Source organism: Dermatophagoides farinae, unplaced genomic scaffold (assembly GCF_024713945.1).
Source record: "Dermatophagoides farinae isolate YC_2012a unplaced genomic scaffold, ASM2471394v1 contig4, whole genome shotgun sequence".
Classification (NCBI taxonomy): domain Eukaryota; kingdom Metazoa; phylum Arthropoda; class Arachnida; order Sarcoptiformes; family Pyroglyphidae; genus Dermatophagoides; species Dermatophagoides farinae.
In genome coordinates, this window is record NW_027461519.1 from 132,007 (window position 1) to 204,095 (window position 72,089).

At 32.3% G+C, this 72,089-nt stretch overlaps 2 protein-coding genes, 1 non-coding gene and 1 pseudogene across 3 annotated transcripts; 3 read left to right on the forward strand and 1 right to left on the reverse strand.

Moving 5' to 3' along the window:
- The first annotated feature begins 8,134 nt into the window (after positions 1-8,134).
- On the forward strand, positions 8,135-14,512 carry LOC142598027 (uncharacterized). Its single transcript, XM_075735009.1, has 2 exons — positions 8,135-8,973; positions 9,730-14,512. Exons 1-2 carry the CDS (start codon positions 8,135-8,137, stop codon positions 14,510-14,512), a joined length of 5,622 nt encoding a protein of 1,873 aa, XP_075591124.1.
- Positions 14,513-15,255: 743 nt separating this feature from the next.
- Positions 15,256-16,668, forward strand: LOC142598028 (histone deacetylase 2 pseudogene; annotated as a pseudogene).
- An 8,941-nt stretch (positions 16,669-25,609) lies between these two features.
- Positions 25,610-26,617, reverse strand: LOC142598029 (hexose transporter 1-like). The gene has a single exon (XM_075735010.1). The coding sequence runs from the start codon at positions 26,615-26,617 to the stop codon at positions 25,610-25,612; it is 1,008 nt and encodes a 335-aa protein (XP_075591125.1).
- An 8,524-nt stretch (positions 26,618-35,141) lies between these two features.
- TRNAA-UGC (transfer RNA alanine (anticodon UGC)) lies at positions 35,142-35,214 on the forward strand. Its single transcript has one exon. It is a non-coding gene; the product is annotated as a tRNA-Ala (tRNA).
- The last annotated feature ends 36,875 nt before the right edge of the window (positions 35,215-72,089 follow it).

A 72,089-nucleotide genomic window follows, 5' to 3' on the forward strand; every position in this document is an offset into this window, starting at 1 on the left:
GGTTATAACTATAGTGAAGTTATTACATGGTTTGCAGCAAAGGTAGACTTAGTTTTTCTTTTCTTTGACGCAAATAAGCTCGATCTTCCTCAACAGGTTTGTGACCTTGTAAAATCTCTAAGCGGTTACGCAAACAAGCTCTGCATAATATTAAATAAAGCGGATATTGTGTCGTGCGATCAATTATTGAGGGTTTACGGAGCTTTGATGTGGAACTTAAGCCGAGTTATTATGACTCCAGAACTTCCTCGATTATACATTGGTTCTTTTACTGATGAACCTTATTTTCCGCATTCTCTCACTTATGTTTTTGAAAACGATGCTTTAGCATTATATAAATTATTACTCGAAATGCCTTACATTAGCGCGAAAAATAAAATTAACCTCATTTATCAACGAACCAAAAACTTATACGCTTATTGTTTACTTGTCGACAAAATTTATAAAAATAAACCATTTCTACGAAAAAAAAGTTACATTTCTAGAGTTAAGAAAAATCTTTCTTCGGTAATTGATTCTATTGTTTTAACTCACGATGTAAATAAAATGGATTTTCCAGACGCAGAAGCATTTACAAGTATCATAAATTCTTTATTTACATCTAAGTTTGATCTGAATATTAAAAAAATAACCAAAAGCATAGTTACTTTTCAAGCTAATATTTCAGAGATTGTAGACACATTACCTGCGGATTTTACATTAGTTTGTCAAAGTTCGTTACCGGCCTGTATTAAGTTTATGAATACCAGAAAAATCTGGGAACAAAATAGTGGCATCAACATGCAAGCAACCCCCGTTAGCTTGTTATTTGACCAAATGATAAATAACCGTTTGCCATTAAAAGAATTGGAGTATGTAGACGCAAAGTCGCCAATATTACCAGACAAGACAATTCTTTCTCCTACGCAGGATGAAAATTGCAAAATCGAAAAAGAACAAGTAGAAAAAACTAACTAATTACTGTTCATTATGATAGTGTGAGAATAGACATAATAAATCTAGTCTATCGCTTTTTCCACGATACCAAGATCATATGTGGTCATTTCATTAAATGGCTTTGTATTATAGTTAACATGTCTTCTAATTCTGAAGCTTGAAATCGTTTTTCATACGATTCTAAACAACAGCAAAGTTCTACCAATGATATGGGACAAGAGTTAGAAATTTGGCAAACATCAAATTTGGTTAATGACTTTTTGTATTCTAATAAATCTTTTATGCATGACGCCATATTTTCAAACGACTTCCATCTTATTGACAAACATACATTGCTTAGATATTCGTCTAATAAAAAATTTAATCTCTGTTATGAGTTGCACTTACACCAGCTGAGTTTTGTTTGACCTACTCTGTAATCGTCAATACTTGAAAGTTGCAGATTTTTTTTTTCTAACTCGTCCAGTCTTAGATAACCTTTTACCTCTAAGTTTACTAAGGCAACACTATTTACTACATTAGGTTTCATAAATATTTTTTTTAACACGTACCTAATGTCACTATTTTTATAATAAGTGAATAAAATACAAGTATTGCTACTAAATTAATTAATTCCATTTTAGCATGTAGTTGATTTGAAAAACTCGCTTTTACAATGGACTCTGATAGATATCTTCACAGAATTAAAAATGAATGGAAAAATGCAGAAAGCAAAGCATTCAACCCTCGTAATCGCGGCTTAACACAAGATACTCGAGCTACCAGAGAACGTGTTCTCGACCCTCGTACATTACAAATTCTTTCTAAGTTATCAAAAAATGGTTATTTTTATAAATTGAGCAACGTAATAAGCAGTGGAAAAGAAGCTATGGTGTATTGTGCACTGTCTAAAATAATGTTAAGCGACAGCTTGAAGCATATGGTGTTTGCTGCTAAAATATTTGGCACTTCCATTCTGGTATTCAGACATCGCCAGGACTATATTGAGTCTGAAAATCGATATAAGACTGGTTACAAATCTTGTTCTAATCCACGAAAAATGGTTAAGCAGTGGGCGGAAAAAGAATTTCGTAATATGCGTCGTCTTTTAGCATGTGGTGTTCGTTCTCCGATTCCAATTGCATTAAGAGGACACGTTATTATCATGTCTCTGATTGGACACAATGAAAATCAAATAGCTCCTCGTTTAAAAGATTACAAAAGTGAAAATTTAATCGAATGGCTTCGTATTTACGTTGAAATTATAGTTTCTCTGCGCTTAATTTATCAGAATGTTCGTCTGGTTCATGGCGACTTCAATGAGTACAATATACTATATCATTCCGGACACCCTTACATTATTGACGTTAGTCAAAGTACAGACCTTACGCACATTCATTCTGAAGCGTTTCTAAAACGAGATTGTTTGAGAATCACAGATTTTTTCAATTCAAAAGTAAACTTTGCTGAAATTGATAATTTAGAATTGTCTGATGATTTAGAGATCGATTATTCATTTTTAGTGTCAAGAGAAGAAACTCTTTCCGATTCGGAAAACGAATCTTCGAATGCTAGCGGCTCTGAATCAGAGTTTTATTCAGAGTTAGAAGAAATTCTAGAAGAACAGCCAAAGACTGAAAATGCAAAACAAAATTGGGTAACTTACTTACAAGACACAGAACTTTACAACCAAGATAACCCTTGGCTGACGTTTGCAAATTCAGACGTTCCACTCGCTAACCAAATTAAAAAAATAAAACTGCTAGGTCCAAAAGAACTTTATCTATTTATCACTAATAAAGAAATTTTTTCCAATGTTGATGTAACTGATTTTAGTGATCTGAATTGGCCTGATTTCGATTTATCGTTTCGAACCAAACAGTGGTCTGATCTCTCAAACGCATGTAGAATTATAAGTGACACCATATCTATGGACGCTAGTGAACAGAATAAACTCAAGTTGTTTGAAGTTATTGTAACTAACAAAGCCAATACATCAAATTTGTTCACTATAGAACATTTGAATAACACAGCAACACAGTTTTCAGCAACATGCTTGCAAACTTTATTGTTATTAACTGAATATCGAGATTTAATTACGAATACAGACAGCGTAGGCTTATTTATGAATTCATTGACGCCCGCTTCTCTGCATGAACTAAGCGCACTCGAAACACTTCAACTTTCTAAAGGAGGCGACAACGCCAAATTTAAGGAATATTTAGTTTCTAACACATGTCCAGTGCAAAACAAAAAAACAGATCAAGACCAAACGTCCTCTGACAGTGATCGTAGTTCAAATGCAACGGAATTAGAATTACAATCAACTAACGCTAATAAAGAAGCACTAATAAAATTTTGTCAGGAAAATAATTATTCTTTTGAAGATCAAAAGAAAATTTTAAGTTCATTTTCAGGCGTCATTCCTGAGGAAATCGACTCCAAAAAATGGAAACAGTTCATAAAAAGCTTTAACCAAGAACGAAGAAAATCTAAAATGAAAAAAAAAATAAAACAGCGTAAAATAAAAAAAACAAAGCATCGCTGATCAAATTTATTTTTATATTACCCGTAATTCTATGAGATCGTTCCATAAATTTATATTCTTTTCTCTACTATATAAGTTTTCATCTAATTCAAAACCAGCGTCAACATTGGACGATATATTTAAAATCATTCACGGATTAGAAAACATAGATCCGCAAAACAAAATTCCTGTTTACCAACAAGCTTCTTCTTTTGATCAGATACGGTATATGAGTTATTTAGACCCAAAACATAACCTTGATCGGGGAATAATAATAGCGATAAACAACCGAATTGATGATATAGATAAAAATTTAATTGAGGGACTGGAAGATTTACAATCTATTAGTACAGCTACAAGCCCAAAGGCTATGATAGCCAAGAGCGAAATAGAGAAATTAATTGATGGGAGCTTAGAGTTAACGAAGATCCTGCCAGAACGTAAGTCCTTATTTTCAATTACTTTTAGACTTGCTTGCTTTTGCTCCAAACCAGTTAAAAAACCAAACTTATCAAACAGTCGATACGTCGACTTTCATTGGAAAAATCGAAATTTTACGCGTCTTAAAGGTAAGTTTTATTAATAATTTATTTTTAGAATTTGGACATATTAGCTGGCAAAAGCAGTCAAAACCAGAATTTATCTGAAAAACAAATTAAAAACTTATATTATAAATTAATTAATGATGTTAACCAAAAAAGATCAATAAGAAGCACATAAATAAAATAAACTAATATAACTGTAAAAAGACTAGCCAACGCTGAACTATATCGAAGTTTAGCAGTGACATAAAGTCGAATAATGAATTATTAAAAATTTTTACACAATTGATGTGAAGCATGTTTGCTATTTGTAGGTAAATTGGGAAGAAATCTTAGGTATGTTTGTACGCGTGACGACGGTAGGATGTTCGCATTGACCGTTTGTCATACGGGCGATATGTAACAATTTTTCTTTTTCCTTCCTAAATCGTCTGACATTCATTGCGATATCGTTAAACAGTTTGTTTATGCGAACTTTATGACCGGGTAACCAATTAGTTTTATTAAACTTTTCGATCTCTTCTAAGCTCTCAATGTTTAAAACACACAACGTGTCTAAAGTATCGAACCCGGCGTTTGTAAAATGAGCAGCTACCTCAACAGGAAGCTTGTAAAATCGGAAAAATTCCGCAACTAGTAAACGTTCTTGTTGCAGCTCCGGAGACGCAAACCATATCGACGCAAAACCTGCAAGATTTTGAGGATAATTCTTGCACAAGAAATCCACTATAAAAAAAATCGGGTTTGTCGGTTCATTTTTAATAATTTCCTAAAACTAGTTCATGTTGAGTACCTACATCGTTTAGAATCTCAAAAAGTCTTTTCAAGCTGTCGTGATATTCAACTCTAGGTTTATGTTGTTTACTCTGTACTGAGACCATTGCACACAAGTCAAAAATTCCGGGTGCGAAAAAAAATATGCCCTAATCATAAAAGAAAACATACTTACATACTTATCTTTGCATCCGTGTCTTCGAGACTAAGTTTTTACTTTGATGCCCACATAAATATACACGTTAAATATTAGAGATCTGATAAAGCGCGCTTTGATTTAGCCTTTTTTTCTTTGAGTTTTTTTTCTAATTTATTATTGACCTCGATAACTCGTTCAATCAAAGCTAGAATGTGGTTTTTATCTATTTCTTCCCTAGTCTCAAAGTTGATAGACTGAGTCTTCTTAAACTGGGCTTGTAGGTTTTTAGTTTTATTGATAATACCGTCTGTTTGATTCATTCCCACCAACAAGTTACTTATTGTAGATTTAATAATTTCCTCAGAGTGAGAATCATCCCTGTGACTGTAGTTGTGGTTTGCATTAGAATTAATCTTCAAATAAACTTTAAAAATTTTCCACGATAATATAGTAGAGCGTTCGCGTAAAACGTTGAACTTAGAAACAATTTCGTCGTTTATCTTTGACTTTAAGTTGATTATTGACGTTTGGTAGTTTTTTATATCTTCAATAAAAACTTCACAAAATTTATGCTGGTTTAAGCATTTTACTAGTAATCTGTCGTAATCCAATACAATTTCACCAAAGGTGTACCCGTCGTTGTTTCGTAAAGCACTATTTTTCTCTTCGATATACTTTGTTGCTAATTTAGGTAGATAGTTCGAAACAACTGCATCACAGAGATTTTGATTAGCAAGAGCAGTAGTTGGATTGTCAGCTCTATTCCAAAAAAAAGCAGTTCTACGACACAAATCAAACAATTGCTGTTCAAGCGCAGATAGCTTTTCGACAATTTGAGTTAACACGTATCGGTGAACAACTGTAGCGCACTGAATTTTATCCAGCAGACTGGAAACCAGAGGAGCATAATTAGACGTCTCAGAATATATTAACTGATCTGAGTGATTCATAACAAGCACAAACTATAACATTAAAGTGCAAACTTATTAATTATTTAACTACTTTTCTAAACTTTGGATAGCCTAACTCCAACAGAAATAAATTGATAGCGACACAAAAAAGTTTTTTAACAGTTGAGCAAATAATTTAAAATTTTCAACAAAAATGAGCTATTATTTTATTATTATTTAAGTATTAAATTAGATTTTTGTAAATGAAAATTTCAAATCGAAAATAATAATTGAATTGTTCCGCCCTGTGAGCAATCAATATTTAGATGTATTTGAGTTTTACCGTGTAACGAATGAATTCAAAAAAAGATAATTAATAATTTAAAGGTCAATCTAACGAATTAGTATCGTTTAACTATTTGTTTTATCTATTCTATATATTATAATGTCTGATATCATAACTCAATTTTACACCAATGTAGTAAGTTTTCCACGCTGAAAATTCACTAGAAACTTTCTCATCCATTACGGTTATTTAAACAAGAACTCAACAAGCTCAGTTTTTCTAACTTTATCAACATTTCAGATAATATAATTAAAATACTTAGTTCTCACAAAAGGCTAAATTTAGAAACTGTGATTGAGATAATACTTGAAAATTGTGTTCACAACATGAAGATAATATCATTACTTGCGGATTTATTACTTATAATTGATATAAATTTTTTCAATTCCAAGGAATCTAGTTCGATGTTAGAAGAAAAAATAATGAAATACATTAAAAAACAAAAAGAATTATACACAGTAATACAACTGTCAACGAATCAAGAAAAATTAACTGAAAAAAAATGCTTACTTTTGATTGAAGCTGAGGTTCCACTTCACAATTTATATCTGTTACTAGTCCATCTATTTTGCCGATCGTTAATTAGCAGGAAATACACTAAAAGTGTTATTTTAGAATTAGACGAATTAGCAACAAAAAATAATTTTTTTCGCTGTATTATTTCAGACATAGTTGAAGTATTGCACAACTCTGGTATAGGCCTAACTGATGTACTTGAAAGCTATAACAATTTGAACTGTGGTGTCGTTCCCACGCAGATACAAGAAGTGAACAGACGATGGACGGTTCAGCAAAACTTGAAAAGAGTGGCTACTACTATTGAAATTTCACAATATATTCAAGTCCGGTACTGCCAAATAGAAAAAAAACTAGAACTATGCACTGAAAACGAAAAAATGGTTCAGTTTGACAACCCATTATTCCATTCTAGCAGTGAATAAAATCATTCAACTTGATGTACAATCTAACAGTAAAACGATCAATGTATTTACCTGGGTATAAACATGTACGCCAGGAAGGAATCGAATATACACAACAGCAAACGCATACTTTTCAATATGCTATTGAATGATTTATTCTTATAATTATAAGTGCGGTTGTTATTCAACCTTGAAGAATTATCATAGCGTGATTCATCGACGCTACCATAACAGATGTACCCCAATACTACGTAAATTAAAACGTTCAAAGTAATCAACATTATAAGGTTTAAAACTATGTTCAATGTTCCTTTGATTACAATATTAACAAGATTTAAAATTGTTGCACTGCCAGAAGTTTCTATTTTTTAACTTACTATAAGAATTTATGACTGCATACAATGGAGATTGCGAAAAGATTATTTACACTTCGAGTTTTATCTGTACACATCCAAAATATCAATGCTTCAATAGCTATGCTTGTAAATACCAAACTCATTCTCCTGTTTATCATCAGTGGAGTAAAGCTATTTTTAATACTTTTTGCAACCGCATACGAGCAAACATAAGACAAAGAGTTCATCAGCGGTATGTACAAATCTTGTGTTAATAGTACTTTTCGTTTTTCTTTTCGGAACATCCATAAATACGGAAAAAACAGACATAAATATCTGTAAAAAATCTCTGAATTTGTCACGAAAAAATACGGGTAGATAAATTGTAAAAGTTGATTATAAAAACTGTTCACTCGATTTTTTATACTATTGGCCGTAGCATTAAAAAACCCTTCGTTTGCTAAACCTTGTGACAAATACGATTTTGAAATCGAGTAAAGAGTATTGTTCATTGTGTTTTGTAGCGTGTCCTTTATTTGTTCTTCAGCATATCGAGGATCCATCGCTTATTAATAAAGTAAGATTGAGTATTTGTGACAATAATCTTACTTTTTTAAAATGTCTAAATTACTAAATCTTGTTTAAAAAAATATTATTTCATATTTAAAAAATATGACCACACAAAGAGTATCAAAAATTTCTTGATCAACATAATTGTATGTTCAACAAATTTATTATAATATAAGATGTATGAAGAACTAAAGATCAGAACTAAATTCACTAAAAAGCTACGAATCGATAAAGAAATTAAAAATCCTGATCCTCATTTCAGCAACAATAGTACAACCAAGAATTACAATTACACTCAGCTTAAAAAAAATAATTATCAAGACGTAGATCGTAAAAACAAAAATATAGACCGGCAACCTGAAAATTTTTTACGTACAGTTAATTTTAAATCTACATATTTTAATCAAAATTACATAAAAACGCCTCCAAGTGCCAAAAGACAAAATGTAATAAAGCCTCCAAATTCTTTTTACGTTAATAAAGAATTAGGTCCTTTGCTATCGGAGCGTCGAGATCTGCTACAACAAACTTTTTCATGCACACCGAACAATTTAAAAATAATACGACAAATAAGTTTAAACGGATGTTCACCCTATAAAAACAAATATGTTACTTCCCCTTCTTATGTCCTTGTAAATGCAATTATAAATGACGTTCCTGAAATTTTGCATACAGAACTCAAGCTTAACAATAGATGTTTAGACACAGTAATCGAAATACCGGCATATGCATTGCCATTAATAAATAAAAAACACATTCAATTAAACATGTTACAGTTAGCTGTGAAACGTGCTTCTATTAAAATATTTCAAGAACTGATTTCCAAAGGCGCAGATATATTTACTGTATCAGTAGAGGGTAAAAATTTACTGCAGGAATATTTCACACCTTTACCTCGAGAATTTGAAAATTGTAATGCTCTAAATTTGCATCAATATAAACTTTATAATGATAAAATTGAGAATAATGAAAATTCTCTCAGTTTATATTCATCTTGTACTCCTAGTATTGAACCGTTTGAGACTGTATCATTAAAAATGGGTTTATGTGCGTGTTTCGATTCCTTACATAATAATAATCAAGATACATTTACAAATCAATTTCAAATCATCATGTTGCTTATAAAATCTGGTGTGTCACTTTTCAGTAAAAATACATATAACTACTCGGCTTATTCCTGCATGTTATTATGGCAAAAACAAGCTCAGAGAGAACAACAAAACATTAGTTTATGCTATTCAAGCCAGGTCTCAGCTGATGTCACAAACGCTTTATGCAACTTAATTCAGTTCATCCTTGATTTTATCAAAATTTATTTAATCACAAAAGATATCTTGATTAAAAAAAAAATTAAATGTGCAAACATCTTGAAATCTTCTAAGAACGCGTTTCAAGATTTCCAACTTTCAATCGATCATTCTGACTTAGAAAGATTATATCTTGATTATGTTAAAAATGCAGAGGCCTGTATATTTACTAGTAATCTCAAACAAAAGAGAGTTTGCCTTCCAGCATTAATACAAATTAAGATAGCGGAATATTTAGGACTAGTTATATAATATCTTAAAATGAAATAAAACGATAAATTTTATATATTAAAGCAGGTGTTATGACAGTTTTTTCAAGCTTCGAAGATAAATATTTTGGTTTATTAACAAGAGATATTACGCACACTTCATAAAAAATTAAATGACTTTTTATAAGATTTCTCTCAAAAGAGAACTTCGATTCAGCAAATGCAAATTTTAAAGATATATATTTTATTATGTAGTACATTGAAAGCACATATCACCCCATGTTCTAATCTCATATATAATAAAAATCGAACCCAACTACTTAAAACTATAAAGAATGATTTTATTGGTTGTGAGAAAGATATTTATAGAGTTTACATTCAAGAAGGCGACACTCATAATGCTTCTTCGCTCGAAGAAGTAAAAATTTGGCCAAAACGCATTCATTACTGTTCCGAAGCCAAGCCATGTGAAATAGCCGTTCAAGGGCAATATCTCGATAAAGGAGACATGTTTATAGTAATTCCTTATACCAGTGACTGTGGAACTAAAAACACCCCCGTTTTTTCAAAAGCAGTTTTGGATAATATTATCATTTATGATCTTAGTGAATACGTTATAACAGACGATTCATCGCACAATTCGACATATCATGTTGCTACCTTCAAAATTGACTTGCCTGATTATGTTAAAAACGCTAAAATATGTTATTTAACAAAGAAATCGCTTTTAAATACTTCAGAAACTGATATAAATAACATAAGCTCTGATTATTTTTGGCAAGAAGCAGGCGCAATTCAAATTAGACCAGATGTTTTGTTTCAGTGTGATTTTAAACATCAAAACTTTGAAGAATATGGAATAAAAATTATTCAACACGAAAGAGATCTAAATTTAATTTGGACAATCAGCAATCCACTAGCTAGATTAATTGAAACTGAACCTAAAAATATTGATAACGTAGATCATTTACAACTCGCGGTTTATGATATAGATAATCAACGAAAAACTGACCTTGTTACTGAATCTAATAATAATAACTACGCTCTTTTTCGTAATCCAGGTTATATTGGATCCGGGCATCTTGCTTCATTGCTCTTACCTCCTTTAATTTTATCTGATGAAGATTATTGTTTAGAGTTTTATTATTACATGAATGGAGTGGACACGAATAGTTTAGAGATTAGTTACTTTACAAAAGAGGTAGGAAATAAATCCTTGAAACCAAAGTCGTCAGTTGTCAATTACTTATGGAAGGAAAATGGTAATAAAGGTTCACAGTGGAATCAGGCAAGGATAAATTTAAAACTGATTAGAAAGCAAATGATAAACATTTTTATTACAGCCACTTCTGGTCTTTCTGAGCTAGCCTCTATAGCATTCAAGGATATTCATATATCAGAAGGCAAATGTGCGAGCCAGAATCTTTTAACGCAGAATAATTTTTCAACAAACGATTATTCAATTTGTGGAGAGGCAAGAATGATGGCAAGTTATTTTCCCCAAAATAAACATTGGACTATAGATGGAGCATTGTCATGTAGTGGACGAGGTTCTTCTCTTCTTGCAGTTACAGGAATCTGGGTTAAATGTTGTCTTCCATCATTTGGTAACTATATTGTTCGCTTTAACGATACTTCAAAGGAAGGTTGGTTAGATAGTTTATTTGAACTAAAATTTTTCAACAAAAAATATACTGTAATGAAAAACTTTAACAAGTCTGATAACACGATAGCAATCGATATTACAATTGGAACAATATATATTTTAAATTTGGAATACCATCCACAGACTATTATCATTCAAGTAAGAACTTTATATCCAAATTTGAAGGTCTATTGTGGGCTTGCAGAAGCTATGAAAAACGAGTCTGTTAGATTTCCAATACCAACACGAGAAATATTAAAAGAATATGGTGTTCAAGCAAACAAAATAAGTGAAGTAAACAATGATACTTTGACAGTTGAAATAACTGGTTCTTTTGTGAAGGAAAATATCATTTTTGATGTTTATTGTTATTCTGAAGTTGTAGATAGCAGCGAAATTAAAAATTATATGGCATTTAGCGAGACTAGCATAGAAAATCTAGAAATGACAAATGAAGAGATCGCGGCGACCAGAAGACGAATCATAACTGATACAAGTCCCACACAACTGAGTTTATTAGAAATTACATACCAAGATACAACAGTTAATATTACGCTAAAAGTAGATGAAAAATCAATAGTATGGTGTTACACACTTCCTATAAATAGTTCTGTTCAAATTAATAACGATATGATAAGAAGTCTCGGTGTTCAACTCAACTATCCCGCCGCTACTACGCAAAATTTTGTTTTTAAAAACTTAAAAATAAACACCATTTATCAATTGTATTGTACAGCACAAGATTTTGCCTATCCTAAAAAAAACATAACACCCAATGAAATTGCTAAAATTCCTATGAAAGATATTAACGGTAAATCCGTTAATATATTAATTCAAAATCACGTTCCGAAACTAACTATAACACGTGTAGTTGTTGTGAATCATGGTTTTGATCTTTCCGTTCAAACGGATACGGCGGGTATAGTTTATTGTGCAGCTTCAAAAGCAAAACGATCGCCTCCTAGTCTAGCAAATGTGCTTGAAGTAGCTTCTTTCGTTCGTTTCGAAGAAAGTGATGCAGACATTAATTTAGCATCTGAGAATATACTTAAAATCAGAGGAGTAGAACCCAATGTTCAGTATAAAATATATTGTATTGCCTCTGATTTGAACAAAGAAAATTATACAAGTGAATCCGAAATGATAACAAATACCCTGTCAATAACTAGTTATGGAAACTTTTGTAAGGCCGAAGTATATCCGAAACTCTTTAGCCGAACGACAGAAAAAACTCCCTTCGATCCCATAACAACCGAAGAAGAAGTTTTGGTGAAAAGTTTTTTAGCAAACTCGTCAGACTGGAATGTTGAATTGATTTATCGAATCGATTTATTCCTTGATAAAAAAAAAATTTATGATTATTACGATAATAGAAGTGAACTACCAGATCGATATGCCCGAGTGCGTTTAGGTCGTTGTTTGTCCGATCATGGATTCTACGAGCAATTAGTTGTTGGTCCACTTAACGCTAACAAAATGGAATGGCGTCGCATTGCAAATCCTAGAAAAACTTCTTGTTCCGGATATAAAACCGATGGTATATTTGGTCGTAGACTTAATAATGAAAATCACTCTTCTCTGGAGCAAATACAACTCATACTATTTACTTTATTTAATCGTAAATTCCACACAATAGATTGTGTACGACCTACTATAAACGCATACGACGATTGTCTTTATATTGGAAACATAATATCTTTCACCGATGACGAGATATTTAATGATAAATTTTTTGTTGGTTTAAAGTACTCTAATGCAAACGATACTAAGTTTTTTTTTGTTTTCGATAAAAAACAGTTAGAAAGTGAAATTTCTAATGACAACAACATATCTGCTGATAAATTTATTCTTTTTCTTGAAAGTTATGATTGGAATGAATTTAATGGTGGAGTATATTGGAATAATCTGTTTTATGAAAATCTAACTAACCTAAAGAACGACATACGTAAAAATAGAGAATTAATAAGTATTAAAGAAGTAGAACAAAAGGCGTTGCGGAATTTGGAAGCAAAACCTTTTGCTGGAGGTCCAGGTACTGCTGGGGTAGACATTCCCGTGAAAAAATATAGAAGTGGTTTAGAATATCGTTTACCTCCAGAACATGTGGAACCAAACGGTAAAAGATATGAGATAAAAGTACATCCAAAAGATAATAGTTATACAATTTCTTATTTAGGCTGGAGTTTCATTATAACTAATGACAGAGATAAATCTTTACAATTTTGGAATGTATACTTTCAAAATGAGCGCATTCTGTTCAATATGGGCTTACAAGAAGCAATGGCACATTATACTGTTGCTGAACGTACTTTTTTTTTTATGGATTCTTGGTACGGAGGTTTAGGCGGTTCAGCCAGACCTATACTAAGAGGATATGAGTGTCCTAAAACTGGAGTTTTGTTATTTCACAATCAAAGTGTGTGTATTTTTGAAAAAGATGAAGCACGACCCATAAGATCTCATTACAGATCAGGCAATATAAAAGATGCGGCAGGTCACTACAGTTTAAACGTCAGACAAATGATAACTGTCAGTAATTATGATTATATTGTGACATATACTTTTCATTCATCAGGCCATCTTGAATCAACTATTTCATTTACCGGAGAATTGTATGCTGGTGTTGAGATACCGTGGTACTCAGCAAGACAAGAGCCATATGGAACGCAAGTAACTGGATCTTTACGGATGGGTGCGCTACACGCTCACTTGGCTGTGTGGAAATATGATTTTGATTTAATGAATTATGAAAAAAATTCAGTTTATTTTGAAGAAGTCATTGCGGATCCGAAGCGTTCTGGAGCAAATTTTATGAAAAAATACTTTCCATCAGGAGAAAAAGAAGCTGCGATAAAAATAACTGACTCTCGTGGCATTGGATATAGTATAGTAGCAGACAACAATATGACATATAACAATCCTAGAGGTTGGAGAGCTGTACCTAGTGTCAGTTGGAGTCCACATTTACTTAACCATGATTTATATAATGGGCCAGGAGCGTGGGCGAAATATAAAATATTTACAACAGTATATAAAGAATCAGAACTTGATGCTACGCTACCCAGAGACAATAAATTCGCGGCTGACTATGCAGTTTCGGTCGAAAATTACATTTCAGATGATGAACCAGTCAAATCCGCTGATTTAGTTACCTGGATGTCTATGAATTTCATGCACATACCAGCAAGTGAAGATTACCCACTAACAATCCCGATAGGTAACACTTTAAGCTCTATGATACGACCTTTTAATTGGTTTTTAGAAGATCCTACGATGGATTTAAGTAACAATTTAACTAATCAAAAAAAAGACAGAGGTCCATGCGCTATTGTTCGCCAATCAATAAAAACAGCAATGACTACAAAACACATGGTAGGACCAGTTGTTGCTTAGTAGTATTAAATTTGTTGTTTCGAATAATATATTATATTTTTAACAATTTATAACTAATAAAGTTATTTGTGCTTTGTATCCATGTTTAATCACCTTGAAGCTAAGAAATATGGAGCTAACTATGCAGAATATTGTGGTATGTATGTGTTATAGATTATTTTAGGCGATGTGAATAGCACTCATTCGAAACATTTAATATATTGTTACAATGGCGAATATATTTCAGTTGCTAAAATTATGGCATATCAACGCATTGCATCTAGTGTTAATAAAATAGCAATCTTGGATTTTAATTCAGATCATCAGTATATAGTTAAACGGGTTGTAAGAAATAACAAGCAATTAGAACGAGAGTACAAGTTGCAAGTATTATCAGATTAATTATATTATTATTATTTTAGGTTATTATTCTATTTATAATTACCGTTATTATCGATATCTAGACTTTTTTTTCCTAATCAGATAATCTGTTGGTAAACTACGAGTAGAATTTAGTATCAAAAACTTTTTAATATTATCAACGTCTAACTATATAATAAATTAAAGCATATTTAATTACTCTTTTGTAAGAAGAAATAAATTTCTATTCGAAAAACTAACGAAGATAAAAAAATCTTTCTGTATCTCTAAAATTTTTATGATTATTGATTATTAAACATACAGTGATTATTTAGATAGCTACAGTATTAAATTTTTTACAGATGTCTAATTTATCGAATTTCTCAAAGTCGTTTGCCCTACAAGCAGACACTACAAAAAAAAAAGTATCGTATTTTTATGATCCAGATGTAGGATCTTATTACTACGGATCTGGTCATCCAATGAAACCACAAAGAATAAGAATGGCTCATAGTTTGATTCTTTCTTACAGTTTATACAGACAAATGGATGTCTATCATCCTCATATCGCATCTATCAATGAATTAACCAAATTCCATGATTACGACTACGTTGATTTTTTATCATCTATAGGAATTGAAAATTACTTACTTTTTTCAAATAAACTTCTAAAATATAATATTGGGGAAGGAAATGATTGTCCCCTTTTTGATAATCTTCTTGAATTTCAAGCTTCTTGTGCTGGAGCAAGTATTGATGCAGCTATACAACTAAATCATAAAACATGTGATATTGCAATAAATTGGAGTGGAGGGTTACATCATGCAAAACGCTCAGAGGCTAGTGGATTTTGTTATATAAACGATATTGTATTGGCTATTCTTGAGCTTCTTAAATATCATGTAAGAGTATTATATATCGACATTGACATACATCATGGAGATGGAGTTGAAGAAGCCTTTTATTTATGTCACAGAGTAATGACAGTTAGCTTTCATAAATACGGAGATTTTTTCCCCGGTACAGGAGATATCAAAGATATTGGGGCCGGTTCAGGAAAATATTATTCAGTTAACGTACCATTAAATAGTGGTATGAACGATGAGTTATTCATTCCATTATATAAAGATATAATTTCAAAATGTATTGAAACTTATAAGCCAAGCGCCATTGTTCTTCAATGTGGTGCCGACAGTATTGTAGGCGATAGATTAGGTTGTTTTAATTTAAGTACTAAAGGACATGGATCTTGTGTAGAATGGACAAAAAGTCTTGGTCTGCCTTTACTTATATTAGGAGGCGGAGGCTATACAATTAAAAATGTAGCACGAGCCTGGCTTTATGAAACAGCTATAACACTTGGATGCCATAACATAATAAATGAGAAAATTCCTCCTAATGAGTATTATCAATATTTTGGTCCAAATTATCAATTACATTTAGAACCAGACGCAAGCATGACAAACTTAAATACTCCATCATTTTGCAATGTTATACGCGAGCAAGTATATGATCATTTAAATAGACTTGACCAAATACCGTGTGCAGATTATTATACTATACCGCCTGATCTACGAGATATAAGTGCATCTGTTAAATACGATGACGCTGATTTAGCAAAAATTGAATGGGACGGCGGTGGCTTAGCTTACGATGTTATACAAGAACTACCACATAAATTAAGGAGAATGAATTACAAAAATGATTTCGATGATTATGATGATAGAGATCAAAGCGTATTTTTTAATAAATTAAAAATAAATGGCACTGAAGATGAAATAATTTCTAATGGTGAAGAAAGCGATATTTTTTATTAGAGTCTTTTATTATTTGCTGTATAATATAGTATAATTTTTTTATCTTAAAATTAATGGACGAATATGTTACAATTGATATTTTGGATACTCAAAACAATGCTTTATTAGCTAAGAGCAAATTACATCGTTTTGTATTTTCCAAGACACCTACAAACATTTTAGGTATTATTGGTAATCCTGATAAAATCCAAAATTTTGTATCAGAATACATTTGCAATATCGAAGAAACATATAAAACTAAAATTAGTTCTTCTAAAAGATTTTACACTGTTATAAAAACAAAAGAGATAATTGACGAAAAACATTTACTTTTGTTGTCTAAATTAAATTTAAGATATAAATTTGTTAATATACTTGATGTTAGTAAATGGGAACACACAAATTACTCAATTGATATAGAAAAATTTCCTCAATATTCAAATTTTTTTTATTCTTATTTACGTTGCGGGATTTCAAACCGCGAATCCTTTGAATATCAACAAGTTTTCAATGTCAGATTGAAACCAACACCTTTAATTCCTGGTTTAAAAATAATAAATGAATTTATTACACCTAGTGAAGAACTTGAACTGATCAATTTTATTGATAGTCAAAAATGGAGTACTCAGATAAGTCGTAGAGTTCAACATTACGGTATTGCTTTTGACTATTATACAAGAAATCTTTCTGAATTAAATATGCATAATAATAGTCAACTAATTCCAGATATTTTCATCAAATTTTTTAATAGAACTTTAAAATATATCAAATTTACTGGAAATATGAACCAAATCACCATAAATGAATATATCAATAGTTCAGGTATAAATTTTCACGTCGATAAACATGCTCAATTTGGCCCAGAAATCTTAATTATATCTTTAGTTAGTCCAATCGAATTTTGCTTTAAAGGAGAAGCACTATCACAAACAGAATATCCGTATATGATTCTTCCGAGAGATTTAATTATTATGGCGGACGAAAGCCGATATTCTTATTTACATTCTATTAAACGTCGAAGTACTGATGTTGATTATTCTACTGGATTACGCATTAGTCGAAATCGACGTATTAGTATTACTTACAGGTCAGTCGATAAGAAAAATACTTGTTTATATAATAAATGTATTTGTCCAGATTTATGTGAATTAAAAAATACTAATTTAAATAAGACTGCTGATTTTATTAAACCAGAATGTAATTAAAATTTTTAGTATTATTACTATCGTAACAACTGGGTTTTCATGGCTATATTAAATATTATTTATCAATAAAAAATATTAAAAATAATAATTATTGATTATTATTAAAATAAGATTTCTTTTGTTTAAACTACCTCTATTATGTTCGATAGTGGGTATACTTAATTTATAATTATTTCTAATTCGTAATTTATCCATTTAAGCTTTAAGATCAATGAATTTATTTTATATTTGTTAACAAAAATATATTTAATATTAGTAAACGTCTAACAATGGATCGCAAAGACATAAACATTCAAAAACTTCAAAAAGCATACCAAATTCAACAATTGACAATTGAAAAAAATCAATTAACAAAACTAAAAAAATATATTATGGACAGCGAAAAAAATGAGCATTATACAAATGTCGCTGAGATATTTAGACTTAGATCCAAAAACGACATTATCAAAAATATAGAATCTAGACTGAATGCCATTGAAAAAATTTTGACAATATAACTCTAATCGTCATTTTTATTGAAGAACCATAATTGCTTTAATCACTTTTAACAATGGCTGTTGTTATACAGTCACAAAATTGATTTAAATATGTTATTATTTTTTTACTAGTTTTTAAGTTTTGATTAATTTGTACATCTATTAGTGATGTATCAATTTTATAGATTTTTGCAAATCCTAAAAAAAAATTGAATAGCGAAAAAACTTACCAGGATTTTGCAATAATTTAGTGACTATATCATAAGATATTTGTAAATTAAACAAATTTAGATTTTGTTTTGGAGGTAATTCTATTACAAAAGAAGAAAATTGCAAATACATTTCTGATGGGCTTTGAACATACCAAATAAACTCGTATTGGAATTTTTTACCACTTCCAAAAATAACAATGTCATTAATTAATAAAACTAGCTGATCATAATTTGAAATATGTTTAACTTCAAATTCATAATATTGGCATATACGTCTACGTAATAACGCTAATTGATCGACATTATTATTTTTTATATTTGGGCATAAAACAAAGCATCTTAACGTAAAATTGTGTTTAAAAACTTTAATTATATTTTTTGTCTCAAGAGTTAATGAAAGTGTGTTGTTAATCAAGTTAATGCCATCGGTAGAAAAGATTTCTATACTGTTTTTTTTTTTTTTTGAATCTTTTAATAATGATATAAGTTGATTATATGATTGTGATATACTATTATCATTGCTAGAAATATTATAGTATTTTGAAGCTATTATTGTACGTTGTGTCGCTTTTGAAATAGTTTTCTTTTCACATTGGTTTAAGAGACCATTAAAATATTTTTTTTTGATATCATCATCTAAGTAGTTAAAATAATAAGGGATAGTTGTCTGATTACAACTATTTAATTGAGGATAATTTTTTATGTTATCAATATTCAACTTTAAGTTATTGATCGTTTGAGCTAATATATCAAATGCTCTGGAAAAAATCTTGCAATAATGTGGTATGCTGCTGTCATATTTTTCATAACAAAAATATTTGTCAGGATGAAGTAACGGTAAAATTTTTAATTTTAATTGTTTTAATAAATTCTTGTCAATCAGTTTTGGATTTAAATCTAAAATATGATATGAATAATCAAGAGTATTTTTTTTAAATATTTCCTCTTTTTTTATAAAATAACTTGCTAATTTAAGTATACCTTTAATATATTCCTTGTCATATACAATATCGTTATTACTAGAATTATCATTCGATGACATTGTTTGTCGAATTAGTAATTTTCATTATATGTATGTTATATTTTCAAAATAATTCTAAAAAGATAATTAATAGATATATTTAGAGTTTTCATTGATATAACTAAAAAGAAAATAAATGAAAATAAAACATCATACATGCTCATTAATTTACTATTTGTGACTGAAATATCACAAACACATAATGAATAACTAGCGGTGCTAACAAATAATTTTGTACAATTTTCGTTCCAAGTGCATCCCGTGGGTGGTAAAAAATCAGATTTTGGAGTTGAATAGGATTTAATCTTTATTAGATTTTTTGTTGAATAGATAATAAATTTATTGTTTGTTAAAACAGTTAAATAATTCTCATTAACGTCTATTTTAATAATTCTGCTATGAAGTTTTTTAGAGTTTAGGCAGTGTAAAGTGTAACTTTCCTTGATACCATTTAATTTTTTATCAAGTAGAAACTGTTCTAATTTTTCACCAGATCGAGTAAATAATAAAATTTTACCGTTAATATTTATTGCTGAAATAGATTGTACATGACAGAATTTTGAATTTAATATTGGAATGGTATAATAATTTAAATTAGTAGAGTAAAATAATAATAATTCATCTACTTCATTTTTTAATAGAAGATAAAATGAATTGGTTATTACATAAGCAGCTTTAACCGATTTTTCATATTTAATAAATGAGTTTGTTTTTGAATCTATTAAAAATAAATTATTTCTTGAATCCAAACAAACCAAATACGATTGCCATTCACTAAGTGAGTTGATTGTGGATTTGTAATATTTAAAAATCGATAACGTGCCATTTGGCGTATTAATCGTAGGGGTAATATCAACTAATTCTTCATGTGAATCGTAATAAACATAAATTTTGTTATCATATACACCGTAAAGTCTATTACCTAGAACGGTTAATAAATCTAGGGCCTTATTGTTAATTTTTTTTCCAAATGACAAATGAGTGTTTTCATATTTTTTGAAATTATATTTACATGTATCATGTGGGTAAATAATTTCTTTACTAAAATCTAAATCCTGTTCATTTTTTTTTTGATCATCTATGTTAATCATTCGAGTTTCGTTTTCCAAGCCATAGTTACTTTTACCTCCGCCTAAACTAATAAGTAGTTTATCTTGATAGCTGATCAGTCCCAGAATAGGTGATTTCAAATAATATATTTTAATTGGTAAGTTTTTCTTTATAATTATTTTAAATAATAAGCGTGAGGTTAGTATAATAGACAGAATGATCAACCCATATTGTTCATACATGAATATTAACACGATGCAAGTTAATGCCGTGGATTTAGAGACAATATTTAAAATCATTTCATAACTTACAATAATTATTTCCTATTATTAAAAATAGCCGAAATTACAGATATTAATACCCTATATATTTTAGTCCCTATTTTTATGTATTATTTTGTACTTATCATCTCAAAAATTTATACGAAATGACTGTCTTAATAACGTTATAATTTAACAATTCTAAAGGTTTTAATATTAAATATTTTTCGTCGAATGCTAGCTAATCAATCATGTTACATAAAAACGCAGAGTTAGTTGTCTATTATCGGTGGTTGTATTGCCCAAAAGATATCACACCACTTGCCACTAAATATTCGATATTTCCTATTGCCAAGATTGAAACTAGTTAAAAGTTATCGTTTACATTTATGTATAACAAATTTTAAACACTTAGAAAGCTTTTTTATTATACTACGATACACTAAAATATTAAGCTGCATGAGTAATATAGCCATGGTACATTTGCGATATCCTGCCCTCGCAAAAGTTTATACAAGATAAGTCGAATTTTAAATAATTATGATTTCTGTAAAATTATTCTCAAATTGATAATAGATAATATTATTTTACACAAAATAAAAGGCTTTTTTATTTTTATCAGTTGACTTTAATAATCAAAAAAATCACACTAAGAGAAGAATCAAATATGACTGCAAAACTTATTATAATTGTATCGGTTAGGAATTTTATTACATACTTGGAATCATTAAAATACTAATACTAAAAAAAATTTAAAATATTTAATCAAACTGAGATTAAAAAAAATCAAATATATGATTAACCAAATTTTACTATTCTCACGTCAAGGTAAACTAAGATATGTAAAATTTTATAACGCTATACCTGTAACAGAACGAAGTAAAAAAGTAAACGCAATCATAAATGAAATTCTTAACCGGCCTATAGATAGTGGGTCCATTCTCGAACTTGAAAATGAAAAAATAATCTTTAGAAGATATGCTAGTTTATATTTTGTAATATGTACAGACAACCTAGAGAATGAATTGCTAATTTTACAATTTATACACTCATTAGTAGAGATTTTAGACAATTACTTTAGCAATGTTTGTGAATTAGACATTGTTTACAATTTCCTCAAAGTTTATAAGATAATAGACGAAATGGTGTGTGGTGGAGAATTGATATGTCTTAATAAAGCAATGATTATAAAAACTATCAGAAGTGAAGATAATCTTTTGCTAAATTCCCCTAAAGTAGACAAATCAGGTAATGAGGTTATTGGAAAAATTAAAAACTTATAATAAATCGTGATTAATGGATTGATAAACCTTATTAAAATAATATTTATTTTAAAAAAAATTTTGATTGATACATACAGTTTGTTTTTTTTTGCAAATCCATTTAAAGTTGATTCGTTTAAAATAATTATTTATCATTTACTATGTTTGTTTAATTTAATTATTAACATGAAAAATATAGATAAATTAATTGAATCACTTGATGAATTAACTATTGATTTTGATAATATAAAATTATACGATTTATATGAAATTGAACATGAACGTTTACACCGTCTACACTGTGTCTTAACAAGTACAATTAGTAACTTTTTAATTTTAAATGAGGAAGTTAGAAATATCGTTCAAAAAAAAAATGCAGCTGAACAGTGTTTATCGGATGATGCTATGGATGATACTCCTATAACTGAGCGTTTATCACGAGAGGATCGTCATAAAGGTTATCAAAACTTATATAATGAAAAATACAGTGAAGTTATTGCAGGTGATGACGAAATTAGTCCAAAACCCAATATAGACTTTCCATTGAATGATCTAACGTTAGTCAATCAAAATGATTATGAATATATGAATACAACATTAGAAGATATGGCTGAAGGCTCAAATCAGTCTAAAACTAATACACTGAATGTTTTAAAAGATTTTGAAATAAATTTTTTAAAAATTGATATTTTGAAATTAGAATTGAAAACTATTAATAAGTTGTGCGAAGCCGTTGGAATAAGTAAAAGTAACGATGTGAACATACAAACAAAAAAAAACGAATTAATGAAAATTCAAGAATTCATGTTAAAAGTTTTTCAATCACAATCCAATACTTAATATAATCATACTATATTAAAACCATATTAACATTCTTGTCTTACGTTTTCTTTGCTTTTAATATAATTTTTATTATTATCCAGCTTAATATCATAATATTTTTATTGAAATAATTATTGTGATGTACTAAATTAATGTCATCTGAAATTCTAGTAAAAGATGAAATTGATCCAAATACAATTGTGTATGAAGAGTTAGAAAAACTAATTCATATTAGTTGTTTAAATGTGAGTATCCTGAATAAAATATTATTTAGAATGATTTCATTTACAGTAAAGTTAACGAATGCGTAGAAAAGAAATCTAACCGCGTTCTTCTTGACCTAAAAACATTAAATTCTTTAGTACCAAAATTAGCATCGTATTTGATAAATGACCCTTATATTTATTATGCTGCTTTAGATGAGTCAATTAAAAACATTTCAAATGTTCTTACAACGCATGATGAAAATAATTATTTACATTATGTAGTTAATAAAGAGAAAGGAGTTAATCTAGGTATTACCGGGTGGTTGGGCGTAAATTCTGTTACTCCACGTGGTATACACAATAGGTTAGTCAATAAGATGATTTTAGTAGAAGGTATTGTCACACGATGTGCCCCTGTAAGTTCTACTTTAACCAAAGGTGTTTATTTCGCTGAGGCGTTAGAAAGATACTTTATTCGTGAACACAATGACAAATTTTCAATCAAACCTAAAACTGCATTATCTACAGGTATATCATTCGAATTAGTGAAAATATCTGATGGAACTAAAGTATCGCTAGCTCATGGATTGAGTGAATATAATGATGTACAAATAATTACAATTCAGGAGGTTCCTGAAACAGTGCCAACAGGTCAATTACCTCGTGGACTTGATATTGTATGTTGCGACGATTTAGTTAATTCTTGTAAACCCGGTGATCGTATTCGGGTCATAGGTGTCTTAAAATGCAATGTTTATAACAACTTTGGCTTAATATCAGGTTTGGCCAAGATGTTCCTGATTGTTAATAGCATCGAAGTTATTGGGAAGAGTAAAATTCCAAAAGAAATATCATTTTCTTTGATGAAACATTTTAAAGAAGTAGCGAACCATCCTAAAACTCTTGAATTAATTGCAGCCAGCATCGCTCCTTCCATTAGCGGTTTAGAAATAGTGAAGAAAGGCTTGGCTTTGCAATTAGTTGGTGGTGTCCGTAGAATAAGCAGTGTAGACAAAACTCAAATGCGAGGAGATATTCATATTTTATTAATTGGTGATCCATCCTGTGGTAAATCTCAATTATTACGTTACATTTTAAAACTCGCCCCTTTAGCAATAAGTGCTACAGGTCGTGGTAGTAGTGCAGTTGGTCTTACCGCGGCAGTTGTTGCCGATGGTTCATCCGGACAAAGAAGATTAGAAGCCGGTGCTATGGTTTTAGCCGACGGTGGAATTGTTTGTATTGATGAGTTTGACAAAATGAATGAGGATGATCGAGTAGCTATTCATGAAGTCATGGAACAACAGAACGTTAGCATTAATAAAGCTGGAATTACTGCCACGTTAAATGCAAGAACTTGTGTATTAGCTGCAGCAAACCCTAATAAAGGTTCTTTTGACGACAAGCAATCATATCTAAAACAAATTAATTTTCCGGATTCGTTATTAAGTAGGTTCGATTTGATTTACCTAATAAAAGAAACTAAAACAGCGGAGCATGACAGAAGAATTGCTAAACATGTATTATCGCAACTACAATGTACTCAAACAAATGAGTTGTATGATCAAGTTACGTTAGATCGTAATATTAAATCTGAAAGAACTGCTAATGTAATTGTACAGCCTTACAATAAGCAAATAGAAAATCCTGAAAATATGATCGTTTGGGCAAAACATCCTGCAACTACACTAGATGAAACGTTTATTTTACCGCATGGTATAAGTTCAATTTTAAATTTCGACTTTCTCAAAATTTACATTGACTATTGCAGAAACCAAATAACACCCGAACTGTCCGCTGAAGCTTGTGAAGCAATTGCTGAATTTTATTCCGAGATTCGTGACAAAATTGCACATCAAATAATATTCGAGTCCGATCCAAAATTAAATTTACCTACGCCAAGGTTGCTTGAAGCATGTATTCGATTAGCGACAGCTCACGCTAAACTTAAAATGAAACAAACCATAGACGAAATAGACGTTGAAGAAGCAAAAAAACTGATCAGTTACACAGTTCTTAACGAAAACCTAGATGACCTTGCAGAAGATGTTCACAACATTGATAAGGCTCCTAATTCTGTTAATAGAGCTAGGCTATATAATAATTCTAAGTTAATTGATGTTTCTTATTTAGATTATACGCCGACAAAGCAAATCCGTGTCTCAGTTACTCCAGATAGAGATTTAATTAAAAAACAAAATTCAGAGCATGCATTAGTACAAATGCTTCACAAACTTCACACAGAACTTGGAGAAGAATGTTGGGATATAAAATATGTTTATGCTTACGCCAAAAAACACAATATTATTAATACAAATGAAGAATTGTTGACATTAATCACAAGATTACAAAGCTTGAATGTCTTAATGATGATCGGTGAAAAAATTTACTTAATATAAGTTAGATGAGTTCACTAAAAATATAGTAACGTTAAAAGAGAAATATAGTTTATATATTTTCTGAAACTTCCATTGATTGTTTTGTATGAGAAGTTTCGGCAATATCGCCAAGAACTGTTCCTTTTGTTTCTTTCATAAAAAACCAAAGTACAATGAAGGCTACCAAACATGCGACAGCTAAAACGCTGTAGCTAACTCTAATATACAAATATTGTGCAATGTAAACCATTAAAACTGCGAAAAACCAGTTAAGTGCTAAGCAAATGCTGTTGAGTTGAAACTTAAACTCGACCGGGAAAATTTCAGCAAGATACACCCACAGAATCGGACCATAACTTATTGCGAAAGAGATAATAAAACCTATGCAACCAATTGTTGCTAAAGTTCTCGCGATATGGTTTGTTTCATCTTTGAACCAAAAAGCAATAGCAGCAGGTAAAATAGACAAAGTCATTCCACCAACACCAATAAGTAATAAAGTTCGTCTTCCTAGCTTTTCGATCAAATACAATGCTGGAATAGTTACCAAACAGTTAACGGCATTCATTATCAGACTAATAATCATAGGTTTGTCACCTGTATAACCCGCAAGTCTGAATAAAAGGTTTGAAGACGTGATGAATACGTTAATACCCGTAATTTGTTGAAAAGTGCTTAAGAATATTCCGAAAAGTAAAACTTTTCTTAGGTTTTTAGATTGTTTAAGACCATGCACGAAGCTTTTTTTCTGTCTTCTTACATTGTTGGCTTGCTGATTTGACTTGATAATTTCTGTTAATTCCTCGTCAACATTTTCTTTGTTGTGTAAAAGCTTGAGTAGTGATCTCGCGTCGTTTAGTCTTCTATGCGAAACGTAATATTGCGGTGTTTCATAGTTATATGAAAGGTGTACCAATATAATTGAAATTATTGATGCTATTATAGGAATGTAGTAGTTGTATTTAAGAAGAGCGGATACGCTATCCGGAACTTCATAATTAACAAAGTTTTCAATTGGCCATTCTCGAATCGTTCCGAAAGGAGCTATGGTTGCAAGTAGTATTCCAACTGTAATCATGAATTGATGTAGTACTCCAAATCTTCCTCGAACATTCGACGGACAAATTTCAGCTATATAGTTTGGAATGATGCAACAAAGGTATCCAATTAGAATACCAATGATAATTCTTATGGACACTAATAAAACTAAGTACTCTGTTAAATGCATTAATAATATGTGGCATAAAATGAAAGCGATATTAGTAAAAAGAAATGCCCTTTTCAAACTCTGAACTCCCAACAATGGGTAAATTAAACAACCAACACCACCTCCTATTAATGATGCTATTTTAACAAAACCACTGTAGGATTTATACGTTTCGCATGCTATAACGGAATTTGGCGTGTCATTTATACACCATTGCTGGACCAAAGCATAATAGTCAGTCAGCGCATTGATGATGGCTATGTTATACCCGATGTTTATCGCTGCAATTGAAAATGTGAATGAGCTCAAAAAAGGGTACCATGAGTGTTTTTTGTAGTCAGACCAAAATACCATTGAACCTTGTCTAGAAATAGGTTCTTGTTTTTTAGATTGCCTTGGCTCAACGTAATCTTCGTTTGATCTCGGCTCCATAATTTTCTATAGTTAATAATATCACAGTTACGCGAAATAATAAATATGAAATCTATTAATGCGGTGCAAAATAAAATTACTCACAAAAAAGTTATTTTCTTACACATACTTAAATTAGATAGAAGTATAGACTGTAAATTAACCTCCGTGTAGCGTCGATATGAGACTGACATTTTTAACGTCGTCGAGTGGATACGACCATCGTGCGTAAACGTTTTCATCAATTAATTCCCAATCCTTGGAATCTATTAAAAAAAAAACACCAGGCCGCAATTCAAGTTCGGTGTCTGAAAAAATATAAACTAAATTTGTTACTTACAGTTCGAAAATGTGTAAATTAGACCTTCACTAGCTAAAATTTTTTTTGTAGCATATTGCATTAAACTACCTAGGGTTGGCACGTCTTTTTTGTCAATTGTATATTCTAATTTCTTAGTTTTAGTAGCTGTGTCCGGATATCCGAATAGAGTAAAAGTAATAGACATTAGTCAATAAAAGAAGTTAGAAACAATAAAACTCAATAACACTTTTTTAGTTTTGTCTTCTCAAATATAATAGAATGGACAATTAGCTTATGTGTGTTTAAACCTTGAGAAAGTGTACAATAAAGAAAATAAAAATACTGTGGTAGCTAATAAATGACTTATAGCTACTAAAGTGCATAGATCAGACCATTGCTTTTGATACACTTCTATAAAATGTTCTATTTGATCTGACTCATAGAGAGATGGAGTTTCAATAGAAAAAAAACTAAAAAAGCCGAGTAAATATTCGCAGATGATGAGAACAAGAAGAGGAAATCTTCTGTTACGTATTTCTTTTTGAGTTTTTCCATGTACCGAATAAGTTTCTTTTATTCGCCATGCAATGCGAATATTGATTGCAGAGCAAACTTAAACAAGATGTGTGACCGACACTTACAAGAACATAAAATTGCACATATAATGTATTTTTGTGAGATGATACTTAAACTGCTTCGGTTAACTACGAAATTTCAGCTTGGAAAACATACTATTGAATACGATTATCACTACGAACAAAACGAGGAAGTTTACAGCTACCGTTGTACCGTAATGATCTGAATCATTTACTTTATACAATTCTATAGGCCCCAGTTTATTTGATTTTAAAATATTCATTAGAGGCTTAGCATGTCAAAACATTGTGGCGATATATGGAATTAATAAAATTATATTGAATAACGCACGTTTAGCGTTTCTTAAATTGAATTATTTATTCTTTATTAATTTTTTTGAATTAACATCATTCTTTTTTTTAGTATTAGAAATTTGATTAAACTGTTGGGCTAATTTTTGTACATTAGTGAGTTCTGGGGGCTGAGCAGCTTCTGCTTTGGATTTAGCCTGGCTGTTGAATTTTTTAATTAAATCGTCAATGGGCATATCGTGAAAGTGTTTAAATAATTTGTTTTTTATTTTTATTAATACAAAATAATCAAGTGTGTAGTCGTCTAATATTTGAAAAAAAAAATAATTAATAAAAAAAATTGTGTATGTTATTACTATATTATTTTTCGATTATATTTCATCGATGAGTTCTTTGTAAGATGATTATTGTTGTTTAAGTATAAGATTGAATAAAAAGCTATACTCTTGTGCTTTTAATATTAGTTACAGTAAAAAGAAATAATATGGATAACTATTATGAGATTTTAAAAAAGTTTGCAGAATGTCAATATCAGTATCCTAAGAATTCTTCAAATTATAGTTCGCAGATTTTCAAAAAACTCAAAGATTTAAGAATATTGTGTAGAAATTTAGTTTACATCGTAGGACTACCGATACATTACTCGGAAAATGAACATTTATTAAAGAACTTCGAATATTTTGGAAAATACGGCAATGTGTTAAGCGTCATAGTTAATAAAAAACCAGCTGCGCGTGAACGCTATAAAAAAAAAAGTTGTGCAGTGTACGTAGCCTTTTCGAGTAATAGGGAAGCTTTGTTCGCCATAAAAGACATCCACAATTCTTGGTTGAACGGAAACAAGATCCGTGCGTCTTTTGGCACAACTAAGTACTGCAGTAATTTTATAATGCGGCTGAATTGTACAAATAAATCATGTCATTTTTTACACGAATTAGGTCCCGTTGAAGACACTTTTACTGTACAAGAACTTAAAAATGGGAGTATCCATTACTTCGAGACTGTCTCTAAGGCGGTTTTTAATGAAAATATCGGGTTAGCTCCCGATGACAGCCTTAACAGCAGTTTACTCGGCTTGACTGAGCAAGAAGTTATTAAACTATATTACCAAAACAACGATATAATAGAAAAAATACTGCCTGATTTTGCGAGCAAGCATTGTTTGACTAAAGTGAAAATGTTGCCGAAAATTGATAAAAAAAATGATCAATGCTCAAGTCCTATTACGCCTCGAGTTATTGGAACCAAAAATGATGACAAAACCAGTTCTGTGTATTTCGACGCGAGTGAACGTGTGTGGTGCTCGCCTATCACAAACTCAACTTGCTCAGACAGCATTGGTTATGAATCGAGAGAACCTTTGAACGATTGTTCACATCTAGAAATTGAACTGTTTTTTCCAGAAAATTTGATAGTACATCCTTCACTGCGCCAATTATTCGCAGACGATTCTCGATTCTATTCTTCCGCTAGTTTAGATAATTATTTAGCTCTTCCAATGAAGTTCAAAATCAATGATTACCAAGATTCAAATAAGAAATTTAGTCGGGCTATTTTTAGTAGTTCCAAGAAGAAGAGCAATGTCATCTTTTTAAATTCAAACTTAGTAAGTGACATGATATAGCTTAGAGTAGCTTATGCATTAATAAATAAAAATGTTTTTATCATGCTATTTAAAACAATACTAAATGTTATGTCAGTGTTTAATTAACTAAGTCTTTCATTTTGATATTATTTAAATCGTATCAAAAATTTTGATCCTCGACAATCAAACTATTGTTAAATAAAGCATTGTCTTGTTTAGTATTTAATACTTGTAGACTAGGTTAAATTTGTTTAATAAGGAATCAGTTCCTTTTTAGATCGATCAGATTTATATTCGATTTAATATTATTTTATTAATAAATTAAGATAAAACCTAATTCAAATTTAAGCTCGTTTATCGGCTCGAACAAAGTCAATTTAGATTTTAGTTTTAAAAATGCTAAATCCATTTATCGAAAAGTTGATCTTAGCAGAACAAGAAGCTGAAGAAATAATAAAAAAAGCTAAAGATAGTAAGTGTAAATTCGAGTTAGATTTCAGATTGGTTGTTAAAAATAGAAGAAGGTCGCAAGGCTGGAGAAGAAATTTGCCAAAAGTTTCGCGAAAATGAAGAAAAAAATTTAATTGAACGCATGAAAAATCTCGATGAGGAAAAAAACCTTGAAGAGCAAAACGTTAAAATCTTTAAAGAAAAACAAGAGGAAATGGAAAAGATGTTTATAAAAAATAAAATGTTAGCTATTGAGTTTGTGATGAATAAGTTGTTTGCCGTAAACACTAATATTGATCAGACTACAAGTAGGTATTTAAAGCAAAGTTTATTTTCAATTATTTAGCGGGACAAGTGAATAATACTGGGTAGTTGTAATTTTTTAATTTATTATAATTTTATCCAAAGAAATAATATTTTCGTGACTGTTGTTATGGCTTAAATTAACTCTTGTTATACTTCAACGAAACCTGAACAGCATGATTTTTATTGAAAGATTTATTAGCTATATCAACGTTAAAAGCAGTTTAAATGATTTGCCAAATGATCTGCTAGAATCTAGTTTTCGAGAACATTATCTGAAACCTGATGATTCTCTGAGTTTAGCTGATTATTTGGAGTCAGTTGACGACGCGATTTCGTACGCCAAAGAAAAGAACTTTGGAATAAAACGCAACTGTATCAATATTCTAAGCAAGTTGACTATATACTACGAAACAAACATTCACTTGGTTAAAATTGATTGTGACGACGAAAAACTCATGAATACCGCGACTAGTTTACTTCCTTTTTTTTTACAATGGTTTCTGGCCGGGGCTGGGTTTCTTGAAGTAGTATTTTTTGTTACAAAGGCGATTCTCTATAAAAACAAATGTAACATTGAAAAATCGAAAGACGATTCTGAACAGTTCGTAGACATAATTCTATCAGACAACTACAAAAAACCGATCTCTGCATTTCCGCAAATTTTGTTGCCTGAAGTTCACTCTAAATTTTGGAAAAACATAGCAAGTGACGATTCAAAATTCATGTATAAAAACATCATTCATACTAGTGTTTCTGAGGACATAAGTATTAATATTATTACGGTATTTTTCATTTATCAAACCATTTTTCTGTCCTCTCACCACTTGACAAGCGATATTAGGCGTCGATATATCGATTTGTTTTGTTTCTTTTTGCGTGTCAACGCGAAAGAAATCGTTCATATCGTTAAGTTTCAAATCATATCCATATTCTCCCATTTAATTAGCACTAATGTGTCGCTACAATTCGTTGAAAAATTACTAAAGTACATGTTTTTACTTGACCAGGCCGTCGATCTCTCGCAATTCAATAACGTTAAATTTGAAATTCCGATCTATCCATGGCGTATATTTACTCAGAAAAATAACGAGATAATCTCATCAACTGTTTCACCGTTTGATACAGCAAATTTTGAATACGCTGTGCCGTTCACTTTTTTCAGTACAGTTGTGACAGAAAGAATAATTCCTGTTACGAGCTTATTTATAGAAGACGACGCCGATATTAACATTGATGAGTCTCGAAATAAGGCACTCAACTACTGCATCATGTTAATGACCAAATCGTCAATTCGTGATATCTTTTTTAGTTACTTGGCTGAAAAGCTGACGTCAAAGCTAAATAATATTATTAGTGATCTATTTAAGGAGCTTGCGGAAAACAACACAACGTCAGTGGAATTTTTAGACCGCTTTTTACTAGATTTCGAACATATCTTAATTGGCGTGTGTGCTTCTCCCCCAAGTAACTTGTGTATTTTAGTTAAACCTATTTGTGAATTACTGTTTTTCTTGGCTGAAGATGATATTATTCTTGATGACTCGACACAAGATATTCTTTTAAGAATTATTCAGGTGTTATTAGCGACCGAATTTCGTGTATACAATTACCATTTTTATCATATTATGCACGGAAAAACAAAAAAGGAGTTTTTAAAACTACAATCGACCGACCCTGCTAAAACTTTTATAGACGACTTTTTTCGCTTTTTCGAGTTTTTGAAAAACTACATCATGCAAAAAATGATATCTTCTCACAGCTACTTCGATTCTCTTTTTTTTAAAGTCTTTTTCATGTTTTGCCAAGCCGTTGTACACAGCGGATTTTTCGCTTGTGTGTATTGTTTGAATCAAGTTATTCCCTTTACGATGAAGTTCATTAATTTATACGAACAAAATTTCACTCTTCTGTTTAATGATTTTGTTGTGACTAATATTGCTAAAAAGAATTGGTTTAGCGCTGTGGTTTCGTTTTACTCAGACGCATTTGAAGTTTTGAGTAACTACAATCTTGTTTTAGAAAAAAATTTAGACGATTCGTCGTTTTTCTCTTCAACAGTAGATAAATTTAAGATATATATTAACACCTGGATTAACTATTGTGACGAAAAGAAATTGTTTGATGATAATCCGATTTTACTAAATTATATCCAGCTCTTGAAAGATCAATTATCGGCGCCAATCGTCGATCACAAATATGTGGCTAACAAGCAATCATGTTATTTGAATGATGACGGAGAGGGACCAGATTCTGACGAAGCAAAGAAAACAGATCGAGATTTACGCTTTTTCGTTGCGAATTTAGAACGGTACGAATCTCTTTTAAGTGTAGTTCGCTTCATGGATTTAAATGTGAAAAACTTTTCTGAAATGGCTCTTTTTTCAAAAGAAGAGTGGAAAAACATTTTTTTAACAAAATACGAAAACGACTTTTCAGACGATACTACGTTTTGTGTTTGTGAAACTAAGTTGTTTGAAACGAAACATTCGGTACAAAAATGTTCCCGAGCGTACTGTGATGCAGTTTTAACAAATAAGCCTTTACTTGACAAAATCGACACTGAAACATTTAACAAAATAATACTTTCTGCATTCAAAACTCGAATTTACACCCCTACTGAATTTAGTGGTATCCTGAAAAACTTATTAACCCCTTATAGTACCTCGAACCTCAACATTATCAACCTACTCGTGTACCTCTTCGATTATGTAAAACCTTACATGCTCGTCTACGAGGACTTCATTTCCCTTATCAAACATATCCCCGATTGTCAGACTTCTCTGATTCAGTGGCTTACGACACATCAAATCCCGTTTGGTCTGTTTGTTTTGTACGCCGAGGTGATCATCAATACGAAAGACAAAATGAAGAAGCATTTACAATTTGACAACGACACAATTCAGCATTTAAGAGATATAATTACTGCACAATCGGTTAAGTGTTTGTATTTGTTGGTGAAGCTCTGTATTTATTTCTCGGCTTTAAACCCTTCGTTTTTGATCGGGTTTTGCAAACGCTTTATACGCGATGAGCAAATGCGGATTTGGCATATGTTACGCAGCATAGTCGAAGCCGTTGAATTAACGGAAAATTTAGTTATTTATGACTTAAACTTTTTTACTAAAAATCTGGCTAGCAAAAACGACACATCTCAAGACGCGGAAATTTCCGCAGTACTTAAGTTTTTGGAAAACATGAAAGTATTTAGAAAAAACAAATTTGAGTCTTTGAAACGTATATACGAATATTTAAGCAATAATCTCTCGATTAATCAGTTAATGTGGAACATGAACTTGACTTTGTCTGAGCAAACGTTGAAAATCAATTTTTCCACCCAGAGTTTATTGTCCAAAGCCAACGATTTTGTTTTGAAAATGTTTGTCATTGCGCAAGAACTAGATAACTTAACTTATTTTGAACTTATTAGATGTGTAAAGGCTTTAGAATTGATATCTATGAACATCTCCAATGTTGAAACTTTGATTCTCGCAGAAAAACTTGTTTCTCAATTAATTAATATACAGCTGAAATTGTTGTACGTTCGAGTGATATTGTACAAAACCTGCATCTTGTTAAACCAGAAACTTACAGCGTGAGCTATAGTATAGTAGAGACAGATCTAAGTGCAGGTGCAGCAGTTTATTTTTTTAAAACTTGAAGATACGATTAAATCTTTGGTATTTTATGTTGTTGTGACTAGCAATTTCGTAAACTAAAAATGATTAAGCACGAACCTTACCTTTATGGTTATTACTTTAATAGTTCTTATGAAAGTAGTGACATATTTTTAAACGAAGCCTTAAATGCCAAACACCCAGAATGCTTGGATGAATTTTCTGATAAACTTCCTGACTGCGAGAATGCTCATTTTCAAAATTCACAAATTGTGGAATTAAATGGTCAATTGCCTAACCAGCCATCTACAAAACGAATTGAATCAATCAGGCCATTGTTCAATGATGTCATTGCAGAAACCGAATGCTATCTTACAAAAGAAGACTGCAATTATTTTAGTATTTCGTGGAAAGCATTTTTTTTTTACTTGAACGTGAAACATAAGTTAATTCGGTACAAGCTGTCAAAAAAACGCGAAAGTTTAAATAAAGTCAAGCATGATGTTCATTTGCTTTCAGCTATTAGCCCGCAAGTAGAAAAGTACTGGAAAGATTTTATAGAGTTTAGTCAATATGAAGAAAACGTGTTGGAACGGCTTAAGACTGAACAATTAAAATATAACTTGGAACGTGTGGAAGAGAATCGAATAAAACGGCTGCTTAAACTATATTCAAAACGGTGTTGGGAGATGCATTGGAATAATAACGTGCCAAGCCAAAAAGTTATTGAGTCTAGTTTAGCTACTAGTAACAATCTTAACACAAACGTGAATCATGTAAACATGTGAAATTTCCTATAATCCACAATACCACCAGGCTCTTTAACCACTTTATTGGTTACGGGCGACTAGCTCAAATGGTAGAGCGCCTGCTTTGCATGCAGGAGGTAGTGGGATCGATACCCACGTTGTCCACTTTTTTGATCTAACAATTTTGATATATATATATATATATATTATCACACTGGGTAAGGGTATTCGTTTCTTTAACATTAACTGATAGCAATTCAAATTATCACACAGGAGTCGTCATTCTAAAAGAGGATTTTTATAATCGAAATTTTCGGATTCAGAACTTGAATGCGATGATAACGGTATCAATAAATCAGCTGCTTTGTTTTCATTAGCACTGTATTCGTCAGACTTTGTACTAAAATTAGTCATGGCCGTTTTAGATAGCTCCGTACCGTTGAGTTCTGGTTGCGTTGGATTTGCTTTATCAGAATTCCGTATAGACATCGAACGATTCATATCTGAACAGTTTTGACTTTTTTTACTATAATATGATTGAGACACTGAAAGTGATGCTGTGCGTATTCTATATTGAAGTTCTGAATTATTATGAGCATTCTTTTGTTTTTCGCTATTAGCCCCTCCAAATATTTTGCTAGGCAATGATTTGAGAAGAGCTACTGCTGAAGTTAATTTACCGGGGGGCTTTTCATCATTATGTCTGTTTAATTCCTGTTTATTATTTTTGGTAAAATATTCGTTGAACGACAAGGTATTCATAGATTTGTCTTCCATAATGCAGCCAATAGACGAAATTGGTTGGGTATGTTCTGGTTGAAATGAAATAGACTGTAACTCATGAAATGAAGAACTACTAGACTCAAGTTGTTCAAGTAGTTTTTGTAACTTACGAATTTCTAAATCGAGCAGGTCTCCAGATTCACAATTTGGTGGCGTGATACTAGTTAGATTTTCGTCACTGAGTGAAATGCAACTTTGAACAAAACAGTCTTCGGCGTTTGCATCTGTTGGTATCACCTGATTCATTAAATCTGTAATGTCTTGGCAAGGATTGAAAGTATCTGAATCTTTAGCTGAAAGCCTAAAAAGAATCTCATTAGAAGAATTTTCAGAGCCGTAATCTACACTTTCACTGTAATTAGTTGCTTTAATCCTAGGGTTATGACTAATTGCTGTAACGTTAATTTTTTTTGCTTCAAGATTTACTTGTGAAGGGTTTTTAATGTCTGGAATATAAGGTGACAAACTGTTTTTGCTTGAGGTTTCTAAATCGGACTCATGAAAATATTTGTAACAATCGATATCTGAATGATATAATTCCGGTTCTTGATTATTTACAGCTTCTATTGGATATTCCAAGTCGGAGCTAAATTCTGACGATTTTCCGTACCATAGTGATATCTTTTTTGGATCTTGCTCTATATCAAAATGTTGTGCTTGATCGATTTCTTTCAGTGTATTTATTAAATTTGTACGTGAGCAATATTTTCCATTAATGTTAAAATCAGAATCCACATTTTCATTTACGACTTCATTGGTTTGTTCAACGTTAGTTTCAGTTGAAACTGAAGGTTTAATTTCATTATAGCACGGCTTTACTAAAAAATCATCTATTATTGGCGATTGATCAGACAATTGTTTTGCATAATATTGATTATCATTGGTTGCTTCAGATTGCTGGATCATAGTATTATCATAAGTGATTAAATTTGAAATCATATGGTCATAAAAGATAAAATCCGTTTTTATGCCAAAGAAATCTACAATTTATTTTGCCACCGTTTTTTTCAACAAGTTTTACCGGGGTTTTTTTGTTGAACTTTCTTGGTGCCAATCAATGCAAAACTCTACATGCATTTTGATTTTAGACCGTAAATTAAGATTTTCACTTCTGAGTTTCTTCAATAGATTTATTTATTGTCAATGTAGCAGAGCTTTTTAAATCTTTCCCTGGTTCAGTGGCGGCGTAGTTTCGACTGATTCGGTTCTAAAAAATAATCAAATATTTTAAAACTTACAAAAGCTGTGCAGTGGCTGTAAACTTCAAAACACACGAAAATAGTTTTTGGTAACGTTTCGAATAGATCAGAAGCTTGTAGAGAAAAAATAAGATATGGCTTGAATTTCAAAATAGTAGTTATCGTTGATCGTACAATGACCGCAGCTCTAAAAAATATATTTTTATTATACTTACTGTGTGACACAGTCCAGATCGGTTACGAAAAGTGTAGAAGCACATAGGCCACTAGTGAGTCCCGCTAAAATATCTCCAAGGCCTCCTGGATGCCGAGAAATAGACGTGTAATGCTCGATTTTTAAAATTTGATTTCCAAAATATATTTGGTCTATAAAGCCTTTTTGCATGACAATAAAATTGTTAGGTAGCCTGTCTAAAAACGTCATGCCGTCAGAATGAAGTTTTGTTTCGAGTAAATTGGAAATAATTGCGTATTCCTTATTATTGCACGTCATGATGAGTCTGACTCTTGATTTATGAGCCCAGTCGATGACTGCAGACGTTAGCTTGTGCTGTAACGCGTCTGCATCTAAGATTATGCATTTTTTTGGTAGTTTTTTTATGGCAGGTATCTCAAAGTCATAAATACAAGATCGTTCTTCTGTAGGATCAATGTTCCAATTTAAGATTAAATTCATTACGTGGTCGCTGAACTCTTCTTGACCTAAACCACAACCAACAAGAAAAGTATCGATTATAGGAGACTCAAAAATGTTTTTATCGCGAAAATATTTGATATCAGTTACAATAGAGTTTGGCAACATGGCTTTTAGTTGCGTTGCATTTTCACAATACACATAAGTGAGTTCTGCAAAAGCCAAACTCGCAGAAAGAGCAGCGAAATAGCAAGCTCCCGAATATTTTTGGCACCCACCAACAATTCCAACTCTACCGAGCTTGCCTTTCGAATGCGTCTCCCAGTTGATTAATTCATTATAAAAATCTAGGGTACGAAAAGATGACTCTAGAGGCGGAGGCATGATATCAGATAAATAATAAAATTTAATATACTTAATATAAAAAGGAAGATCTATATGGTCACTGTTGTTCTGATGAATAGGGTGTAATCTATTTTTTAAATAGTTGCACCAATTTATTGAGTATGACAAATCATGGTTTTCACAAATTGCGATAATTTAAATGCAAGATCTTATATAGCAACTTATCCTGAAGGGAAATTAGAAGTTGAAAAATTAGGGGAATTCGAAAACATTTTAAAAAAAAAGCAAAGTCAGCGTTTAATTGGTGATCGCCGTGATAATGTGCTCAAAAAATGTAAGTTACACAGGATTTAAATACTTTAGGTGAAGAATTTAACAATTCCAGACAAATGTCTATTGATAACTACGAACTTTCACCCCGTGAAAAAAGATTGGCGACGTATTACGCAGACAAACTAACTAATGTAAAAACAATTGTTCGAGAAGACAAAAAAGACGTAGAATACGGACCAGGTGAATTTAAAAGTCCTTTAAAAGTGTTAGAAGCTATGGGCTTGGTTGAAAGTACATTAAGCACACACATTTCAACTGACAGTAAAAAAAAATTAAATGATACCAGTGATCAAACTAAAAACAAGTCAACAAAAAAAAATTTTATTCGAAAACTGCTATGCTCATATATTTAAATTTTGTTTATAATTCCACATTAGCGGTAAAGGTGATTCCCTATGTTATTTATTAGCGACAATTGTTTTTTGTATGAGGACAACTAAATTATGCAAGGCGTTGTTCTTAGTAATGTCTTTTTTAAGTTGGCTTGTATAGTTGTTTTCAAATGGTTTGTTGAAGTGAAAAAACACGCTCATTACGACATCCAGAAACGGTGTAAGTATTTTCGGATAAGATTTAAAAAAAATTGAAAAAATGTTAAGCAGATGATTATGTTCATGCGCTGGATTAATATATAATCGAACAATATATAAGAACATTTGATCAATTTCACTACAAGCGGCTGAAATCAAGCTTTTGAAAAGTTTATCAATGGAAGAAGTCAAATTATCGATCTCCGTAAGTTTGATACCCGGAGCGAGTTCGTAATACGTGAAATTAGGTTGTGATAAAGTAGTATATTCTATAAATTCTGCTGTAGGCCCCATGAGTAACAGTGGAAGCGCTCCTTCGTAAGCGTCGCCTGCGATCAGCCAATGCTTTAGTATAATCCTGGGGTATGTTTTCACAATTGACTCAAATCGGTTTCTTGTATTGTGTTCAGAAGATATGTTTATGTCATCGAAACTCATTCCCTGGTAATCTTTGTAAATATCATTTTTTCTGTTTAAATATATTGAATCTAATCTGTAAACCTTCAGTAGAAGTTCCTCAAAAACTTTGGAGGACTGCGGTAAATAAATTTTGGAAATCACATCATTAAATAGTATTGGGATTATGTACTGCAGGACGGTCGCTTTGAAAAACGGAATGTAATTCCCTTTTGGAATAAACTTTTGCCAATACGCAACACAAGCAATTTTAGACTTTTCATGTGGGCAAATCTTCGTCGATTGAAGGATTTCTGCTAAATGATAATTGGAAGCAGATTCACTGTTAGAAAACAAAAAATCTATGCAGTTTTCGTCTTGCAGAATAATTCTTTCCATTGGAGAATTTTCTCGAAGCAACGTAATTTGTTGTCTGAATTTGATAATATTAAAATCATTTTCGTTGTGGAATAGTGTTCTTGATTTTAATTGCAGTTCAGTGATCAATTCAAACTCTGAGTAAATGGCTGTTAAATAATTACTATTGTAGTAAAGTAATATCCAAAATCGTGCTAAGCTACAGTAATCATTAAACTCGCGTTTAATAAGCTGACTTTTCATGTTTGAGCTTTTTTTAACAAAATCGTTTTGGACGAAAAATAAAGCTAAAACGGCTAATTCGAAAAAAGCTGAACACGGACGGGCTATTTTAAGCAAATGTAGTATGAATTCTTTGATAGCAATTACATTTTTTTTTTCACATCTGATTAGTTCGTAAATAGATTCAATTAGTATCGATATGGATCTTGTTAGAACAGTTAAGTCGTCTGGAAAAGAATATTGCAACGTGATTGCAAACAAGCAATATACATGGTAATAAAGATGTGGTTCAGCCCGTTTATTCAAATTTATCAACGCGAACAAATAGCAAAGGTTAATGTCTTTCATTTTTGCGCACAAGTCTTCTTTAGTAATTTCTTGAAATTCGTCTGGACTTTTTGTTTCAAGCTGTGTGTAAATTAGTGTTCTTTGTGTCTTAATCGCACTGTTGAGATTGCTGGAATCTTGGTTTTTTAATTTGGTGTTTATTTGAATCTGTTTAGGAATACTAGTCCAGTAAAATTCAACGCTCGATTTCTTTTCCAATAATTCGTTTATGTAATCCTGATGAGTGGGCGGCTCTGACGGTCTGAATTTTTTTTTTAGTTTTGTGTCGTCAATATTCCAAACATCTTTTACTTTTTCGTAGAAGTCATTAGAACTTTTGTTAACTATTCCTTCAATTTCGGCTGCAATTAGCCTAAAAGAAGAATATTTCTTATTTTCAAGCTGGGCAATAAACTGAATCTTGTGTATTTTTGAAGCTTTTTCTTGATTTGATAACCCATTTGCATACAAAGCAATTTTCTCGTCGTAACTGTTGTTCAAATCGTATAGCTGATTTTTATATTGCATGTTAGTACGAATCATGTTTGCAAATTTGTTAGTTTGTTTTATTTTACTGTTTTTCTTAAGTGGGTGAGTTATTTTAGAAGCAAACATCCCGTTCATTTTCATTTTTTTAAACAAAAATTCGTTATAGTTTTTAGACATAGTTCCAAGATAATATTTGGACAGAGAAGCTTTGGATGATATAAGTTTGCTTGAAATGTTTTTAAGTTTATCGTTGGTTATTGCATTCTTAGTAAGAGGCACGGGAGCTTTTTTCTGAGATTCAAACGTGAAACTACTACTATAGTGGCTAGGGTTTTTCCGGAGTTCTACACTTTGTGACGCATTTGATGAGTCAATAATTTTGTTAGAAACATTTTCATCTAGGAAGTCCACATTAACTTTATTGATGCTTCTGGTTTGAGTAGCATTATTGGTTGACAAAAGATTCAATGATTCATTTGAATTTTCTAACAAAGCTTCGATTAACGTAGAAGTTTTCACGTCGGGTTTTTTGTCTTTGTTTTCTTTTTTTATTTCTGAATTTTCGATTGCGTTAGATTCAACTGAGGAATAATCTAACGTATGGATGATGTCTTCTTTAATGTTAGCGTCTATGTTGTTATTCAGCATATAAATATGTTTTTTCTTCGAAGTATCAGTCAATATTATGCTTGGAACTTGATGTTTAAAGTTTTTTAACATTCGGCTTGGAACATTTAGTTTATTGGTTGATTTTTTTACGATTTTGTCTAACTGGTAGTCGAATTCATCGGGAACATCTTGCACTTCAAAATTTTTGACATATTCCATGGCGTTTTTGAGATGTTGACTATAAATGTCTGCTATTTTAAATGATATATTCCATGGCGTTGTTTTTATTAGCTTAATTTGAGCGAGCTTACTGTGTGCTATATTAAGAGCTATTTGAAAAAAAAACGGGTCTTTGTTTTCCAAATTGTATTTAACACATTTGCTGTACTCTTCTGTAGTTACCTTGCAGTTATGTGTTTCCGAAATTTGGATCAGTTTGAAAAAATGATCAATGTTATATCCTATAATCTGCTTGAAAAGCTCAAAATAAGTGGGAATATTGTGGTAAAAATATTGATCAATTAAGTTCAACCCGTTGACGTAGTAAGGATTAGTAAGAGTAACTAGCCTTTCAATATTCTCTTCTATTTTTTTGCTTGTACTTATCCCAAGTACTTTTATTCGCATCAGAAAAGAACAAATAAACAAACGTATCGCTGTGCGATACTTCAAGAAAAACATTAATGTTTTAGCACTCCCGAAACAATTTATATCTTTATAAATGTACGTATTGTTAATCATAATATCTGCCAACTTGGTCGACAGATTAGTAAATTGAATCATAAATATATTTTTGTCTAGAATTAGTGTTATAAATGGCTCACACGTAAATATGGTCTCTACTACAGACGCATATCGAGAAAAAAAATCGGCCTCAGGCGGAATGTAATAAGAAGCATTTAGATTTTGATTGTCATACATGAACCGGCTAAAGTGCTTGTAGTTGGCGGTTTCAGTTAAATAATTGAATATAGAGTCTAGTTCTTTCGAGTTCTTTGTTTTTAATAGTTTTTCCATAGCGTCAAAAACCTTGGCGTCGTATTTTTGACATTTCATAGTTGTGGTCATGAAATTTTGTAATTTAGAGTAGTTATTAAACTTTTCAACAAATTTATTGTCCAGCAGTAAACAGAATGATTCTAGATTACTTTGGTTTACTTTTACAATTCTTTGAAGAAATATATTGATTAGCAAACTGAATAGAATGGATTTGTTTGTATTTGGTAAATTATTGACATGATTGGGAAGTATACTAATAGACGTGTCAATTATACTTTCAATAAATTTTTGATTGTAAATTTTGGTGAACAAGTTAACAAACGATACGATGTCGCCAACAATGTGAATGTTTAACAAATCTATGCAAATCTCCTGCATTAAGTTATGCTCTTTAATAGTTAGTTTCCGGTTAATAAAATTGATTTTAGCAAGTTTCGCAATAGTTATTTGCGACTTGCATAAATTTAAAATGTTTTGTGGTAGAATGATTTGTTGAATATTAACATTGTATGAAATAATATTTTTCAAGCTGAGCTTAAAGATTGAGTCATAATTCTTTTCTTCAGTATTGTTATTTAAATAAATTATGCCAAAGTAGTCTTCTAAGAGTTCGCGCAGCATTTCTTTGCATGTGGTAATGTGAGAACTAAGCTTTGGAATGACGCTGAAAACAGACTCCGTTAAGAAACTAGTCTGTAGTTTGCCTTTGCCTAAGAACAAGTTAAATATATTAGAAATGATAACCGCTATGATGTACGGATCACTCGTTGTGGACTTTGTACTGCCAAGAAATCTGTACTCACTAATATCGGTTTTCATTTCTTCAGTGTTTACGGTAAGAAGATATTTAACCAATCGTTCTGAAACACTTGGGAACAATTCCGGATACAAGTGAATCCTGTCAACAGAAATTTCACTTGAATTCAGCCCTTTCTCAAAACAGTCTAGTGATATAGCTCGATAAACAAGTTTCGCCATTAGAAATAAGTAGCAAGCAGACGCCATCGAACAAAACAACTTGTTGGTAATGAGCTGAATTAAATTTTTAAGACAGCTTACACAATTGGAAATACTATGTATTTCCAGCATTCTATAAAATTCACGGATTGAAGCTACTCTGCAAAGACACGTATTGCATAAGTTAGCGATTTCATGCACAACAATTCTCTCAACATGTCCGTTGAGTTGTTCATCGTCTGCGTCTGACACATGCTTGTTCAAAGAACCAGCGTTTCTGGAATATTGACGTAATAATTCTGATTTATATATTTTGTATGTTTCATTGTAGAATAGGCTTATTGAATTGTAATTCAATTGGTAATTTGTCTGATGTAGACAAGTGTAGTTTACATAATTAAAATCCAATATTTTGATTGATTTATTTGCTTGATGGCTATGTCTTTTAACGATTCGGTTTAAGTATCGTGGAACAACTAAAAGCTCATCGATATTTGTCAGGTTGTTATACATATCCTTACTCTGCTGTCGATAAAAATTTGAGCTAATATTGTTAGGTTTACTTATTTGTGAATCTGAGTTTCCAGATAGATGCTTTTTAGTGTATATTAAGTTTTGGCTTTTCAAATTTATAAGTTCCATTTCCGCCTCAAGCTGCTTAATTCTTGTGTCACTATAAAGTTGAGGAATACTGTCGTCAATAGGAAGTTCAAAAACAAACACAACGACTCCTTTATAAAAGATTTCATAACAAAAACTGATGGTGTGAATTGTGATCTGATCAATTGTTGAGGTAAAATCCATAAATACGTTATAATCGGTCAAATTGTCTATCTTGGCTTGACTAGTTTTGCTTTCTTTCTTTCTCAGTCTCTTTTTAATTTTTTTTTCCGCTTCTGACTTTATCTTGTTATACGCAATGGTGTGCATTTCTAAATGGATGTTAAGCAAGTTGATATTGTAAATGTCTAAACCAATCATTTGTGCTCGATATTCTGTTTCACTTTCAATAGTCAACGGGTGGATTATCATCCAATTTCCCATTGTATAAATAGAAGCTGGATAATCTAATATTAACCCATTATTGTAAACATTGGTGTTTTTGTCAATTAACTTAAATTCGTTATTATCTCTACAAGTTGTTAAGTTGGATATATTTTTCTCGATACAGTCTACTGCCATTATCCGTACTATCTTCTCCATTTTGAGTAAAATTTCAGTTACAAAAAGGCTTTTTTTAATTAAATCTGTATATGCAACAAAGAACAAGATTAGAAATTCTTCCCTTACGCTTTCTTCTGCATCAGATCTGTTTTGCGATATAAGTTCTTTTAGTGCTACCAACGTTTGTATCAGGTTTGTTATTTTTAACCTCGCTTCATTCAAAATACCTTGGGAATTCTCAACTGTCGGTATGGTTTTCTCCACTTGAGAGTATAAGAGTCCTGTTTCTTTCACCATGAAATAAATTAGATCGTAAGGGGAGCTTAAATTCGTTATATAGTTAATAACAGATGTATGTCTTTGCCGAAATTCAATAGAAAATTCTTTATCTAGATATTTAGCAATATTAACTTTTTTCTCTATGATATCGTCAACTTTTTTGTCTTTCATATCTGAATAATCATTAGTAAAATAAGAACTGTCCGAGTTATCGGAGTCATAATCGTCAGTTTTTTTAGTCAAAGTATTGCATAAAAGTGGAACGTCATCGATAATTGGTACCGGTTTTGGCTGATCTGTAGGTTTTTTTTTGTAATCGAATCTATCCGCGATGAATGATATGTCAGAAGTTGATTGGTGATTATACACAACATTTATATTTAAAACGGCTTTTTTTGGCAACGTAATTGGAACTCCTTTTATTTTGTACGATTTATCTTTTTTGATGTCAAGTTTCAACCTTAGGAGTCCTTGTTGCCCTACGGTGAAAAATCCCTCGGCAAAAAAAACGAGATCAGTAGCGTTTATTTTCACTTTTTCATACGCTTCAATTTTGATATTTTTATATTTTGCCGACTCTTCGTTATTAGGAAGTATAACAGACCCGTTTAATAATGTTAAACAGGAATCATCAGTATTGCTTTGTGTCTGAACTAGATTAAATAAAATACTTTTTTTTGGATTTCTATATATATTAGACGAAGGCTCGTTGTTGTATAAGACTCTAAACTCAACACTCTTTGGCATTGCCTTAGATGGGCTAACCATTAAAGATCGAAATTCAATTACTATTGACATGATGATCAGGTTCTTTAATTTACATTTTGATTATTATCGAGCTTGAACGAAGAGCTAATTTTAATTAATCAATTATTCTGTATTTCTTCTTTTACTACCTATAAATTTACTATTACGCATAAAACTAAGATGTTAAACTAAAAATAATTTATTAATACGTTTAAAACCTAAGTAGGGGTTAATATTTACGTATGAGATTTTGGGTATGTGATTTGATATTTTTAGTTTATAATTTATACATCTAAAGAAATTAATTTACGTGATATGAGTGATATCTTCAAAACAACTTTACACATAGTATGAAATCATGATCTATCTGCGTATAGGTACTATGATCACTTTGTATAATTTTTTGGCACTCGTAGCTTCAAAAAAAGCAAAGAGTTTCCTTGCTAAAGATGAAGAAAACCAAACAAAAGAAATCGCGTCTATTCCGGCTTTAAATGCAGCAGGAATGAAATGTGAAGATTCTCCTATGGTAGAAGCCGCTGGAATTAAGTGTAGTATTTTAGCTAAAAATATAGGGGCCTTGGGATGTCAACGAATCATTCAAGAATTAGCAAACGAGCATGGCAAATCGGTTGAAAATATACCTCCGATGTTTAGAAATAAGCGTATTGCTGATGCTTGTCCTCAAACTTGTGGACTGTGTGAACTCTGTGCTCCGGGTTGTACCAAGTGGTTTATAGGTAATGGTTGGTGTGAAGAAGCTTGCAATAACGCTAGCTGTCAGTTTGATGGTGGAGACTGTTGGGATAAAGACTGCATTGTAGGGCCGTGGGGACAATGGTCAGAATGCTCAGTACCTTGTGGCCCAGGGGGTGAACGAGTCCGAAGGCGTGATGTATTAGTAAAACCTAATAAAAACGGAAAACAATGTCCGCCATTAATTGATAAAGAGCTAAACTGTAACTCTGACATAAAATGTCCAGTAGATTGCAAACTTTCGGATTGGGGAAACTGGTCTGTTTGCAGCGCTGAATGTGGCCTTGGACAAGTTACTCGAACTAGAGAAATACTTGTAGCACCGCAAAAGGGAGGAAAACCTTGTGGAGATTTGACCCAATCTGCTGATTGTTTCATTACACCTTGTAATGATTCCTGTAAATTGTCTGAGTTTGGCGAATGGAGTCAGTGCTCGTCGAAAATAGGATCAGGAAGTCAAATTCGGATTCGACAAATTTTGAAAGAACCAACGCTGCATGATCAGCCCTGTGGAACATTATTTGAAGAAAGAAAATGTGTGAATTTTACAGATAATACTAATGAAAAAGATACTTGTAAATTTTCCGATTGGTCCCCATGGACTGTTTGTTCTAAATCTTGTGGTGGAGGTCAAACAACGCGGCAACGTTCTGTGATTTCAGGAAAATGTTTTGATGCCCCACTCATCGAAAAACTAGCTTGTAACAATTTTGAATGTAATGAAGGTTGTGAATACGAAGAGTGGGGACCATGGAGTTCTTGTAGCAGTTCATGCGGTTACGGTGTTCAAGAACGAACCCGACAAATAAAACAGACAAATAATAATGCTCAAAAACATTGCGAAGAATTAACACAGACACAGCCCTGCTACAGTGGAGTCTGTGAATCAGACTGTTACAGTGAAATAGAAACGGAATGTACAACTAATTCAAATAGTTGTGGATTAGGTTATGAGGTATTAGTAGATAAAAAATTCATTGAAAATACCTGCATATCAAAATATGTCGTATCTGATTGTAATATACCATGCTTAGATAACAGCATAGCTGAAATAGTCACTTGTAAGGAATGGACTGAATGCGTTGGAAATTGTGAACATGGAAGTTCCGAACGAACTTGTATTACAACGAACGATCAAATCATCGTTCAAAAAAGAGAATGTAGACCCAAAAATTGTCATAATAGTTGCGAGTACGATAGTTTTTCAGATTATGTCATGTGCGAAAAAAACTGTGGTGGTTGTTTAGAACACGCTGATAGATCAGTAATAAAACCTTCAGAATCAGGAACTGAATGTAATGAACTTCGAAGTTGGAGAAATTGTATTGATACGACTCGAGATAATGAAGATTGGGGTCCGTGGGGAGCTTGTATAGCTCCGTGTAATAAAATGGGATTTAAGTCTAGAATCAAAACTTCTGAAGGGAAATCAAATTTAGAAATTACTAAATACGAATTAAAAACTACTCCGTGTTTCAGAGCATGTAATGATACTGTAAATTTGCTCGAAGAAGATAATTGTATATATTCACAGTGGTCCGAATGGGGCAAATGTTCTAATAAATGTGGACAAGGTGTAATGAAGCGTTACAGAGAAATTATTCAAGGTGAAAATAAAAACTGTAAAAATATAGTTCAATCAGTACCTTGTTACATGAAATCTTGTGATAAACGATGCAAAGTGGGGTCTTGGAGCGATTGGTCAAGTTGCTCGATGGAGTGCGGTAAAGGATCAAAATTTAGATCAAGAAAAATAGAACAACTTCCAACAAGTTTAAAACACTCATGTCCTGTAGTATACGAAACACAAGTATGCTTAATAAAAGAATGTCGCGAAGACCACAACTGTGAAATGTCAGAATGGTCTGAATGGACTGAATGTACTTCAAAATGCGGAGGGGGAGTTCAAAAAAGAACAAGATCTGTCATTAAGGAGGCTATAGATGATGGAAAATGTGGCTCGACAAAGGAAGTTCGTGGTTGTAATTTGCAGAGATGTCCTAATACGAAATGTATTGATCATCCTAAAATAGCAGAAAGTCCATTGAATTGTAGCATGCTAAAAACTCAAGGTTGCCACACCAACATACTTAAGCTCGCCCGAGAACACAACGCTGAAGATCAGTTACCTGAGGAATTACCTCCGGAAGCGCGAATATTGGATGTTTGCCCAATGACGTGCGGAGTTTGTAATGAGTGTGCTCCAGGTTGCGAACTTCGAGATATAGGTAACACTGTTTGTACACAAGAATGTAATGTAGAAGCTTGTAATTTTGATGGAGGCGATTGTGGTTCAGATTGTAAACTGAGCGATTTAAACATACCAAGTGGAAGCAAGCTTGAGACAACCAAAACCGGTTTGATGGAAGGAGAAAAAACTGAACTTGTATGTCCTGTAGGTTATCATATCAAAGGCAGTGCACGGAATTGGTCTTATCAATTGAACTGTGATAAAGAGAAACAATTAGTTGTTTATAAAAAAGAATATCTACTTGATCATTTAGAAGGAATCGAGGAAAAGATCAAATTAACGGAGGAGCTGGATTGTGTGAAAGACGATTGTTATAGAGTGATGATTACAAAGTTTGGTAAAAAATCGTTCAATGAATTAAATGAAGAAGACATTAACTTCTTTGAAAATGTTTTTACTGGACTTTATGAAAAAGAAAGAATAATTCCTGGGTTAATAACTTATAGAAAGCATTCAGGTTTCATTGACTGCTATCTAGTATTAATTGAAAACTTCAAAATATTTTTCACTGATCCTCCTAACCATCGACCAATTTATTCTTATTCTGAAAATCAAGTTGACTTCTGCACAAGTATAAGAGATGACGTTGTATCCTTTGAAGATAAGTGGTTTTACTTTAATTCAGATGTGATTCAGAGAGATAAATTATTGGATGTACTGAATCAAATTAAAATAATAGAAAACGTAGAGCCAAGCGTTTTTGATGGCGTCAAAATTACTGCAGTTGATAGTTTAGATACGGGAATAAGCGAAAATCTTGAAAACATTTTTACAAAAATTAAATTAGTCGGTCCATCCTTGATCAAAAGCCAGTGCAGTGATATACCTTTAGTAACCAAATTTGCAGGAATAAGTTGTGATAAATTAGTTTCTTCACTGGGATGCACTTATAGATTACGTGAAGCTGATACAAGTTTGACGCTGCTTTCTGAAAAAGCAACAGTAGCCACGGTGTGTCCCCAGTCCTGTGGTTTATGCACGCAAGAATGCTCCAAAGGTTGTTCAAATTGGTTTTTAGGAAACGGCTATTGTGATGAAGCTTGTAACAATGAAAATTGTGCGTTCGATTTTGGTGATTGCGATGCTGAAAAATCGACTCCAGAACCCACGAATAAGACACCAGTTTCAAACGTAGATAAAGTCATTGCAGCTGATTGCAAAAAATTAATTTCGTTATTTCCAAATCAACTTACCGAACCTATGAAATACTTAAAATTAAAAGACTCTGCAATCGAAAATAGCAGCTCATATTTAAAGTATGAGAAATCAATAACAGATCTTTGCTTAAATCATAATAACGAAACTTCTGCTTTGGAGACTTTTACTGATAGTGCACAATGTACTGACTTAGAAAACATAAAAAGTATATCTGGCTTGAGTTGTCCAGAAATTGTTACGTTGTTAAATTTTGATTGTTCCCATAATGTTTCTAAATTTACAGATATGAATATTTTTTCAAAACAAGACACTATCTTCGACATTTGTCCTCATTCGTGTGGTAAATGCTACCGCGAGACCAAACTATTTGATACTTGTCATGACTATGAAATAGTGGAAAAACTCAGTGGAATTTCTTGTTCTCAAGCAATCGAAATGATGGGAGAAGATTTTTGTAACACAAAACTCACAGACATATCAAATGAAGTTCCAGCTGGGTTACCTAAAAATTCTTTGTTAAAAAATATTTGTAATGTTTCCTGTGGGGTTTGTAAATCTAATGAAGAAATCAAGAATCCGCTTTTTTTAAAACAACAAAAAACCTGGACCATTAGCGATTCATCAGAAACACCAGAAAAATGCAAAAACATGCTTGATGATTGGCAAATTAACGATTTGACTTGTTTTGACGTAGTTGAAACCGCTAAATCATGTGATATGAACATTGCGTCTTCATCGTTTTGGAACACTCATTTGTATCCAGAAATGTTAAATCTGATTGAATCTGGGATTATTTTAAATGAGCTTAGCATTATATCAACATTGTGTCAAAAAGAATGCTATCGCTGTGATATATCTCAAAGTGAACAGATTGATGATTGCGCAGACGATTTGGAAATAGTGGAAAATAGTTTATTTTCAACATGTGAATATCTTATTTCTTTTGCAGGTTGTGCTGCCAATCTAAAACAAGTTTTGTCACAGCATACAAGTATTCCCAAATTTGTATTAGATAATATTGATGAAAATTTAGACATTGACGATTTATGTCCCATGTCGTGCCAAAGATGTCCAACATTTAACGTAAAAGAAGAATGTGAAGACTCTGAAATTTTTGCACAATATGATTTCAGTTGTTCTGGTTTAGTTGCTTACGCCGAAAATGGGTGTAGAACACAGTTAAAAGATTTAAATTTAAGCAAAACGATTAAACAAAAGATTGTAAAAGATAAAGGCATTGACATGAACACACAATTATCCGTTTTTTGTTTGAAGACGTGCGATGTTTGTAATGTACAAGGAATAAGTAAAGAAGTTACAGTAAGTCCCGCGAAATGTGTGAATGCTATGGACAATATGAACTTGAACATTACATGTGAACAGATCATTGGGCTTTTATCTACTTCAATGTCTATTGCAGAAGCTTGTGAAAGCAGCATGTCTTCAGTAGCTAAAGGGACAAGCTACGAAAGTATCGCACGACCCGGTCTGGCTGTAAAAACACTTTGTGCTAAAGAATGTCACACTTGTGGTTATGTGTCATGTGACGATGGTTTTTGCAACGGAGATGAAGAATGGATTGACTGTGGAGGTTCGTGCCAGCCTTGTCAGGCGTGTAATTACGCTGATCTTAAATTTCTATTAAGAGCTCATGATTTGTTTTTAGTTACAAAGGACAAACCAAATCAAACAACATTTGAAACGAATCAGAAAGTGGAAATAGACTGTATATCCGGCTTATCTTATACCAGTGCGGACCATTACGTTGTATGCAAAAATAAACAGTGGATGATTCCGCCTGGCAAATGTGTGGAGCCGACAGTAAATGCTATCAAACTCGAGTTAATGATCAGTAATTTTGAAACAAACTCATCAGAATTCATTTACATTTTGTATGAAGTTATTCACAAATTACTAAGTCCGGAATTGTCTGATTTGAAACTCTACCAAGCGGGTACTTGCGACGCATTCATTAATTCTATGATGTCTACAGAACACTGTAAAGACGAAGAAGTATCTGCTGGCAGTGTAACTTGTGCCTTCTTAGTGACTATAGGTTGTAATATGAACTTGCACGAGTTAGCGCAAATGGCCGGCCAAAAATTACCTGATGAGGTGCCAAAAATGGCTCTGGTATTGGACGTATGTCCAAAATCTTGTAACTCATGTAAAGAAGCCGCGATCAGACGTTTTGAACACAACACGAAGATGCAAGGATCAAATCAATCATTGAACTGTTTAAAGCTTGAACTTGTAAGCAAATTCAACGAAAACCAACGATATTCAAGTATGGATCAATTGAGTTCGCAACTAATAGCTAAATACCGAACAACTGATTTTTTAAACCGCACTATTCAAACCGATCTTATTGATACATTGAAGGGAATCAATTCAGAATCAAAAGTGTTTATTTATACTGGTGGAATAAAAAGAAGTAAAACGTTAAGTGAATTAAATGAAGAAGATATTAGTCATATGATGTGGATAACGAACAGCAACCAAGCCCCTCAAATGTTCAATATATTTAATACAATTAAATTGCCGATTTCAGAATATGAAACCGCTGCAAAGGATACAAGCAGCATTACCGATATCAAGAAAAAAATTCTTGGAACCCATAAAAACTCATTTATTGTTTTTGATTTAAATTTAACGACGATACTTGCGCCGTTCATAGAAGAAATCGAAACTTTGCTCGATAATGTAATTGATTTCCACTCGAGTTTAATAGATTTAATCTTGAAAAATGTAAGTCGATATAGGTTTGGCAATAAGTACGGAGTTCACTTAATTAAAGAAGATTTAGAGAATTTAGCTTTTGGATTCAACAATAATCCAGAATGTAATGAAATGTTTTTTGAGTACAAAACTTTTTTTGAACAAGATTGTTCTTCTTATTTCATACTTGAAGAATCTAACGCTTCGCAAATAACTACTTTTTGCGATAAATTAAAAGGAACGAATTTAGATACTACGGACACATGTACTTTGAAATTCATTAATTTATTCAACAAGTATTCTGATTTAAACTGTTTAGCTAACATTTATATGAAGAAAGTTTTATCAAGCCTATGTAATAAAAACGCAGAAGGCAAGTTGTGTTTATTCGAATTCGACAGCATTTACAGCCAGTTGGGTGAAAAAGAATTTTTGAAAGACAACAACATTTTGGTCACTCACTGTTCAAGTTCGAGCTGTTGGCATTCTCATATTGTATATATGCAAGCTTTATCGACATTGAATATTGGTTGGACCTTGCGAAAAATATTAGACGCGAGATCAAAACCCGAACAAATGATTCAAGAAATACGGCGAGAATTTGCTAATTATGCAAACATTCCAGCTAGTGCTGAAACTGACGATAGAATGAAGTTTTTGATGGAGTATCCACAAAATTTAAGCGATTTATTTTGCAGTTTGATCTACAACGACAGCTGCGTTAACTATATGCAGTTGTTGTTAGAATATTCTCCTATCCAACATCCAAAATACTACAACCAAGGATGCTACGCGCATTGTCTTCAAAAATCGATGTTTATTTACGGAAATGTTTTACAAAATCAAGCTTACTATACCTCTAACCAATTATTAGCAGCTGAAGCGGCAGCGATAGTTGTATTTAGTTCTGGATTATGTGTAAGAAACGGGTCAAAGTACTTTTCTTGCCCTTTACTCTTTTCCAAGTTACTTGACAACCTGGATGATGACCAAAAAAAGCAGTCGTACAAAGAACCTCATAATGCTGGCAATGTGTTACATTTCACTAATTACTGCAACTTAATGTGTAATATTTCATACATCAACGACGACTTTTGCGATTCAGCCTGTAATAACCCTTTTTGTGTATTTGATGGCTTAGATTGCAGTTTCTCAAAAAAATTCGCTAACTTTCTCAGGGTCCTAGAACACATTGTGCAGTTTGATAATTTAAACGCAAACTGTGATGAAAAAGACATTGCTTCAAATGTTTGTTCAGATAAATGCAAACAGGCATTGTTATCTGGTGTTGAACAGTACAATACCTGCTATTTTAACGCTTATTCATTATTAAAAGATAGCTTTGTGAATGAAAATCAAGTGAAACTAAAAGCACTGAAAGAATATTATTTAAATGAGTACTCAAGCCTTTCAATATTCAACAAAGTGGTCGATTTATCACAAGAGAACTCGTACAAAAATTACTTAGACATAAATGAAGTTTGTAAAGTGCAAAAATTCAAAGAATTAGTGACGAATCATCAGAACTATAAATTGTCTATCATTATTAATTTACGAATTCCTACCAAGAACGACGTAGAAATAATTTCGAATCAAAGTGAGCTTAAAGCAGATAGAAAGAAGATTCAACCATTGTTTTTAGGTTACGCTGAATACCAAAGAATTCCAGATGAAGAAGCTACCTTTGATCGGCAATTGAAAGAAGAATATCTCGACTTGGATGAAAAGATACAATTGTTAAATGCGAGTATCAATGTAAATCAAGACAAATTGCTTTCTTGGCTAATAAGTACAATACTTTACAGACATGACATCATAATTTATCAGGACCAAGTGATTTCCAAACACCTTTACAAGACGCAAGATAACAACTACATTTTAACGTTTAGCTTCAACGTTAGTTCCAATCTAGATAGCATCACTGTAAATAATTTGAGCCAAGCGTTATTATTTGACGACAAAAAGAGAGACGAGCTGTATTTATTGATAATAGATTTACTTCAAGACGAAAGCAAAGCTTCCCAATCTGGCATTGGACACAACACAGAACTTGAACTGCGAAAACTTAGCACAATGCAAATCGATAACGTAGACGCCGTGATATCAAAGCAAATAGAGAGCACAATGAAAATTTCGCCGTATGCCGATAGAATTCAGTATTTACAAACCGTGAATCTAAACCGGAGCCATAATGAAGTGCTAGACTGCTCGTTAGATCAGCTTCAAGAACTTCTCGGGGAGAAATATTTGATAGACAAAGAAAACTATAAAAACTTTTACACCAACCAGAAATTCTTTGCTCACAATGAAAAGATTCCAATAAAATGTAATTCAAACGCGGTCCCGATAGACGAATTTAAACCTCGATCGTCTCTGAACAAAAACTCAGCCAAATCATTAAAAACAAGTAGACAAAATTACATGGTATGCGAGCATGGAACGTGGATTAAGCCACTCGGCATAACATGTGAAATGACTTGTGACATATCTCAACTGAACATTGTGGACTTGACTGAGCGCAACTTAGTGCTCGTCAACATGCTCTCAGATGAATTAAAATCAGCTATCTCACTATTTTCAATGAAGAACTACATCAAAAAGGTGTTGTTGAGCTCTGACATTTCGATGCTGAGCGAATTTAAGCATGTCAGGTCTAGAGAAGCGATTCCTTTCCGCTGTAAGCCAGACACCCAGTCAGATTCACGGCTTTCAACCGGTGATTTTGGTTTTGTAGTGTGTTCAGACGGTTCATGGCTAATCACATCGGTCAAATGTTCCAAAAGCTGCCCCGCACTGCCCACCTACATTAGCGAAGCGCCTGAAGCGTATTCAATTGCCAAGCAATCAAACAGATTTGGAAACACCATCGAAGTATCTTGTGCCGAAAATTACAACTCGATTCCGCCGCAGTTCGAAAACAAAAAGTATAAAGTGATGTGCTCACTCGACGGGATATGGACCAAGTTGCCATTTAAATGTGGAAAAGGGTACACTGTCGACCCAATGAACGGGCAGAAGCTTGTTGTGAAACTGTTCAAAATAATAATCAACAGAACCACCATCATAATCATCTCGGCGTTCGTGCTTATTTCCATTATTTTAATATGTATCGTTGTATACGTATGGAAAAAGAGAATAAACAAAGCTGCTGACATTCATTATATGGACCGTAGAGCTCTAACCGAAAATTACATTACCGAACTTGAGAACTTGGACCCGAACGTTCAGTTCTTAACAGAGAACATCATGCCAAACAAGGGCTTGTCACCTTTATGCGAAGAAAATCTGAACCAACGAGAATCAATTCAAAACAACCAAGCCAATAGTGAAATTAGCGCTATCAAGAGAATTAAAACGCTCGTGCCCAATTTAGACCACAAAAAAATTTAACTCCAAAATATTTCGGGCGGGCTGGAAAATTAAGTAATAATATTTTTTGTAAAACAAAAAAATATGTATTTTTATATATTAAAATTAACAAACTAATAGAATGACCTTAAACAAAAGTCATCGACAATGGAAAGAACCTAAATCTCGTAAATTTAGTAGTTTATCGAAAATCAAACCCGTTCAGTCTTTCGAGGAACGCCAAAAAGAAAAACTTGAGCTGAAAGCGTTAAAGGCAGAAGCAGTTGAAATTCTCAATCGTGAAAAGGAAATTCGCGCTGAAAAAGCTCGAAAAACGCGTGAAAAGCAAGAACGAAAGAAAGAAAACGCCCTGAGCACAGCGCTCAAGCATCAGGGTGTTCAACTAATAAAAGACCCGAAGAAACTAAAGAAATTAAATAAAAAGATTCACAACAGAATCATGCATTTGTCTCCTGAAGCCATAAATCATTTTTACAATAAATAATTAAATAACCAACTAGCTATGCTTTATCAACATCGTATTATAAATAAATAAACATATCGGCTATGGAGTTTTTCGTAGCCGGTTTAGTTTTTGGGGTCTGGGTTTGACTTGGGATTTTTGATCATGTAATCCATATTAAGAATGGTGGAGGCCGCGTCTTTCGCCGCTTTGTAAGCAGTAGACTTGAGTAACAGCGGCTCCCAGACAAACGTTTGGATTGCCTGCAGAACGCAATCGCTGTTTGTGCCACGACAATTCACCCCATAGTTGGCGTTTTTCACCGGATCAGCCTCATGGAGCGCACGCAGTTGGAGGACAGCAGAGGTGGGGTCAAGGTTAGAATTTTTGGCGAGTGTTCGCGGAATCACCTCAAAGGCTTTTGCAATTTGTTCAATGATAAGTTGAATTTTATTGGTATAGTTGAGGGCTTCTTTTCGCAAAGCCGTAGCTACACTCATTTCAATCGCGCCGGCGCCCGGAACAATCTGCTTTGTTTGAAACAAGCGGGCACTGATCATGATAGAGTCATGCAGGCTGCGTTCCGCCTCGTCAACAAATTGTTGGTTTCCACCACGAATGATGATTGTAGAAATAACCGCCTCGCGGCAATTGTTAAAGACATTAAAACGTTCTTTTCCGATTTGTACTTCTTCGAATTTTCCACAGTATCCTATTGACGAGGTGTTTATTTTTGACACCGTCATGAGTGGAATAGCGCCTGAAGCTTTGGCGATGCGTTCAAAATCTGATTTTTCAACACGACCAGCACAAAAGACACCTCGGTCTGCGAGATATTGTGTGGCTATGTCACCAATCGACTGCGAGCTGATAACTACATTAACTCCGCTGTCGCATATAGTTTGCAAACGATTAATTAAGATTTTCCACTCTGCGTCGATTACTTTTTGATACATGTTGACATCGTCGATTCGTATCATGGAATTTTCTCTCTCTGCTTTAAGTTCAAGCTCCATATTAAGCGCAAGAATCTTGCAACCATTGTCAAACTGCTTGGGCGCACGTTCAAACCCAGCATACGAGAAACATTTTGGAAACGCGACTCCAGAAATAAACATGGTATCCGTAATGCTGCCTCCAACAACTTTTTTGATATCAATTAAATTTATATCTACAACATTGTTGTTTCCTTCTAACATATTTTTAACAGCTTTGTAAGCAATTTCACTGAAAAAATACTTGTTTTCACACAATATTTTACTGTTCAAACTGACTTCAGCAGCTTTTCGAATCATCATCATACGCTCAGTTTCAGACAAATTCTCAAGGGAAGTGCTAACCTTGTGAAGTTGTTCAAGCGCTTTTTTCATAGAAATGTTCAAAGCTTCTAAAACATATCTTGGACGAATTTCGTCTTCGATAAACGGCGCTAGCACCTTCATGATTTCTGTGGCTATAAGAACCACACTCGTCGTTCCATCTCCTACATTTTTGTCTTGCGACTTTGATATGTCGACTAGTAGTTTTACAGCGGGATGAACGATGTCAAGCAGCTCCATTATAGTAGCTCCATCGTTTGTAATGTGGGTTTTATCGTTGACTTTTATCAACTTGTCTGCCCCCATGGGACCCAAGGTTGAGCTAACAATTTCCCCGACTTCACAGCAACTTTTAATGTTCGACAGAATCAAGTGTTTACCGCTAGATTGCTCAGTTCCCGCCTTAAGCAAAATGATTGGCTGATGTAATAACTGGCTTCGATCCATCTATATGTTTCTTTCTATTCGAAATATAAGCGTACAATGCGCTTTAGAACTAAATAAATTAAATCTGCTATTTATTGATTTTCCTTTATTTTATAAAAAGGCAGATTATCAAAAATTCAAAAAAATACAAATATTAGTAGCAGCCGGCAAACTCCGTGTTGTTTTGTACAAACGACAGCACTGTTTCTCATGTCGTTCCACTACCTCCACTTTTAAAAAAATTTGGTTTAATACGAACAATAAATATCTGTTATTTACAAGTAAGCGTGAAAAATTTATAAAGAATGAAACGACTATGAACGAGTATTAAAGCGGTAAATCTATTTAGCTTCGGCTTTGTGCAATCTAGCGTCTTTATTGATAACTTTAATAGAAAGTTTTTCTGCCTTTTCCACAATCTTTATTCTGTTTTTAGCAGAAACGCCGTGCGCAATTTCTGCACAATGAGTCTGGTTTTGCATCATCAAGGGATCAAGATCCGAAACCTAAAAAAATATAATAAGTTATAAAAAACCGCTGGGTAACAAAACAGTGGAAGTCATCAGAAAATAAACATTTTGTTCACGGTGTGATCATACTCGAAAGATGGTAAAATTGTTTAAATCATCATAGACTGCACGGTTAAGTTATAAATGTTTCATAAAACATTTCCGCAGCCAAAAGTTTTTAAATTACTTACAGAGCGAACAACAAACTTTCTAAGGCCGCATGGTAAAACGTCGCGAGATTCCTTGGCATTTCTGTAACCGATTCTAGGCATACGAGGAGTACTCTTGTAGCGTCTTCGGACTCTGTTATCGATACCTCTGGGTTTTCTCCATGACTCGCCTACTCGGTGAAATCTGTCAGACTGGAAACGCTTGAATCGCTTAGTTCTCTTTTTCTGCGTCAACACAGGTGTTTTTGCAACCTTAACCATTTTCTAATTCTAATTATAAATACAGTGTTGAAGTCTGTATACAACACAAGCTTTAATAGATAAAAAATAATAGACACAACATTCAATAATTTTTGAAATTAAAATTTGATTTTATTTATCCCTCTTTAAAGAAAGGACGCTATAACGTTTTGGTTCCGTAAAGAGTAGCGAACCCATTTTTGCAACAGGTCGTTATTATTTTCTAATTTTGCGTATTTAATTGTAATTTTGCTTAAATTCATCATATTAAAATTAAATCTGATGTGAATCGGGCCAATAAGCTTTTTAATAAATTTTTCGTCTTTGCGATGTATGGCTTCGTAGACACTTTTTGAACACGTTTCGTAATCCACTTGACAAGAAATTTTAAGCCCAACCAATGGCTGTGTACATACAGGAGGCAGGTAAAAGTCTGAATGAGTCCACGTAATGCTTGAATTCGTCTGACAAACTGTGGGTTTTGCACTTTTTTTAGCATTTCCAGGCTGATCCAGCGATAAAACTTTACAATCCACGCTTGACGCCCATGTGATGGAATGCAGCGTCAAGTCGGCGTTGCCTACAATTGGACGAAATCCAGAATGCACAAAGTAAATCGTGATATTGACCTTATCATTTTCCAAATCGACCAAACCCTGTACGCCGAAGTCAGGTTTGGTGTTTTGAGAAAAATAGTTGCCAATACAAGCTTCACCTTGCTGCACTTTTTGAATCAAAGAATTTTCATCTTGAAATTCTGACGAGTCGCAATTTTCATTAAACAAAAATGAGTCAACCACGTGCAAATCGCTTAATTTCTCGTTATTATTGAGGTTATGTATCGACTTGACAAAGAGTAATTCGTTAAATGCGATTACCAAACGCTGGTCGTTAGGATAATAGCTTTTTAAAATTATTTCTCCTGACAAGCTTGCCTTACGATACAATCCTGTTTCCAAGTCGATAAACCCTGTCAACTTGTCGTTAATGTCGAAAAATAAACTTGCTTCTGACGATTGGCCAAGTGGTAAAATGCTGTTCTTCGCTGACAATGTGTTCACAGCGTCAGGCCTTTTGATTTCGTTTTTAAATTTATTGATTGTGTCTGTAATAACTGCAGGAGTGTAATCATTGATAAAATTTTTTATGAGAACATCTGTGTATTTAGTGCTATTGCATGATATGTTTTTAACGATGCGAAAAAGTTCTTTATTTTCAAAATTAGTTGGAAATCCGTCTACAAATAATTCCTCGATAATTTCGACTACCAAGCTGATTTGATTGATTAATGTAATTTCATTTAAAACGCCACAAAAGTTCTTTAAATTTTGAATTAGAGTAAATAAAACATTAAAAACGACCACCATGGGAATCTTTATTTTCCCAGTCTGCAGCACGAAAAATATGCCATTATATTTCACCAAGTAGTAGTAATAGTGGTTGAATTCTATAATGTTTCCTATTTCATTTGTGTTTTTAATTAGGGATAAAACAAACTCTGAGCTTATTTGCTCAGACTCTAAAATAAAATCTCTTCTGACCAGCTCTGCGCCTAACGAGTCTAAAATCAAAAGTAGGTTGAATAACATTTTAATAAAACTTAATGATAATTATGATCAAAAATAATATTTTCGACCGGTAAATACAATCAAAAAACTTCGTAGCAAATTTAGCCAACAATATAAGATGCAATTTAATTTCTTTTTGTAAATTTAAATTTAGAGATTTAAGGATGCTTTTAAGCGCCAAATCGTTTCAAAATTAGTTTTATAAAAGAGCTGAAACTAGCATCGTCACTAATAGGAGAATAAAACACCGGATTTATTTTGATTGTTCTTAGCGAAATAATACTGAAGAGGAAAGACAACATATTCACAATGCAATACACAGACGTAGCTATATGATATTCATGTATATTGCAATTTGCAGTAAATAACAAGTTTAACAAAATAACTTGACAGACAAAAAAATTATATAAGTCAATTAATTTAGCTGCGTTTGGCAATATACAAACAAGCATACCGAGAAAAGTCAATGTTCGTTGCCAGTTGTCTTTTTTGTTAGCGTATTCGAGTACGTATGCTGTAGCCAAAGAGCTAACAAGATAGCATACTAGTTTTAAATACGAAATAATCATGATATATTTGCTGAGTGACAGGACGTTACATGTGTTACCACTAGTTAAAGATGTGTTTTTGGAAGTAATAAAAAACTGGTTCAAACTCACTGCAGCTATGAGAGATAGTATACCATGCCAAACATAATACCCGCCATAAGTTCTGTTAAGTTATTTGTCAGTTAAACGTACCTGATTTTGAAAAAGTTTCTGGCGAAATTAAAAAACGCACGACGTTTTAATTCGCTAAGTAAACTTGGATCTACCTCATTAGTGTTTGTTGGAACAGGAGTAGAAAAAGATTTATCGTTTTCTAGATTAGTTGTCGGTTGCATCGTTACCTATAATCGCTAACGCTAGGATCAAATTAGTTTAGCATACTGCTAGTTCATCTAATTTCGAAAATTATTCTAAATTTCATTTTTTTTAAAAAGCGAATTAAAGTCAGAGTTATCATCGAGACCAAAGAATTGCATTCTTTTCGCACTTTTACTTAGTTTCTTTTTTTTTATATTTTTGCTAATACCTGTTTTAGTATTCTCGGATATTGTATTATCAATTTTATCTTTTTGTTTTATAGTAGAACTACCAGTACATACTTTTACTCCCACAAGTTTTGGATAGATTTGATCAGGTTTTTTTACTTGGACGTCAGGTTTTGGTTTGTTTTTTTGACTAAAATAGTTTGCCAGAGTTTCTCTTAACTCTGTGACCGAATTATTGACTTCTTTATTGTTAAAGTTAGATATATTAGCAGAACTAAACTTGTAATCTAACTCTTTTTGTTTATCGGAATCTATTTGTGGATAATTTTTCGTGTTTTTTTTTTCTATTTTATTAATACACTCATTTGTTTTATGCTCAGTTGACTCACAAAACTCACACTTTTTTTTTAAACAAAAAGATACCTTAACGCTCGAAGTCTCACTACGACTGACTTCAGGAATGGAATCTTTTATTCCGTTAGATTCAGTATACCATGGATTTAGCTCAAAGTTTATTCCATCATTATTCATGTTAAGCAATTGATATAAACAATTGATTATTTTTGTTTATGCTGAAAAACTCAATTAGAAATACGTTATGAAACGAATGAGAAAAAAAGTAGAAAAAATTATTCAACATTATTAAAGAACAGGCGTTCCAAACAACTAAATTAAATTGATTTTATTTAGCAATTTTATAAAAATATAGACCGAACGTACATCTAAAATAAATATTGTTGATCGATCTCAAATTAATAATGCTTTGTTTTATGAAATATAACAGAAGGCACAATAAAACAAGTTAATTAAATGATAACAAAATATTGAAAGTACAACGCTATAGTTAAAGTAAAGAATAATCTATGGAAAAGTTTTAGTGCGAAGAAAAAAGTAAATAATTAAAATTTGAAGTTTATTAATTAAAATAGTGGATAACCATAGAACTGTTTTAATAAAGGAAAAGAGAGGATTAATTTGAAACAGTTTTAATCAAACAAATTTTGACAAAGCAGATTATATTCTTTACTATAACTAAGCATAAAGCATTATATAAAATTATAACTAGATATCATAACTAATGGGAAAGGCCAAAATATCATACGGATAGGATGATAAATTCCTTTAAATTTATTACTAAATAAGTCGAACTATAGGGATAATCAAAGTTAAAAAGAGTAAGACCAATTGTTAATTGATAATGGGTTGTAATCATTGCCGGTTAAATTGAAGTTTAAGGGCATTTCTGAATCGCCTGAAAAGTAATCATGGCCCCAGTACATGTTATCAGTAGTAGTAGTAGAGTGATCTGGAGAGTAAACATTATTAGTAGTATAATTTTCAACGTCTGCTACAGGGGATGGTAGCGTTTCATCTATTTTTTGGTTTAAAGAAGAGTTTCCAGATTGATCATTTAACAGAGCGTAAACGCCGTTTACAGCAGGAAGCTTATTAACTTGTGATGAAGAGTTTTTATAATTTTTCTGCACTTGAGTACCAGAATAGTTATTTTTAACTCGGCTAGATCTTAGGTGGCCGCGTCGTTTTTTGAGAGATTCGTTTTTTTCTTCTTGGTTTCTGCAAGCATGAACAACTTTATCCCATAAGTTACAAATAAAAGCCATTCTAGATAATTGATGTACTGTGGCATTTCGAAGCTCCGCATAACGGAATCCATGACGTTCCAATACTTCATCCATCAAAACTGGATACTTTTCATGCATTCTGCGAAGTTGAGTACGAAGAGCTTCTCGGCCTTCTTTTCCTAAGATGATACGTCTGTTTTCCTCATAAATAATCGAACTAATACGGCCATTACGATCGCGTTCTGTTACCATATATTCACGTCTTACGTACTTTCTCATTTGAGACTGTTCAGCTTTAAACTTAACAAAGGCATCGTGCCAGTAACAAAATTCATTAGTTGTTCTTTCAATATGCACGCGAAGTGCGACGTTCCAAAGATTCCATTTGTAAGCTAATTCCAGAAGAACAGGGACACTGGCTCCTTGTAGTTGTTTGCCTTTACAGCCACGCAAATTGAGACATGCTCTCAATAATTCTCTGCCTCCTTCTCCTAATTGGAAGCTTGCCAATGGGGAGTACTTTATTAGCAAGGAGCTGTAACGTTTATTATTTAGAAATTCACTGATATCATTTAGCCTTTCGACGGTTGCAGCGTCGAGCTCAGGCCTAGTGATAAACTTCGGATTTTTTGGCTCCATATTTGGCATGTTGAGGTACTCACCCATATTGACTCGTTGATCAATATCCATTTTAGTAGATGGTCCGTCGCTGTTATAAGTTTCCGACATAGTTGAGGGAATGTTGGCAGCTAAAGAATTCAAGCTGGGAACCTCAGGAGAAATGTTGAAGCTATCGAACATCATACAGTCTCCATTTGTAGACAGTTGCGGAGTCACACATTGAGAGTTTATAATGGAATTCGGATAATAGCTTGATTGCTCCCACAAAACATCTTTCATAACGTTGTACTTTGGCGGAATAGACGAGCTGTCCTGACTCTCTGAGCAAATATCGCTTCTGTCCTCGATGTCCGCGTTGTGAAAATACATTCCATAAGAATACGCCGGCGAGTACGGTTCTAGTGCCGACAGATTCATATTTTGATTGTTTCTCACGGTTTCAGCGTATATACTGTCTTGAATTTCTTCTTGAAATTCAGAATAATCTATTTTGTTTGTCATTTCAGTTTCTTTTTTGTGGTACTTAGACACATTCATGAGTTTTGTAATGAAAATTATATGTATTTAAACACAAATTTTCAGCACTACCACGTTATAGCTGGAGTATTTATATAATATTCAAAAGAAAACTAAAAATAATCAAATTAATAAAAATTATCTTTTGTAAAAAATCTTTAAAATATTATTTTTTAATTTTACATAATAATTTTAATAATGTCAAAAAGACACAAAAGAATTTAATATATACTTCCGTAAATTCTAAATGCAATATGTTCGGAAAATTTATAAGGCTCATTTTTTTCTAAGCTCGTTTGTTTAATATTCATGCATATATGGACGACTCAGCTTTTGGTAATGTATTGGTGGTCGGTGCAGGAGGCTTAGGTTGTGAAATTTTAAAAAATATATCCACTTTTTCACTTAAACGCATAGGTATCATAGATATTGACACAATTGATATCACTAACTTAAATCGACAGTTTTTTTATAACGCTGATCACATAGGAAGTCACAAATCGAAAGTAGCGGCGCATGTTTTAACAAATTTTTTACAGAACAGGGTGAAAATCAACTTTTACGTCTCGACGATCCAAGATTTTTCTGAAGAGGCGTTTAAATCCTTCGATATCATAGTTTCTGCGTTAGACAACGTAAAAGCACGATCTTATTTGTCGAAACTTTGCATTAAATACGACAAACCACTAGTCGAAGGAGGCAGCACAGGGTATAATGGCCAATCTTATTTGATTTGGAACTTGTGTGATACAGAGTGTTCTGACTGTAGAAAAAAACCTACGCGCGACAACTTCCCGGTCTGCACTATCAGAGGTCTTCCTACGCTACCTGCCCACTGTATCGCTTGGGCGCTGATGCTTTTTGACTCTATATTTCACGGCACCTCAAATTCTGAACTTATTTACAAGAGTATCTCACAATGGAAGCTAACTGACTTGCCAAGAGCTTTTAATGCATTTATCGAAGAAATTTACACCACACAAGTTCTGAACGTAAGCACCACCCAATCAAAAAATTTAGTTTTAAGGACTATTCAATTAGAGAACAAAGATTTTACAGACGTCTGGCAACAAATTCTATCGAATAAAGTTACCGAATATAGTACTTCGATTTACGAAGTAGACGCAAAAAAAATTTTTACAGTTCACGATTATATAAAAGATTTGTTTATTTCGATAAAGCTACTTAGTAAGAACTTTGACAAAGATCAAACTTTGGCACTAGCGTTTGACAAAGACAACGAAGATTCGGTCCACTTTATTTGTGCAGCTGCAAATTTACGTGCGCACTGTTTCCATGTCCCATTTGAATCGTTGTGGAACATTAAGGGAATTGCAGGACGAATCGAGCCTTCATTGATTACAACAAATGCAATAGTAGCAGGTTTCCAGTCTAAATTAGTGAGAAAGGTGCTAACTATACTGCAGAAAGAAACTGAAATAAATGCTTCAGTCTTGGAGAAATACTCAGTCGGCTATGTATGGGTAACGTTAGATAATGATAGTAAGAATATTGTAATACGCGATAAATTAGAAAGAAAAAATCCAAAATGTTCGTCGTGTTCTATTAAATACAACAAGTTGTACGTAAAAAACTTCGATAGCATCAAAATAAAGGACATAGTTGAATATTTCAAAGCAGAATTGGATAAAACAGTTGAAATGATCATGTTCAGAGATGATATTATTTATGACAACTTCGACAGTGAGCCCAATCGGGATAGTACGTTTGAAGCGCTAGATATTTCCGATCTCTCGCACTTGTGCATCATAGCAAACGGGGATTCAATAGATTTAATTATAATTAAGAATGAAAACCTTGACAAGATTTTTAATTTAGAAATTAAACAGATAGATAACACATTGGCTCAAACAGAAAGTAATGCTGAAGTAATAGACATCAGCGATAACGTTAAACCAACTTCAGAAGACGTTTCCCATGCCACAGACGATGAGGGTGATATCGAATTTCTTATGGAAGAAAATTCTACAAAAAAACGACGGCATAGCCCTGTTGATTTTATTGCTGCTACTCATGACAAAAAAAGAAAATAATCGAAGTACAATGAAGTTATCTCATGTTCAAAAAGTTGCTTCTGATCGAATCTAGTTTTATTTCATTCCGATCAGTCGCTTGTATTAATTTACAACACCCAAGAAACTGGTTCATCACGTACAGTGAAGAGGTTGCGTACAGCATTCTATCTCTCACGGTGCTTTTTTCTGGAGCCCACAGTATCAGCACTAATTTTGATGTTTCTGGCAGCTCTACTGCTGCAAAACAACATTTATTATCTTGAAATTTTTCAACAAATAAGTTGTAAGGCAATTTTCCTGACTCTATTAACGAAAGTCTCTGGGTTTGTACGATGTTGAAAAAAATAAAGTTCAAGTCCCTTTTTCTAAACTTCATGTCATTCCACGTATCTAGGCATTCTTTATCAATAGTAATGAGAGTCATAATCAATTTATTTATTAAGTGAAAATTCACACAAGATCTATCTAGTCTGATTAAACAAATGAAATAATTTACAGTTTTCTTATTTTATCGCAATTTTATAATTTTTTATTTATCAAACACCTTGTATTATTCCGATTAAAAGATACCAAAAAAAATCTAAAAATAGCGATATTTATTCAAAGTTTGTGTTGAAAAACTTATCGTCAAAAAATAAATGTCAACCAAGATTTGGTTTTCAAAGAAAAATGAAATCAATCCAGTTCAACATCAAAACCCGTTAATAAATATTAAAAAACTTACTGTAAAAAATAAACTTCCAACACAACCACTTCCTAAAGATGTTTTAGAAAAAATTAACGCACTATGGAACGACTATATAACTAACTTAAGCAAACATGAAAAACTATTTAGCAGCATTGGAAATTTGTTGTACTGTGCTGAATTGATAGGAGCTCGTATACAAATAATTCGTTCAACGAATTTAATGCAGAATAAAATCGAAGGAATCATTTTGAATGAAACAAAAGAAATGCTGCTTGTTCAAACCGAAAGAAAAGTTGTAAAACTTATTAAAAAAACGATTGGGTTTTTATTATTAATGAAAAACAAAAAAGTGTTTTATATCAACGGCCCGTTGTTGATTAGAAATCGAGACAAAAAAATAAATTATAAGCCGACAATAGGTGAAAAATTAAGGCCATAATTAATTTATTTTAAAGAGATTTTTAGAACGCGTTTATAACGTTTAAAGCGCTATTTGAGATTTAAAATAAATTCCAATAAATTGTCCTAGCGAATATGACAAAAACAATGCATTTCGCCGATTGTTCTCCCGATCAATTGGGCTTAGAAGATATAGAAACTGTTAAAATTGATTATGATTTAGGAAAATTGTTTCGTGGCGAGTTTTTTATTAATTCATTGTATCCAACTGATGGTTTTCTACGTATGAACAATATTTATTGGATACAAGATGATTACAAAGCCACAGGAAAACGAATTTTTTATTCTTGTGATATAGCTATTAAAGGATATACTGATATGCATTCTGCTCTGCATGGAGACCAAGTTCTGGTTCGCTTGAAAAGCAGAAAAAATTGGTTGCCTTGTTCAGAACAGAACGAAAAATGTGAGTGTAAAGTATCAGAATACTGTCCAACTCGTCAGCCTGTTGGAGTAATAGTTTATATAATAAAGCGAATTACGAAGCCAATAATAGCTTCGATTGCTTCAACAAATAATAAAATAGCCATAATTACTCCAACACACAATGTGTATCCTGTGGCTTCGTTAGATGAACGATTCGAGCTTCCAACATCAGCAGTTGAAGGGAAACTATACAAAATTGAATATACTACATTTTTTAAAGAAAAATTTAAAGCTAAAGTTTCAGAAGAGTTAGGCTTAATTACTGATCTTAAGACTATTGAAAATTCATTATTATCTGAGTTCGAATTAACTGATACGATTATTCCATTTTCGAATGAAGCACTGCAATATACTAAAAATCGAATAAAAGATGTTAAAACCGAAATTGAAACGAATAAACTCGGAGGAAATCGAAAAATTTTAAATAATAAGATAATTATGTCGATTGACCCAGCTACAGCTCGCGATCGAGACGATGCGGTTCATGTAACTGTACTAAAAAAAAAAAATAAGATACTAAGTTTTAGTCAAGTACAAGAAACTGTAATTGACTGGATTAAAGACTACTATCGCGACGATAAATTATCTGTGGAATCATTATTGGACAGATTTGGCGACGATTGCTCATTCGAAGTTGGGGTACATATAGCCGATGTTTCTTACATGGTTCTTCCAGATTCTCCGTTAGAAGAATACGTTCGAAAACGCCCGACAACAATTTATTTTCCTCACAAAACTATACATATGCTTCCTTCAATCTTATCCGAAGATCTCTTATCTTTAGATGAAAAAGGAGATAAGATTGCAGTTTCGTTTGTCATGACTTTGCAAGCAAATATGGAAGTGAAATCTGTAAAATACTTCCGATCTTTAATAAAAGTGCAACACGCACTTACTTATTACGAGGTTGAAGACATTTTTACTTTGCTTTTAAATAATAGGAAAAACTGTTCAGTTTCAAGCAATAAAAATCTTACTACTTCAAGAAAAAGTACTTTAGATGACAAAGAAGCAAAACGATTACTGTCGAGCAATCTCAATATTAATCTTTTACTTTTACTGGCTTTGTCTGAGAGGCTATATCGTCTTAGAAAACCAAATGATATTGGTATATGCAACACATTGTCTATAAATTTTGTCTGTTCTAAGGATGATTCAAAACAAATAGAAGTAGAGTTATACTCTCAACTAAGATCTATGAAACTTGTACAAGAGTTGATGCTTCTAGCCAATAAATGTGTTGCTACAGAACTGGTAAATAAGTTCGGATTAACCGCCGTCCTAAGATCTCAAAATCATGTTATTGATTTAGATAGATACAAAAAGAAACTATCGTCTTTTACAGCCAACAACTTCGCACTAGAAACACAACTTCAAAATATAACTTTTGATAAAATGGCTCAATTCCATGCTTTTTTATTAGAAAAACTAAATCCTGAAGTTTACGCTTATTTTTCGAATACATTAAAGCAATTTCAAAATCCGGCAATTTATGCTTTATACAACAAATTAAAAGATGATCCAACTATTTTACACGATGAATATTCACATGCTTCGCTAGGTTTTCATCGTTATACTCATTTCACATCGCCTATTCGTCGATATCCTGATATACTGGTTCATCGACAACTTTTATCAATTAACAATGATTCAAAAGAATGGAGTTTGTGCGCTAAAGATATTGATAATGCTTTAATTAATTACGTCTCAAATATTTTTAGACAAACGAGAAACATGTCGTACAAGATAAACAAAGTTTTCTTATATCTATCTATTCAAAACGCAAAAAATATATTTAAATCAAAAGCTTATGTATATAATATAGGAGAATATCGAGCTGATGTATTTTTCCCCCAATTAGACATGGAATTAAGGATGGATTACTATTATAACAGTCGAAAACATCATATTTACAAAGCGATTGGCATGGAGTATATGATGAAACACGGTTTGGAATTACCACTTTCTTTCAAATACAATGCAGACGCAAAGCAAGTTGTGTTCACGTTCCGTAACGATTCCACAGTCACCGTGAAAAAAGGAAATATAATTGAACTCATTATAGTCAGCAGTACTCAAAAACTTTTCGAGTTGGTACCTGTGCTCGACTCGATAAATAAAAGTGTGTAAACTAGAAAATCACTCTGATAATAAAGAAAAATACAGCACACGTAAGAGTTACATATATTATTCTAACTAACTAGCATTTATTTTTATCAACGTTTAAATTAATTTAACAAAAATACTTGCAGTCATAATATATTATTCCCATTCACTAGCAAATAAACTAATAGATTTATCAAGAAATGGTTAGAGCTTATACTCTGAATGATCTCGAAAGTCAAAATAATTACCGATCGAATGGCTCTTATAACACGTATTATAATTCAGGAAGCCGACCAAGTGTTTTGGCCATGATGTTCCCAGGATTCAAAATACAAAGTTTCACTTTTATCATGAGTTGCACGTTGGTAGTTATTCAGCTGATTGATATAATTTTATCTAATAACTATTATTGGAACCGCTTTATCTACAGCGTAAAATATGATTCGGGATTATTAGTGCAGGAAGGAAAAGTATGGTGTTTAATCACTTGTATTTTTTTTCACGCTAACTTTCTCCATTTACTATTTAATGTATTAGGATTATTCAACCTTGGTTTCATCACAGAAGCTGTCTACGGTTCTTTACCAACTTTGTGCATATATATGATCACAGGAATACTAGCTAATCTTTTTAGTACTGCTATATCTCCTCTAATTTTGTCTGTAGGGGCAAGTGGCGCAATATTAGGATTTATTGGAGTTAGAGGCGCGCAAATTGCTTTATTTTGGGATCATTTAGTCAATCGAGAGATCGTTATATGGAGTTATATTATTAACGTATCTTTCATGCTTCTCTTTAATTTAGTTTCACCCGGCGTCAATACTTTAGTTCATCTGTTCGGGTTAGTAATAGGATTTTTGCTGGGCTTATCTTATCCCAAGTCGAGCTTCACTTTACCTCCGTAAGTTTTTACCTCTCATTATTTTTTAGTTGGACTAAACAAGCTCAGATTGTTTCTATCTCTATATTAGTGATTTTAACAATATTAGCCATTGTCAGATTTAGCGTTTTTCCTATTAGGAAGGTTTTCTATGCAATTTGAAAAAGGTAAATCTGGTGTCATTGAGTACGGTTGATAGTCACATATACAGGTACCGATTAAACCAATTTTTTTTTCATTTCCAATGCAGAAATTTACTAATGTATCAATCCGTTTTTCTGGTTGCTTAGCGCTTGTGACGTTATCTATGTAATGTATGATGTTAGATATGACATTCTCATCTTGGTCAACGATGCTGATTTCGTAATTCTCTTTAAACTTTAATAGTAAAATGTAGTCCTTCCTTTTTTTTGGTGTAGGTTTGGAACACAAAACTGGAAACTCAAAGATGCTGCCGAGAATGGCATCTAAATTATTTTTTATAATTAGAAAGTTTTTAATCGTGTCTTCGGATCTCTCATATTGTTCATAGCCTATCAAGTCATTGAATTTGTACTCTATTATGCTAGAGCAGAAATAATCAAAACTAAAAGTTCGATTGTCACAGTTAATCGTAAATATGCATGGATTTTCTTTCAAATTCGATAAAATTACGTTACATCCAAATTGTTTGATAACGTTAGTCGAATATTGATCTTGTTCAGCCGCTGCTGAATTGACGCAGCAGCTCGGAAAGAAAAACATTTTTGCACCTTGCTTTTTTCATTTCAAAATGAAAAGTCAGTTATTTTCACACAGAGTTGAACACTTGCAACACAATAATTAAAGCGCAACGTTTGTTCATTCTATTTTTTTATTCCAAATGAGTTGGCTGATATAACCTTTTTTATACATAAAATCACACACAAGTACTTAGAAAGAATGCGTTGGCAAGCTTGATATCATAAATGTATTCCAAAATACTTTTTTTCTTGTATATATCATTAATTCACAAGTACAAATCACTAGCGGTTGATAAAATCTTAACGTTTCCTTTTGTAGGAAACTTGACAAAACTAAACAGCTCAATATGTACAAATCCGTTTTCAAACACAATTTTATTACTTCTAAATAATTTAGTGAACAAAGAAAACGAACAATATTTAGAAGAAATTGTCAGTTTATTGGAAGATCATTCGAAAAAAAATAAAAATAACCGGCTTAATCATAGTCCAGACATTATAAATTCTTCTTTAACAATTTTTAAGAGTTCAAAAAACTTGTTCAAAATTATGTTTTATCTACTTTCTTCGTTCGATTACAGTGCGATTTGTGCCATTGCAGACCATGAAAACAAATATAAGAAAACACCGTATGTTTCTTCGTTACTACAAAA

Bases quoted from the DNA above. Each gene is read 5' to 3' on its own strand.
- LOC142598027 (XM_075735009.1), top strand. From the start codon at position 8,135: ATGTATGAAGAACTAAAGATCAGAACTAAATTCACTAAAAAGCTACGA. The intron at 8,974-9,729 runs GTTTGAGACTGT...TTTATTATGTAG, and splicing joins TGTACTCCTAGTATTGAACC to TACATTGAAAGCACATATCA.
- LOC142598029 (XM_075735010.1), bottom strand. From the start codon at position 26,617: ATGATTACAGTTGGAATACTACTTGCAACCATAGCTCCTTTCGGAACG.